This window comes from Rhinichthys klamathensis, unplaced genomic scaffold (genome assembly GCF_029890125.1).
Source record: "Rhinichthys klamathensis goyatoka isolate OS25496 unplaced genomic scaffold, OSU_Roscu_1.1 h1tg000323l_1, whole genome shotgun sequence".
Lineage (NCBI taxonomy): Eukaryota > Metazoa > Chordata > Actinopteri > Cypriniformes > Leuciscidae > Rhinichthys > Rhinichthys klamathensis.
The window spans coordinates 2,405,001-2,460,000 of record NW_026606839.1 but is presented as its reverse complement, the minus strand read 5'-3'; the positions used below and the strand labels follow the sequence as shown (position 1 = coordinate 2,460,000).

The window sequence follows — 55,000 nt, the reverse complement described above, 5'->3', positions numbered from 1 at the left end:
TAAAATCCCTGTGCTTAACTAAAAGTTAGCACAAAACACTTTCAATCTAATCCGTGCACAAAAGAGCAGAGACGCTCCATTCATGATGTTTCAGCCGTGATCTCTGTTTGTGACATCACAATACTTCTGTTATGTTTATGGTCACATGCACATATTTCAGTGGACATGAGCTGTATAAAGTTTTGCTAAAAATACCCGTGCTTTAGTGATGTCTATGGGTGATAAGTGTGAATCACTGGCTTCCTCACATTTCTGAAGAGATTCTGATCAGGCTTTCTCTGCGTTCCCACGATCAGAGAACGTTGCCTGGCGTGTTTTGCTTTGAGTTGTCAGGTATGTCTGTCACACACTCCTGAATAAGTGCTGTCTGTCAACACTAACTGCTGTCGTACGTGTGTTGTTTGTCTTCAGAGGGAAACCAGGGATTCTGCATTCCTTCAGTCTCTCTGAAGAGCTTCGGTTCGGATGGATCTCTGTTTGTCATGTGACAGGTTTGGACAGTTGAAATCACAAATCAAATCTCTTCTATATTTCAGCTGTTTCTCCGATACAGCAATGAGACTGAAGTGCCACTGTTATTTGAAATGCTCCTAATTCTGTTTTGGAGTCTCCTACAACAGGTGTACCCTGTACAGGTGTATCCAAGGTCAAAACACACTTTAAACTTCTAATAATATCAATCTCAGCATCTGCTCTTTTCTCACAGTGTCTGAAACAGTTCAATCAAGAATTCAGTCTCTCTAAACCCCGCATTTCTGAGAGTTTACTCTGCTCTGATTGGTCAGATGGCCCAGTCTGTTGTGATTGGTCTACTCTGCTCTGATAGGTCAGATGGCCCAGTCTGTTGTGATTGGTCTACTCTGCTCTGATTGGTCAGATGGCCCAGTCTGTTGTGATTGGTCTACTCTGCTCTGATTGGTCAGATGGCCCAGTCTACTGTGATTGGTCTACTCTGCTCTGATTGGTCAGATGGCCCAGTCTGTTGTGATTGGTCTACTCTGCTCTGATTGGTCAGATGGCCCAGTCTGTTGTGATTGGTCTACTCTGCTCTGATTGGTCAGATGGCCCAGTCTACTGTGATTGGTCTACTCTGCTCTGATTGGTCAGACGGCCCAGTCTGTTGTGATTGGTCTACTCTGCTCTGATTGGTCAGATGGCCCAGTCTGTTGTGATTGGTCTACTCTGCTCTGATTGGTCAGATGGTCCAGTCTGTTGTGATTGGTCTACTCTGCTCTGATTGGTCAGATGGCCCAGTCTGTTGTGATTGGTCTTCTCTGCTCTGATTGGTCAGATGGCCCAGTCTACTGTGATTGGTCTACTCTGCTCTGATTGGTCAGATGGCCCAGTCTGTTCTGATTGGTCTACTCTGCTCTGATTGGTCAGATGGCCCAGTCTGTTGTGATTGGTCTACTCTGCTCTGATTGGTCAGATGGCCCAGTCTGTTGTGATTGGTCTACTCTTCTCTGATTGGTCAGATGGCTCAGTCTGTTGTGATTGGTCTACTCTGCTCTGATTGGTCAGATGGCTCAGTCTGTTGTGATTGGTCTACTCTGCTCTGATTGGTCAGATGGCCCAGTCTGTTGTGATTGGTCTTCTCTGCTCTGATTGGTCAGATGGCCCAGTCTGTTGTGATTGGTCTTCTCTGCTCTGATTGGTCAGATGGCCCAGTCTGCTGTGATTGGTCTACTCTGCTCTGATTGGTCAGATGGCTCAGTCTGTTGTGATTGGTCTTCTCTGCTCTGATTGGTCAGATGGCCCAGTCTGTTGTGATTGGTCTTCTCTGCTCTGATTGGTCAGATGGCCCAGTCTGCTGTGATTGGTCTACTCTGCTCTGATTGGTCAGATGGCCCAGTCTGTTGTGATTGGTCTACTCTGCTCTGATTGGTCAGATGGCCCAGTCTGTTGTGATTGGTCTACTCTTCTCTGATTGGTCAGATGGCTCAGTCTGTTGTGATTGGTCTACTCTGCTCTGATTTGTCAGATGGCCCAGTCTGTTGTGATTGGTCTACTCTGCTCTGATTTGTCAGATGGCCCAGTCTGTTGTGATTGGTCTACTCTTCTCTGATTGGTCAGATGGGCCAGTCTGTTGTGATTGGTCTACTCTGCTCTGATTGGTCAGATGGCCCAGTCTGTTGTGATTGGTCTACTCTGCTCTGATTGGTCAGATGGCCCAGTCTACTGTGATTGGTCTACTCTTCTCTGATTGGTCAGATGGCCCAGTCTGTTGTGATTGGTCTACTCTGCTCTGATTGGTCAGATGGCCCAGTCTGTTGTGATTGGTCTTCTCTGCTCTGATTGGTCAGATGGCCCAGTCTACTGTGATTGGTCTACTCTGCTCTGATTGGTCAGATGGCCCAGTCTGTTGTGATTGGTCTACTCTGCTCTGATTGGTCAGATGGCCCAGTCTGCTGTGATTGGTCTACTCTGCTCTGATTGGTCAGATGGCCCAGTCTGTTGTGATTGGTCTACTCTGCTCTGATTGGTCAGATGGCCCAGTCTGTTGTGATTGGTCTACTCTTCTCTGATTGGTCAGATGGCTCAGTCTGTTGTGATTGGTCTACTCTGCTCTGATTGGTCAGATGGCTCAGTCTGTTGTGATTGGTCTACTCTGCTCTGATTGGTCAGATGGCCCAGTCTGTTGTGATTGGTCTTCTCTGCTCTGATTGGTCAGATGGCTCAGTCTGTTGTGATTGGTCTACTCTGCTCTGATTGGTCAGATGGCCCAGTCTGTTGTGATTGGTCTTCTCTGCTCTGATTGGTCAGATGGCCCAGTCTGCTGTGATTGGTCTACTCTGCTCTGATTGGTCAGATGGCCCAGTCTGTTGTGATTGGTCTACTCTGCTCTGATTGGTCAGATGGCTCAGTCTGTTGTGATTGGTCTACTCTGTTCTGATTGGTCAGATGGCTCAGTCTGTTGTGATTGGTCTACTCTGCTCTGATTGGTCAGATGCCCCAGTCTGTTGTGATTGGTCTACTCTGCTCTGATTGGTCAGATGGCTCAGTCTGTTGTGATTGGTCTACTCTGCTCTGATTGGTCAGATGGCTCAGTCTGTTGTGATTGGTCTACTCTGCTCTGATTGGTCAGATGGCTCAGTCTGTTGTGATTGGTCTACTCTGTTCTGATTGGTCAGATGGCTGAATTTCAGCTGTTCCTCAGCTCTTGATATACACCGATTCGAAAAGTAACGATGGCTTTGGTTTTACCGTATCAATCTCATCCTTTGGAAGCGCATCAAAGGGGATTTGCTTTGGCAGCAGAAAACAGCGTCTTCTTTTTTTCTCCTGCACTGAGTCTGAAATCTCCTTTCCAGAAGCACTTACACACAACTTTACAGTTTTATTCCTATCTACATTCTGAATGGTTTTACAGATCAGTTTCTTTATATATCATACACCTGATTTATGTCCTTAAAAAATTTGATTCCCCCCCCCCCCCCCTTGGCTGTTGACAGTATTATGGAGTGATTAAAAGAGACCAAAATCCCTTCTGTAAAAAAAACTTTGTCAAATACTGTATATCAACAAAATTAAGCAACAATGCTCAGATGTATACTCTGGAAATGTGTGCAAACAGCTTGAATGTAACTCGACACCCTTGCCTCATTAAGTATACGTGGTCCTATGAATATGCAAATGAGCCCTGCGTCCACTCACTCAGCTCAGAGATCCACTGGTTGACGATCACACGTTGATCTGATTGGTTACAAGGTTGTTTGTGACGTCAGAAACACCAGCGATTTCAAACCGTGTTTTTGAGACTGTCTTTGGTTCACTGCAGTTTTAAGCAGAAAATACTCAGCAATGCTGTCGACTTATGAATTTACACATGGTTTGTCTTAAAGCATATTAAAAACACCACATAGACATATAAACAACATTAAAAGCTGGATTTTCACCACAGGGGGACTTTAAGAAAATGTTTTGGCCGGTAAATAATGGCGCAAACACCAGTAAATTGACAAGCGCAGACCTTAGTAAATCTCCTTGCATGATCATTTAAATATTCTCAATCATTAATTCTGGAAAGGGAAACTCCTACAAATTCATATGCAATAATATCAGCCACAAAAAATAACCCTGTCCTCGCCTTTTCAGCCCTAATTCTTCACTGCGTGTCTTTAGTAAATCCTGACAGTATTTATTAACCCCAAAAGAGGGTTTGAGCTGTTAGTAAATCTGTCCCTAAAGGTTTTTACAGAGGGGATTTTTTGGATTTGTCAACAAAAAGAACCAAGAATTTTTAACTTGGCTTAGATAATGCCTCATTTGCATATTTAAAGTAACATTGTAATACAAAACCATTTCGCAATTTTTTAATGTGAGTACTAAACTGAGGAAGTATGGTAGTGAGATCTATTATTAACATTCAATTAAACAAGAAAATATTTGCATAGAGAGCACCATAAACCTTAGTTTTATTAATATTCTTACGTAGCAATAGAAAGCAGCATAAACCTTAGTATTGGTGTAAATAAACCAGAATACATCAGCTTGTTTTTCTTGTTTTTGGAAGCATTCTTCACATAGTGACTAGTTAGTTCTCATCGGATCAGCAATGTTCCTCCACAAACCCCTCCGGTCTGTGTCCTGCAGTGGGTTTCGCTCACTATTGTTTAGGACGTCCATCAACGTCTAAATCATGTTAATTGTAGGGAGGGGTGGGTCTGTATGCTGTAATTTAAAAGGAATACGTGCTTTATTTAGAGAAAACGGTGGTTAGGGGGCAAATGTACAGTAAAGCGGGGCTCTCTCCGCTGATTGGCTGCGTTTGTGCGAAGATCCCGGTCGTTCCCGCTGGTTCTGACCGGCTGCTGTGATGTGGCTGACCGCGCGGGGCAGATGTGGGCCCAGAACCGGCCCTGATGACGGGTTGTGATGTGTTCCCTGACCCAGACCATAACACACAGCTTTTGCCCGCCGGAAGAAAATTACAGCCCTGCAGGAATGTTGCAAGTGTTATTATTTTTCCGTCCTATAAAACGCTGGAAGATGTTTCCGTCGTGCCCGAAAATGAGACGTTTTTTAAGCATCGGGGTTAAACTCGCCCTGCAGAAATGCTTAGCGAGTCAGACATGTTGTCTGGTTTGATTTGTGAGAGATTTCTTTTTTTTTTCTTGCTGAACATCTGAAGTCACAATAACCAACACTGTAAAATTGTTGCAATTAGCGATCAGAACTTAAAAATGTGCATTAGAATAACTTTCACGGATTTAACTTGATGAGACATTTTAAGTTGACTACACTGGGAAACTTTATTTTGGTAACACGTTTCAATTGTTAATGCATGAACTAACAGTGAGCAATACAATTTTGTTCAACTTTTATTAATCTTTGTTAATGTTAGTTAATGTCAGTTGTTTTTGTTCATGTTATTTCACAGTGCATTAACTAATGTTAACAAATACAAATTTTGATTAAAAAAAACGTATTAGTACATTTTAACTAAGATTAATAAATCCTGTAGAAGTGTCCATTCTAATTAAACATATTAACTAAGTTCATATAAATTAATTAACACTTAATGAAACCTTAAAGTGTTACTTTTTGTTTTGTTTTTACAGTGCAGTGAATTATTTTTTAAAGGACAGATAAAGTAGGTAATATTAAAAAGTAGTTAAAACATTGATTTGACCATATAAAATAATTAATATAATAAAATAATACTTTTAAATGCACAGAGAGGTCATGGTTTGCTAAAAGAAATTCCCTTAGACCTGACAGCAAAAAAAATAAAAAAAAATAAAAGAGCAGGCAGAAAACTAGATGTGTTTGATTTTCGGCTGTTGTTCATCTGAAGTCAGTTCGATTATTAAACGAGTTAATTTCATCTGTAAAGCAGCTCTGCACAAAATGATGTCATCGTCGTCCAGCTCAGCTCTCATAAAACAGCGTCAGATCAGTAATGTGATATTTGAGGGTCAAACTGTACCAGTAGGAGTTGAAATAATCTTCCTCCTGTACGACTGATGTTTCTGGAGTGGGAAACACAGGTAAATGACACTGATAGAGGCTCAGAAGCTCAACGACCATGAAGGCCAGTGGAGAGAAGAGAGTGTGGTTTGGCTGAAAAAGACTCGCATCTGGGAAATCTCTAGGAAATCTCTCTCTCTCCTCTCTATCTCTCTCTCCTCTCTATCTCCTCTCTATCTCTCTCTCCTCTCTATCTCTCTCTCTCCTCTCTCTCTCTCCCTCTCTCTCTCTCTCTCTCTCTCTCTCCTCTCTATCTCTCTCCTCTCTCCCTCTCTCCTCTCTATCTCTCTCTCTCTCTCTCCTCTCTATCTCTCTCTCTCCTCTCTCTCTCTCTATCTCTCTCTCCTCTCACTCTCTCTCTCTCTTAGACTTTCATTCATTTTATTTCAGTTCAGATATGACATTGCCTAAAGCTTAGCTGCATACAATACGATTTTGGTGAATTTTCTCTGTGTGTGTGTGTGTGTGTGTGTGTGTGCCAGCAGATGTGAGCGAGATCTGCATGTGAAGCTTGAGTAATAAAGCATATATATAGAGATGTTTTTGAATGTGTGTGTGCCAGCCGCCGAGAGCAAGATCTGCATGTGAAGCTTGTGTGTGTGTGTGTGTGTGAAAGAGAGAGAGATCTGCATGTGAAGCTTGTGTGTGTGTGTGTGTGTGTGTGTGTGTGTGTGTGTGTGTGTGTGTGTGTGTGTGTGTGTGTGTGTGAGAGAGAGAGATCTGCGTGTGTGCGTGTGTGTGTGTGTGTGTGTGTGTGTGTGTGTGTGTGTGTGTGTGTGTGAGAGAGAGATCTGCATGTGAAGCTTGTGTGTGTGTGTGTGTGTGTGTGTGTGTGTGAGAGAGAGATCTGCATGTGAAGCTTGTGTGTGTGTGTGTGTGTGTGAGAGAGAGAGAGAGATCTGCATGTGAAGCTTGTGTGTGTGTGTGTGTGTGTGTGTGAGAGAGAGAGATCTGCATGTGAAGCTTGTGTGTGTGTGTGTGTGTGTGAGAGAGAGAGAGAGATCTGCATGTGAAGCTTGTGTCTCCTCAGGCCTTTGACACCTCAGACAGGAGCTCCGGGGGTCTTTACACACAGATAATCATCTGTATCATCTGAGACTCGAACAGAGCCAGCGGGGGTCCGAGAGCAGATAACATCAGATCTACAGGATCAAAGCAGGTGAAACCAGCCTGAGGGGATGATAATCACACACACACACACACACACACACACACAAGCCCTGGCATCCTAATGAGGAGGTGAAGGTGTTGATATAAAGTCAGATATCAGGGATAAAGTAGATCATCACACACTTCAAAATAACACTTCAAAGAATACCATCATTTTTCTATGGTATTTTAAAATAACACTTTGCATTACTGCTGCTTAAATAAAAAAATTTAATCAATAAAAAGTATATATATATATATATGCTGAGGTGTGTTTGTGTGGATCATTTTATTATATTCTTTTGATAATAAAATGTTATCTTATTTTATTTAAATTGTAAATATAAATAAATAGGCTAATATAACATTTTATTCAATAACATTTGATTTGATTTTAAGATGTATGCTCTTTTTAATTTATAATAAGTTAATTCTTTGACTTTATTGTATTTAAAAATAAATTGTCTTTAATATATATATATGTATATAATTGTATCATATTATTTTTATAATAAAATTTACGTTATATAAATTTGTAAATATAAATAAATATAACATTTTTAAGTATTATTTTAATATTTAATTAAACTATTTTAAAATGATAAATACAAATATTATAACATTTTATTTAATTAAACTTTATTTTATTTTTCATGCTGTGTGTTCTCTACTGTGTGTGATCTAAAGTAAAGCGCTTTATACCTGTGGTAAAATCACTGGACGGGGCATTTAGTGTGTTCAGCAACATTCATTACCAGTGACACAGCAAACTGATTTGACTATCTCTCTTTTCCAATATAATTTCAGACAAACCTTAATCTCAACACCTCCCCCTATTCCTGAACACCACGTTCACCCTGTGTTTACTGACCTGACACATTACCCCATCTCTGCTCCTGTCCACCTTCAGTGTGAGCTATTACCCGAGTCCCCCGAGGGCAGGTGTTGAAGCCTTGATCTATTATCCCGGTTCCACTAGAATGATTTGGGTTCTCTAAACAATGCTGGGTTGTTTTATCCCAAATTTGGGTCAAATATGGACAAACCCAATGTAATTTAAAATTTTAACCCAACTTCAACTTTCACTTTCAACTGTACATTTTTTTAATTACATTTTTAACCCAACATTTGGGTTTGTCCATATTTGACCCAAACTTGGGTTGAAACAACCCAGCATTTTTTTAGAGTGTCTGTTGTCGGCAAGGAGCCAGACTTGAGGAACGAACGCTGTGTTGTTTACCTGACTATAAGCAGTCTAAAATCAAACATTGTGCATCCCGGTGTGTGTGTGCATACACTCCTGGTACACTCATCTGTCCTTTTTGGAGATGTACAGGTGAAACTCGAAAAATTAGAATATGGTGCAAAAGTTCATTTATTTCAGTAATTCAACTTAAAAGGTGAAACTAATATATTTTATAGACTCATTGCATGCAAAGTGAGATATTTCAAGACTTTATTTGTTATGATTTTGATGATTATGGCTTACAGCTTATGAAAACCTTTTCACAATATTCTAATTTTGACTTTGGGGTTTTCATAAGCTGTAAGCCATAATCATCAAAATTATAACAAATAAAGGCTTGAAATATCTCACTTTGCATGTAATGAGTCTATATAATATATTACTGAAATAAATGAACTTTTGCACCATATTCTAATTATTAGGATTGAAACTGATATCATTCACTCGCTCTGTCGTTTTATATTGAAATGTAGTGCAACTTTATTACATGGCACAATGAGATGGCCATAGAAAGCGACAGCATTTCTTCAGCTCTCTTCTAAACCAGCACGTTTTTAGGGCGAATATTTCACCGATCTTTCCGGCCCGGGAGTGCCTTTACTGCAGTGGAAATGAATGGAACGGACGGAGAGTGAAAAAAGGCCTATGAAATTATTGTCAGAATTTTTTTTTTTTTACTTTATACAAAATATAAAAAAATAAACCAAAAAAAGTCTGAATTTCAGTTTCGTTATTAAGTATCATATTTGATACATCAGGCTTTTATGGCTTATGTAGTGAGAATATGAAGTGAAAAAAGCTCAGCTCAATTTATTGGAGGCCTAAACTAAGCAAAATATGCAATTTGGTTTATATCGCCAAAAAATAAGAATGTAATGCAAATCAATGAGGTCTTTATAATCAGACTACTGCCATAAAATGCATATAATTATCAGTTGTCACTCAATATCTGGCACTTAGTTTTATGATCAAAGCTCTGTAGTTTTAAAACATATAATGCAATGCAATACAATGATGATTGAGAGATGAACAAATAAACCTTCCTCAAAAGCCTGATGATTTTTCCATAAAATAACATATGCTATTGCTTCAGTCCAGCGAGTTTTCATCTTATAAAAGTTACCTGGTAAAAACGAGTGCAGATTTCACAGCAGAAAGACACGAGCTGAAGACGTTTTTGCAATTATTTACTTGCTATGAAAGTCTAAACTCTCAATCCGACGACAGAAGGACTGCAGTAGATTGTGTGCGACGGGTTTTTCAGCAGTTTTGATCATTTAGAGGACTTTAAAAATCACCAATCATGTTGATACAATAGGCTTTACAACTGTAATTCAGCAGGTGAAGTGTTTTTGCTCTTCTCTCAGTCTTTATTTCTCCATCTGTTTCCTCTACAATTCCTCTTCCATCTTCTCACCACAAAACTGCCGAGTTCCCTGCCTGAGTGATTTGTGTTCTCCCACTATAATTGGAGCGCGGCCTCACTTTCCAATACTGCCATGAGCCACCGATCCGGGTAAAAATACCCCTGGGACACGGACACCTCGGATGGGCTGGTCTGTGGGCGTATGACCCCTCACTCCCGACATTAGAGAGAATCCAGTCATCTCGACATAATTACGAGTAATTATAGCAGGGTAAAGCCGAGGGGTTTGAGATATTCCTCTGGTTGGAGAAAAAAATTCAAGGGTGAAGTGAAAATAGCAAAATCCAAGCCACATCTGGAGGATCGCCTTAAATAGACCCCCACAAAAAAGAGGGTTTATAATGAGCCCCCTTCATCCGCACATCTATAAATGTGTCTTTTATGAGGGTTAGGGTACTTCAAGAATACGCTGTATTTATGTTGGTTAGTATAAAGCGTAAGTGTTTCAGCAGTCGGAGAGTCTTCTTTTGAAGTGTATTCCTTCTTTTCTGAGTCTCATCTTCTTATACAGGCTCATATGGGACACGAGTGAGAAGATCCCTGATGAGGAACACGAGTGTGTTCTCACTTGGCATGTTTGGTTTGATTAAAACGAACCCTGGTGCGATTGCTCTGTTAGTGCGGTTCATTTGAATAAGTGTGAACGCTGTCCTCTGAACCCTGGTGACTCCAAACACACTGAAGAGACGAGTCTCGATCCGCTTCCAAACTAACTCTGGTGCGGCTCGACTGATATATGAACACAACACGGACCAAAGACATGTAAACAAACCAAAAACAGGAAGATGAGACCCTAAAAAGGACAGATTGCTCAAGCACAGCTGTTTTTTCTCTTCATAGTCGTGATGTTGCTCATCACAGTTCAGTTCAGGCGTCAGAACCGCGTCTCCTCACAGCAGATCTTGGTGTGTGTGATGGAGGGATTCCTGACGCTGTTTTGACTCCTTCACACATTTATAAGCTTTACACGAGTTCTCAGCTGGTCAGAATTTAGCCCAGAACACAGCATTGTTTTAGATGTTCGGTCAGTTACGTCACATGATATACATAATAAAAGCCAACCAATCAGGATGTGAACATATCCCTATTTCTTTAGGTTCAGTATCTTTAGGTTTCGGTGTTAAACTGCCAATGTGAACGCTAAGCGAACCAGGACTACTACTTTTTTTTGTTCCGGACCAAACAAACCAAGCGAACCGAACTACAAGTTTGCTTTCCTCAAACAGTAGAGCGTCCGCGCTTGCAACGCCACGGTCACGGGTTCAAATCCCAGGGAAAGCAAGAACTGATAAGAATGTAAATGTGTACCTTGAAAATGCAATGTAAGTCGCTTTGGATAAAAGCGTCTGCCAAATGCATACATTTAAATGTAAAGTGTAAACACACCCTAAAATAAAGATTCCAAAAGGGGGATTTCGCAGCAAATGCCTTATAATAGGGGTGTCAAATTCAGTTCCTAGAGGGCCACCGTCCTGAAGAGTTCACCTCCAACCCTATAGTTAAACACACCTGAACCAGCTAATCGAGGTCTAGAAGCTCTTCTGGAGCTTCACTCTGCAGGACAGCGGAGTTTAACACACGTGCCATATATAGAAGAACCACTTTTGGTTCCCCAAACAACCTTTAAGTGAAAATTTGTTCCATTTTAAAAATTTTCCACTATAAAGAGCCTTTTGGGGAATGCAAAGGCTCCATCAATGTTTAAGGTTCTTCCACATTGATAAAGAACATTCATTTTTAAGAGTGTATGCAAAGAGTGTCCCGTGGCCTGTGAATTTAAAGGAATAGTTATTATTATGTAATTATCATTTACAAACCTCCATGTTGTTTCCATTATTTTATTTCCATGAAACACAAGATGCCCGTTTTGGAGTTTCACAGGTGTATCTGTATGAACTGTTTTTATCAATTCTTTAGAAATTTTCCTTTTAGCGTCAAGAGAATATATCACAAACTAAGGGTGTGTTCACACTTGTAGTTCGGTTCACTTGTTTCATTTGGTCCGAAACCAAAAAAAAAAACATTTAGTCCTGGTTCGCTTAGCGTTCTCATTGGCATTTTAACACCGAAACCTAAAGATACTGAACCTAAAGGAATACGGATATGTTCACATCCTGATTGGTCGGCTTTTATTATGTATATCATGTGATGTAACTGACCGAACATCTAAAACAATGCTGTGTTCTGGGCTAAATGCGCTCGCTGTGTGTGTGTGTGTGTGTGTGTGTGTGTGTAGCTGCATATGATGGTATTCTGACCAGCTGAGAACTCGTGAAGAGCTTATAAATGTGTGAAGGAGTCAAAACAGCGTCAGGAATCCCTCCGTCACACACACACACCAAGATCTGCTGTGAGGAGACGCGGTTCTGACGCCTGAACTGAACTGTGATGAGCAACATCACGACTATGAAGAGAAAAAACAGCTGTGCTTGAGCAATCTGTCCTTTTTAGGGTCTCCTCTTCCTGTTTTTGGTTTGTTTACATGTCTTTGGTCCGTGTTGTGTTCATATATCAGTCGAGCTGCACCAGAGTTAGTTTGGAAGCGGATCGAGACTCGTCTCTTCAGTGTGTTTGGTGTCACCAGGGTTCAGATGACAGCGTTCACACTTATTCAAATGAACCGCACTAACAGAGCAATCGCACCAGGGTTCGTTTTAATCAAACCAAACATGCCAAGTGTGAACACACACACTATATGGCAAAAGTAGAGTAGCAACACTATTCGTTTAAAAATGTACACCAAAGAAATCATTCTAATATGCTGTTTTGTTGCTCGAGAAACATTTAAGATTATTATCAATGTTTATTTTTGTTGGTATATTTTCTGCTTCATATTTCTTTCAGGATTCTTTGATGAATTAAAAAGTTCAAAAGAACAGCATTTATCTGAAATAGAAATCTTTTTGAACATTATAAATGTCTTTACTGTCACTTTTGATCAATTTAATGCGTCCTTGCTGAATAAAGCTGATAATTTCTTCAAGAAATGTTACTGACCCCATCATTTTGAATGGTATTGTCGTTTGTTGTGCGTTGAGCGCTAAAAACCAGCAGCGCTTCTACCTCGCTATTGAAAAATGTAATGAAACTAATAGTTGCTTGCCATAAAATTGGCATTTTAAGTGATTAAAATGTTTCCACAACATTGTAGTCAAACCAAAAATTATTCAGACACCAGATATAATTTTTTATATTTTTTTACTAGTGTGTGCAGGACACTATAGTTCATTTATATAAGTGAGGAGAGCAAAATAAAGTAAACTGTGACATATCATACCCAAATATTCTTCATATAGTGACTCCCAGTAACATTTATAAATATTTGGGACCAAAAATGATTCAGACACTTTGACCTGACCATATTTTCTATAGTGTTTGTCCTTTGGTGATTGGTTGAGCTAAACTGGTATTATCTAATTGTGTAGTTAAATTTACCAGCTGACAGATAATCAACATAATTCATGTGTGAGAGTCTAACAGAGGACGGACAAAACCTGTGAGATATCACCTTATAGTTGATAAGTTCTTGTCATATTTTATTACATAAACTGTGATAATGTGAGAAATGTTGAAGGTGTGTGAATACATTCAGGTTTGACTGTAAATAATGACTTCATTTTCTGGCATAAGTCCCTCAGGTTGTGTTCACAGGACAGTGGACCGGTCCCCATGTCAAACACACACGTTCCTGGTCTCTCCACACAAACAAACGGGTCTATTTCGAGGCCTGGTTAACTCTCTGCGTCTCCACACGGCCTGTTTGCAATCTCCAAGCCACAGTGGCTTTTTACATGATCACTAATTCACAAACGCGGTCGGGGCAGGAATTCTTCTGCTGCGCCACTGTTTTGCTGTTGCCATGCACATGTGCTAAAATATCACTGAGGTTCGTGAACGAGTCGGCTAGAAAATAAATAAATAGAGAGAATCTGCAGGACGAAGCTATGCAGGACGGCTTCCAAGGCCACTCGCCCTTCCCAGACACAGGAGGAAAACCCCGAGTGCTTTCAGGAGCAGCGAGTTATAGGGCGAACCATCACAGGGAATCATCGGAAATGTGACTCCGATGAAATGATCAGAGTTTTTATAAGGAAAAACTTCCTCCTGGAGGAAGCTGGAGGAGGTAACGGTGGTGATTTCCTAATCAGAAATACATAAAAACTAAAACTGAAATACAAAATAAGTTGAACCTAGAAAGTAATACAAAAAAAACACCATGGATACACCAATATGAAAATTTTTGCCGATACCGATAACCGATAATTCTTTATATTTGAAAGCCGATAACCGATATATTGGCCAATAAATCTAAAAACTAGTTTTTATATAATTTTTGAGAGCCTGATTAGAAAAACAAAAGTCTCAAGCACACACTTATATTATATCTCATTATAATTTTATGTAGCCATATGACAGCACATGTTGCACTTTACTGTACTTTCCTTTTTGAAGTGATTCCAATCATATTTTTTAAGTAATTTAAAACAATGATGGTGAACAGTGTGCATCTGAAGTGTCTCAGCTGAAGGAAATAATCCATTATTTATCGACTTTAATATATTGGCCAAATTATTTTGATTGGGCCGATAACGATAGCATCAAGCAGCGAGTTATAGGGGTGAACCATCACAGGGAATCAGGCCTTCTGACATATGACTCCGATGAAATGATCACAGTTTTTATTAGGAAAAACTTCCTCATGGAGGAAGCTGATTAGGAAATTTGTGATTTCCTAATCAGAAATAGATAAAAAACTAAAATACAAAATAAGTTGAACCTAGAAAGTAGTACGAAAAAAAACACCTTGGATACACCAATTTGAAAAATTTGGCCGATACCGATAACCGATAATTCTTTCTATTTGAAAGCCGATAACCGATATATTGGCCAATAAATCTAAAAACTAATTTTTATATAATTTTTGAGAGCCTGATTAGAAAAGCAAAAATCTCAAGCACACAATTATATTATATCTCATTATAATTTTATGTAGCCTATATGACAGCACATGCTCTAACATCAACGCTGCAATATATGCATCATAAAACATGATGCAAGGACTGTTTCAGATCAATCTAAGCCATCTTTCGTTGAGCAAATACTTAAAGCATCGCAGAAAAGGCAATGTTATTTATCGACTTTAATATATTGGGCAAATTATTTTTATTGGGCCGATAACGATAACATTATAAATGAACACATATCGGCCGATACCGATACCGTGGCCATATATATCGTGCATGCTTAAAAAAACATCTTCCATTTCTCCTCTTGCATCCTAATCTAGTTGTCTAATAAACCTGGCATTGTATATTACGAATATTGTTGGCTCTATGCCGAATTGTTTTTGTTAGTCACTTTGGGTAAAAGTGTCTGCTAAATGCATAAATGTAATCAGAATCGCGTATGTTCATCACATTGCATTATGCATGGCCTTTTCTGCGATGCTTTAAGTATGTGCCCAGCGAAAGATGCGTCAGATTGATCTGAAACAGTCCTTGCATCATGTTTTATGATGCATATATTGCAGCATTGATGTTAGAGCAGGGTTGTTGTCATGAACAGCTGATTCGGCAGAAGCTTTACTGTCTATAAACACCCGAGAGGTTGATCTGACTGTAACTCGAGCGCGTGACCCGCCGGAAGTGGCCCGTAAACACTGACCTGAGGCTACAGGTATTGTGGCAGGTCTTCACATGCTCTCGGTCCCCGTCTCGTGTGTTTCAGGTCATGTATAGCGGTGAGAACCTGCGTTTGACTGAAACTCCTCCGGCTCTCATCTCTCGCTGAGAAACCTGTGTATTTCAATCTCAAATTGTGGATCTTTGTGCTGGTGTTTGAGGAGATTCCCCCCTTCCATATGTAAAGCGCTTTGAGGACCTAGAAAACAACAAACAAACTAATTATTATTATTATTATATTATTTCTTGGTTTCTGTACTTACATTCATGTTGACAGAGTTTGGCTGTGCGACTGAGTTTATTACATAACAACCGTTATGGAGCTGTAAGGTTTTCCACAACACTGAACATGTCGGTGCACGAGAGATTATGCATACAGTAACTTAGACAACACTTTATTGTTTCCATATACTGTACTTGCAGCATGAAATGCAAATGTTTTGGCAAGAAAAACATCGTCCAGTGACATTTTTAGTAATTGCAACATAATATATGTAGATGGCTATATGTAGGAAAGAAACTTTGGTAACACTTTACTTGAAGGGGTGTACATAAGACTGACATGACACCTTCATAACCATGACATGACATATGTCATGAATATGAAGGAGGGTTTATGCATGTTTATGACAACTGTCATTAAGTGTCTTTCGCTCAATAATGACATTTTGAATGCAAATATGACATTGTTTAAGATGTCTTTGTTATGACATCTTGACATAAACCATAACATCATAACCTGTCAGTGTCTTTGTCATGACAACTTGACATTAAATTAAGTTAAACTGTCATGTGGTTGGTTTTGACATTGGCTGTCATAAGGCCATTATAACTGTGTCATGAATATTTTTCGTGACCTCAACTACAGTGGTACAAATTGAATTTGTCATTAAACAGTTATAATGGCTTCATGACAGCCAATGTCAAAACCAACCACCTGACAGTTTAATGTAATGTTAACCCATAAAGCTAAGTGGTTTCTTAAGTTTGATAATTAATCTGCTATGTCATGTTTATGACAGGTTGTGTTGTCTTAGTAATGTCAAGTTGTCATGACAAAGACACTGACAGGTTATGATGTATTGGTTTATGTCAAGGTGTCATAAAGACATCTCAAACAATGTCATATTTGCATTAAAAATGTCATAATTGAGCGAATGACACTTAATGACAGTTGTCACAAACATGCATAAAACTTCCTTCATATTCATAACATGTGTCATGTCATGGTTATGAAGGTGTCATGTTAGTCTTATGCACACCCCTTCAAGTAAAGTGTTACCGAAACTTTTTGTATTGTTTTCCAGTTTAAATATCAAAATAAATTTACTTGAGAAGCAAAAGTGTATATAAGAAAAATCTTGTTTTTCTCACCAAAATGTTTTCTTTTAAAAATATTTTCTTTCTTGTTTTAAGCATAAACCTCAGAAACGTTTAATTTATGCTTTAAAAATATTATTACACATTTGATTTAAATCACCTTTTTTAAATAGTACAAGTACACCATGATACCACAATATATGTTTTATTTTTTATTTCATGTAATGAGAAGTGTACATTAAACGGCATATGATATTCAGATGATATTGTTTATATTTCTTGCCCAGTTGAAACTTGCTTTCTTTTAAAAATATTTTTTCTTTTTTTAAGCATAAACCTCAGATACTTAATAATATGCTTATAAAATATTTTTAAATCTTATTTTATTAAAATATTTACACATTTTATTTAAATCGGCATTATTTCAATTACATTTAGTAGAAGAAATACACTTTGATGTATAAATACAATAGTATATTTTTGACATTTTTCATATAATGAGAAGTGTACATTTACTTGAGAAGCAAAACTGCATATGATATTAAGACAATATATATTTTCAGATATTGTGTATTTTTCTTACCCGAGTAAAACTTTTGTTTTGTTTTTAAAAATATATTTTCTGTTGTTTTAAGCATAAACCTCACAAAAAAATATTTTTTATATATCATCATGAAATAGGCCTACAAAATTTAATTATATAATATAATGAGTGTTATTTTCACCACAAAAGAAAAAATATATATTTAGGCCTGGTGAATCTGCTATTCTATGAATAGTGTGCATAATAATAGTACTATGTGCATTCGCTCTACGATATTTTTTTATTTGGCCTATTATTTTCCAGAATTGGATGTCGTGCGGAGAGCTGAACCGCCGGAAGTCATGTCGTAAGATGTCATGTTATCTAAAGATTGATCTGGTGCAATACCTGCTGTATCAGCCGTCCTCCTCCAGTCCACACGTCATCTGTCTTCACCTCAGAGACCTGGAGCTGCTTTACACGACTTTATCACCACAGCAACTGTGTCCAAACACACACACACACACAGAGATGCTGGAGGAGGTAAATATGGCAACACTGGGCAAACGTCTACCTTACTGCGCACTTTCACACACTCACAGTAAACCTGGTATTTGTCACCATAAACTTGCGAAATGCTGTTTGACCTGTTAAATGATACAACTGATGAAATTAGTGGAAAAAGCCACGGATACTTTGTACTTACAAAACTTGAATCAAGTGCCAGCTGGACTAAATATTTGCACTTTACTAGTCTATCACTATTAAACACATAAAGATATTAATAAGAACATATAGATGAACCATTTTTGGCTCCCCAAGAACCTTTCATTCAACAGTTCTTAAAATAACAATTGTTTCTTAGTGTGAAGAACATTTTAAAAATCTATAAGAAAAAATCTCTATAAAGAACCTGTTGTGAAATGGAAAGATTGCATGGATGTTGAAGGTTCTTCATTTCTCAATAAAGAGCCTGTGAATATCTACACACACCAGGCCTAAAACTGCACCAAAACACATTGGCATCACCTCATTAAAATCTACAATGTTTAAATCATGTTTACGTCATGCGTTAAGCATTTGCACATTTAACAAACACTCTAATAAATGCTGTGTTGTTTCCACCCATGTTTGGGTCAAATATGGACAAACCCAAACGTTGGGTTAAAACATTTTATTAAAAAATGTAAACCAATGTTTGTGTTTATCCATATTTTACCCAAACATGGGTGGAAACAACACAGCATTTATTAGACTGAATAATAAAAAATGTAGTTTTTGTGGAAATGTCTCATTAATGAATATGATTCAGTAAAAGTGAGTCATGTCAGATTATCCAAAATGAAACTGTTTACGATTCAATATCAAGACAATAGAAGGAAAAACTTGCTAATTTTAAAATCAGATCAACTAAACACTTACAAAAATACTGGGTTGTTTTAACTCATGTTTGGATCAAATATGGACAAACCCAACACATTTAATGTGTCCATATTTGACCCACACATGAGTTGAAACCAGCATTTTTTTGTGAATTTTTTAGACCTTATGCGCGCGCAGCCATCTTTACAATTTTGTCTTTGAACTTCCGTTATTGCGGTAGCGTTTCTATGGCATCGCTTCAGTGGATTTACTTATTGTAGAGTTAAGGAAAGTTATCATGAGCATTGTAATGTTTTAAGCGCATATCATAACATATGTCAGTAGACCGAGAAGATTTTAAAACGAGCGGTTCATTCATAAATCGATAAGATTTTAGAAACACAAACCGGAAGACGGAACACGACGATCGCGGCGCGGGAAAAGGGGCGTGGCTACAGAAACTCGATAAAGTTCTGTTTTTTGATAGTTGTGTGAGCGGTTTGCTGTTCACCTCATTGATCCCCAATAAAGTCATTTGCGAAATGTAGATAGGATAATGGGTAAAAACTAGGTGTGGAGAGCAGGTTGTGCTGAAACTGATGTTGGCTAATAAATCAATGCATAATTGAATGCATTAAACTCCCTGCTGCAGTTATAGTGCAGGAACAGGTTCATGTTAAAGGTTTGTCACATCAGCTTTACGACCTGCAACACAGTAATTTACGGCTCTTAGTTTCAGGCCACTAATTAAAGCTCATTTCAGAGAGTTTTGGCCAGAATCCTCGCGCGTCATCGTAAATTAGAGGGTCAGTTCACCTGCTTGATTGTATCTTGCATTTTTCACATCTCTAGTAGTCTTGCGTAATAACATTAAAGGATGGTTTCCTTCCGGTCGGCTTTTTTTCCCCATTGACTCATTAACTTTTCAATGGCATCTAAAAGATGCGCCTCCGCGCGAGAGAACAACCTGTTCTTGACGTCACGCGCGCGAGCACGCGGTCCTTCCCCGCGAGCGATCGAGGAACAGGGCTTCCCTCGCGCGACCCGGGTTGCTCGGCAACAGGATTCCGTTTAGAAACAAAACACGGGGGTTCCGTGCGAGTCGCGACGCTCCTTTTGTGTGACCCGGTGAAACGCCACGCTGTCTGACATTGTGAAACAACGCTTATCTCTTCCAGTTTCATAACAGTGTGAAATTACAGTCAGTAAAACTCATTCACGGGATGCTTTATTACCCCGTGGGTTTATCATAGTTAAACCCGTTGACGTGTATGCATACACTGCCCTGATTTCATTCCATCCACGGCGGAAATGAAATTATATAGCAAAAAAAGAGTTGTGCAATAGATCATGCACCTGTTATGAAAACCAAGTGTCATAACACACGAGAATTTAATAATAAGCACGGCCCCAACAGTCTGAGAGCACTAGTGCGTTTTTAATTTAATGCAATGTTCTCAATACAAATTATATGAGAGAAAAGTGGGATTTAGAGTTTCTCCTTTGTTTTAATGACCTGATGATCATGTTATTTGACGTTTTCAGTTGTAATGGATGAAGAAAATCCATAAAACTTTACAATTAGGTTTCATTTGTTAACATTACTTAATGTAAGCTATTGACTAACACTGACTGAGCAATACTTGTTACTGTATTTGTTAATCTTTGTTAACATTAGTTAATAAAAAAATGCAGCTATTCGTTGTTTGTTCACAGTGCATTAACTAATGTTAAGAAATACAACTTTTGATTTTAATAATGCATTAGCAAATGTTGAAATGAATATTAACAAATGCTGTAGAAGTGCAGTTTATTATGTTAACAATGAAACCATATTGCAAAGAAAATCTGACCATCAGTCGCATAAAAATGGAGTAAAACCTGAAATATTTGTGTTTTATATTTTACCATGTTTAATTCAAAAAGAGGTCTCTGACTTTTGGAGCCCATTTGATAAATTTAGTATGGCTAGGTAAGGCATGCATATTAGACTAAAAATGACCCCCCCCCCCCCCCCCCCCCCCCCCCAATATTACACTGTAAAAATGATTTTTCACAATTGTACAAAAGCAAATATTATTAAAGTACTACTTGTAAATTTCATGTTTAATTCTGCTACTCGGCATGTCATTATTTGTGAATTTTACAAGCAATGTCTGAGTGAAAATAGTTTTTTCCTCCAGTGTAGAGTTACACCACGCTCTCTTCTTTGCCAGATCCCACTGAACGTGCCAAACATCACAAAGGAAAAGGTGCCAGGAAAAGTTCCGGTCAGTGATTTAATCCCCATCGAGGACTGAACCTGTGGTTTTGCGTTCTGCTGGTTTTCTGTGAGAACCTGCTCTGAGGAATGTGATCGCCGGTATATGAATGGAGGCTGTGGAAGTGTGGAAGTGTGCTTTACCTGTTTCTACGTACTTACACCTGAGGAATGAAGACAAAAGATTTCGTCCTTTTCTACTCCCACACAAACCTGATGATCCAGAGGAAGCGCTCATGTTTTTCCTGTAACAGTAACCATGACAAATGCATAATACTATACAATACATTTGAACCCGTATTTTTACCAACAGTAAACGCATTCCTATATCAGGATAGTCAAACACAGTAAATAAGATATGCAACATTTTCTATTAAAGCTTATGCCAACTTAAGTTTTATGCAAAAAAAAAAAAATGTTGTAAGATATTTTAGTCTCTTCTCACCAAGACTTCATTTATTTGATCAAAAATAGATTAAAAATAGTGAAATATGATTACAATTTAAAACAACCGTTTTCTATGTGAATATATATATATAAAGTAAAGTGATCAAAGCTGCATTTTCAGCATCATTACTCCAGTCTTCAGTGTCACATGATCCTTCAGAAATCACTCTAATATGATGATTTGCTGCTCATGAAACATTTATGATTATTATCAATGTTGAAAACAGTTTTACTGCTTCATATTTTTTCAGGCTTCTGATGAATAAAAAGTTTAAAAGAGCAGCGTTTATTTGATCTTTTATAACATTATAAATGTCTTTACTGTCACTTGAAAGCATCTTTGCTGAATAAAAGTATTAATTATAAAAAACCGACCGGTGATGCTATGAAATAAAAAGGATATCAATTTTAACAAGCAATTTTACACGACATTCTCCACTTTTCCGGAATAACCGAAACTTGATTTCGTGACGCTATATTCCGCCTCCACAATAAGGGAACGTTTTGCAGAACAATTAAACTAAGCCCCGTGCCAGGAGAAATTAATGTTAAAATGTGGGCGTAATGATGAAAATGCCAACCATCATGTATCTGATTATCCTTATATAATCTTTCAAAGCTTGAGCTGCTTGATCTTGTACAACACAACCAATACCGAGAGTAATGGCATCATGGGTAAAAAACGGAACAATTATTATTTAAAATAAAAATAAGAAGGCTTATGCAGGTGGAGTCATGAACATGGACCGAGAACTACAACAAAGGGAAACGCGTCTAAATAAAAGGGCAAGTTTGGTCATAGACGGATGCTTACCTTCCTCTGGCCTTTTCTCACTCAAACCACTGACTACTTTTAGAGGGAAAGATGCCTATAACTGCTGGTCTAGGATCAGTTTTCTCTGTAATAATAGCATATTTGGCAAACGATACAGTGCGTATCTGTGAGAAGAACGTCAAAGGTTTCTATTTACAATGTGTTTTTGCAGCGTTGAGCACTGTAGCCAATCACAGACACATCTGTTGACTTCCTGAACACAAGTGTGGGTGTGTTCACGCTTGTAGTTCGGTTTGCTTGGTTCGGACAAAAAAAAAAAGAAAAATGTCGTCCAGGTCCACAGATTGGCATTTTAACACTGAACCTAAAGATACTGAACCTAAAGGCACAGGGATACGGTCACAACCTGATTGGTCGGCTTTTATTATGTATATCATGTGACGTAACTTACCGAACATCTAAAACAATGCTGTGTTCTGGGCTAAATGCGCTCGCTGTGTGTGTGTGTGTGTGTAGCTGCATATGATGGTATTCTGACCAGCTGAGAACTCGTGTAAAGCTTATAAATGTGTGAAGGAGTCAAAACAGCGTCAGGAATCCCTCCGTCACACACACACACCAAGATCTGCTGTGAGGAGACGCGGTTCTGACGCCTGAACTGAACTGTGATGAGCAACATCACGATTATGAAGAGAAAAAACAGCTGTGCTTGTTCATTCTGTCCTTTTTAGGGTCTCATCTTCCTGTTTTGGTTTGTTTACATGTCTTTGGTCCGTGTTGTGTTCATATATCAGTCGAGCCGCACCAGAGTTAGTTTGGAAGCGGATCGAGACTCGTCTCTTCAGTGTGTTTGGAGTCACCAGGGTTCAGATGACAGCGTTCACACTTATTCAAATGAACCGCACTAACAGAGCAATCGCACCAGGGTTCGTTTTAATCAAACCAAACATGCCAAGTGTGAACACACCCTTAAAGACTGACCCGGTTTATGTGGTTCATTATATATAAACTGTATAAATTTGACCTCTGTGACAATAATAAAACGAACTGTGGTTGTATGTCTATCAAATCTGTCAAAGTGGGCAGTTCTTGTCCAGAATAAATTGCACATTCAAACAGTAAGTATGAGACTGATCAGAAGAGGTGTTTCTAAACAGGTACTTTATGATGCTTGACGTGTACAGACAGGTGAATAATTTAAATGAGACACGGGACGATTTTGAGAGGAATGCAATTGTCACATTTCAGATACACTGCATGCAGTACCATAGTAAACATGGTAACCTTCACATTCAATCCTTCAAAGGCAAATGAAATGAACTGGACAAATAATCAAATTAGTAATACAAAAAACAATTATTCTTCTACTTTCAAAATGGCACGATGGTTGATTTTCGATTTGAGTCGTGTTGAATAGTTTTAATCGAGTGTAATTCTGCATTTTAGCAGTGTGTGTAGTAAACTCACATGAGGTACTGTGAACAGATCCCAGAGCAGCCGCTACTGTAACCAATAATACTGAATCATGAGCACATGAATACTACACCCAAACTAGAAAATAACAAATATTAACAGCAACAAAAGGAATAACGTCAAAAATACTGACAAAAGAACATCTGAGAACTGCTACTGGATTAGCTCATGTAAAACGGTTCAATTTGGATTTACAGACTATAATATTTCTATTCAGTTGACCTTTTTGGACTTGAACACTTCTGTAATGAGCAACATACTATCTCTGTGACCTACCGACTGCTGTCGGACTCAACGGATAAATAACCACAAACATGAAGCGTTTACAGTATGGAAACATCGTCTTCTGAAACGCAACGCGTATGAACGCTTCCTCCTTGAGATGTGACGTGAAACCATTGGTTAAGGACTGCGTTTTCATAAAACGTGTACAGGAACATGATGGACGCACACTGACGGCCCATGACACGACAGAACTGAACACACACATCTGCAGTTTGTGAAGTAAAGCACGAGGAAAGACCCTGAAAGGATTTCAGTACAGGCGAAATATGTGAATCCTCTCAAAGACATCAGGCTCATATTTCAACACAAAGTCAAAAGAATCAATGAGAATTTGAAGGGGAATGTGATTAATTATCATGATTATAATGTAACAATACAAAAAAAAAAAAATCTTGATTCTAAAAACAAGTAAAGATTCATATGATCATTCAAATGTTCTGGAGTGTGTCGTAAGATTAATCTATCTGCCTTTTCTGATGTTCAGGGTCTTTGGAAAATTTGGACAAAATCTTAGTAACACTGTATGAAAGATTCAATTCCAATTTATAAATCTAAGATCTAGGCCTGTATTGCTTTTAAATCAGACAAAGCACTACTGCAGATGAGTGTGAGAAAGAGAGAGACAGACACACATCCTTGACCCATGATGCTCTGGACCAATTCCTCACGTTTACTGAGTCCGCAGCTGATAGTCTGCAAAGAAAGGAGGAAATGAGCAAAGCTTAATTAAATGCCCAGAACGACAGGAAACAGGAAAAAATGAAAACACAGGGGGAAAGTTAATTGTGACAGCTGAACTTTCTCTCTCCACCCATCAAAACACAATCAAAAACTGAATCAATCCGTAAAATTGAGACATAAGTTCACAAAATGAACAAATTATGATTATAAAACTTGCTTGATGCGGATTGGTCAATTCAGCGTGGCAGATCAAGTAAACAGCACACATAGGAGGAAGACTAAATCTAGTTTACATGATTATAGAAAGTTATGCAACAATTTTGCAATATGAACACACTGCATTTTGTCCTTAAATTGTCATTAGGCTAGTTTCACAACCCTGAGAGCTTCAAGACAAAACAGGTTTTAATAGTGTCTTTGGTTTAAAGGGATATTTCACCTAAAAATAAATAATTTGATGATATTTTGAAGAATGTTAGAATTCTTCAAAATATCTTTTTTTGTGTTCAGCAGAACATTTTTGGGTGAACTATCGCTTTAAACTTTAGCGGTACCCTGGCATTAGAGTTCAATTCACCCCTGTCCTGTGAATCAGTTCAAACTGTCCATTTTAATCAATCGATTCGATAATTAGTTTGTCATCATGTGCCTTTTTAAAAAATAAATTCATGTCTAAATGTCAAAAATAAATGCTAGTAAACATTTCGGTATATAACAGTCCTTCCAGTTTTTTTGTGATTGTTTCGGGCAAAAATCCTTGATTACGCGGCACGTTTTCTTTAAAAATGCGATGGACTAGCGGGATATTCATGCAATTTTATGCGATGAAATTGCGGGAACTTGCAAAAACTGCGGTTTGATGAAAAAGAGAAAAAAAAGTGATTCCCCCAACACCCTGTTCTCACTAGGCTCCTACCTTAATGTAAAGAGTCATTTTTTATTACTTCCTATGATAAGCAAGCATACTACATCACAGAAAGTGCTGGAATATTTCAGTTCTCATCTTGTTTTATTTCAGACTGTAACGACGAATGGAAATAAGGTGTGGCCCCTTTAAGAGCTGCGCGCTCCCTGTCTAACTATCTGCAGTATTATATTGTATGTGCCATGCGCCTCGAACACCCCATGTGTGCGGGTAATTTCTGTTTGATGCTACTTCTTTTATCTTATTTTGTTTATTAAGTAACGATGTGGACGGTAGAACGTGTGACAGACAGTTATACGAGTTCGATTTGGGAATAAAGTGCGAGTTGTGAGATGCCAATCGCCTCCGTGAGTCTGTCTGGCCTCTGCAATAACTTCAGCTGTGACTGTGAGCTATCCCTATTTTTCTTCCCGACACAACGCGTTACAAGACCTTAATAAACACATCAAACTTACAAAACATTGATGAGTCAAACAAGTTCTGTAGCTTTACTAGAGGAATATGCTACAACTTCTGTAAAAATGAATAAATTAAATATTTAAAAATAAAGTGTGCTCCTGTTTTACAGCTTTTCAATGATGTTCACGTCGCGTAATTACGTCACTTCATAACGTTCCCATGGCAACAGGGGGAAACGGCTGCTCTCGTGTGAAGCAAACGCAACATTTTCCAAATTTTTGTTTACTTTTTTATATATGACTTTTTTGCGACGAAAATGCGGGGATTATAAAATCATGCAAGCCCCGCATATTTTGCGCGGAAATCAGCAATTTATGCGGCAAAATTGCAGAGTATTTGAAAAAAATGCGGCACATAAATATGCGAACTTTGGCTGATTATGCACTAAATCATGCGATCGCATAATCATGTTTTTCTGGAGGGACTGATATAAATGACAATTATTAAACCCATTCTTGTGTTCATTAAACATGCATTGATTATTTTGACTTATTATTTTGGAATTCAATTTGTATTACCTACAATGACTGTTATTATGGTTCCTTCTATCGGATTACATTTAATCATTTAGCAGATATATTATATTATATACAAATCATATTGCTTTACTATACCACTCAAAAATATAAATAATACCTTTGACTAATAAAACATGTGAAACAAACGGAGGCTCAGCTCTTGGCTGTAACGAGACGCACACGTGTCAAACTTTAAAATGCAAAGTCAAAAAAAAAAGTTTGTACTACAAACTGTACCAGCGTTTCTAATTTTATCTCGGTTTCACCATCTCTCCACGCGTCTGTCCTGAACATCCTCTTTTCGCAGAACAATTTCACCTCCGCATACAACACTAATCTCCCATCATTCTCTACCACATTGCTTAATAGTTACCAAATACCTGCAATACTGTGAAAAACAAAGACAAAAATAGAGAAAGAGAGAAGAGAGGATGAGAAAGAGGATGAGAGAGTCGCTTACCTCCGTTCTGGGTGATGTATCGAACCCACGGGAGCGCCTGATAGCCGCTCTTCTCGATGATCTTCAGGTAACGCACCTGTCGAAACACACACCACTGTAACACCACGCAATGCATTCAGGCCGATGGAAACACCAATACATTTGAGGGATGCAAAACAATAATGCTAAAGCCTTTGGTTCGGTGTAAATTATATGCGAAATTTAAGTTGCTTTTCCATCTTTACAGTGCAAAGTTGGCTACAGATGGCTTTACAGAGAAAGAAAGAACAAAAATATTGTATTTAAGTATGCAATATGATAAATCCTGCACACTTATGCACATATCAGTTACTTGCACATATGTGACCCTGGACCACAAAACCAGTCATATGGGTCAATTTTTTGATATTGAGATTTACACATCATCTGAAAGCTGAATTAATAAGCTTATCATTGATGTATGGTAGGATAGGACGATATTGCTCGAGATCTGGAATCTGAGGGTGCAAAAAAAATCAAAACATTGAGAAAATCTCCTTTAAAATTGTGCATTTATGTTCACGATTGTGCTGCATTCACTCACAAAAATAAATCTTTTATATATTTACGGCAGGAAATTTACGAAATATCTTCATGGGACATGATCTTTACTTAATATCCTAATGATTTTTGGCATAAAAGAAAAATCGATAATTTTGACCCATATAATGTATTGTTGGCTATTGCCACAAATATACCCGTGCGACATGTGACTGGTTTTGTGGTCCAGGGTCACATATGCTAGGTTAATTCTTCATTGATAGTATGCAATATGATTCAACAAAAAAATGGGGTTGTGGAATATCTCGCAAGGGCACAAACATCCCAGTCTTGTGGCATCTAAACATAACTTTGCATTAGCTTCAGGTCAGGCCAATGCGGGCATCACACGGGCAGCAGAGCCTGGGAAAGTGGCAGAGTGTGATGCCACGGGCGGAAGCGCATGAAGAAGTGAGATTGGGGAAACGGCACCTTTCAGTGCCGAGCGCTATTGAGTCACTCGTTGCATCCTTACGACGGGGCCTTGCATCACTGCTCACAACAGAAGCCTTTGCACAACCCTTCCAAAACATGCTGAAAGAGCACAATCACGTTTGGTAAGAGATGACAGATACCCTGATACTCAGAATTAGAGATGAAGTGTGTTGTATTTTCTCACGTTTAAATATGGTTAAGCAAGTTTAATGTGCAGAGACAACTATTTTAAAGTCTTATGCTTATGGCGTTCTGGGTGGTTTCTTACGGTCTCAAGTACCTCTTGACACATTATATATATATATATATATATATATATATATATATATATATATATATATATATATGTACATATCAGTACAGTATAATACACATATCAGTATATATATATATATATATATATATATATATATATATATATCAGTACATATACAGGGCTCAAATTTAATCCAATTTAATCAATTTAATTGTCCAGAACAAGTGGATTTTTTGAAGGGGCAAATAAAAGAGAAACCTGATTGAATACGCCAATAACAAAAAAATAAAGTCTCTTACATTTTAGATGCAATATTGACTGTTTTTGTTCTGTTTCAGCAGCAACGATCACAGCAGAACCATAGCACATCTCACAGCAACACTCAACCGTGTTTCATTACTGAATGATTCAGTGTTTTGAACGAATCAGTTGAGTGAAAGATTCAATGACCCATTCATAAACAACTCCCTCATTCTTGAATGAATCAGCCTTTAAATTTTATAAACATTGTTTTAATGAATGACATTAAGACGGACACTTGTCACCACGTACTGGCGGTTTAGTTTTATGTTTAGAAGCATCATCCCCCCCCCCTTAACATTTCTTATTTGTACTTTCAAAAAATATTTAAAACAATTTCATAACATTATTTAATGCAGTTGTAATCTTTCAAATTTGATTAGTAGCCACTCTATAGAATTTTAATATTCTAATTGAATTTGTTTTAATCAAATTTAAGACTTTAAAAATGAAAGATGAAGCATACATCTTCATTTATAAATGAAAAAAAAAAAATGAAAAAAAAAAGCCCTCTGGGGAAATACCACAAATATGCAGATTTAAATATGTCAAAGTTGATAGAACACTGATGAGAATATTGAATAAATTATATTTAAGGCCCTTGCACACTGAGTCCGAAATTTTCGTATGCGTTAACTTTTTTTGTATTCGTGATTCGGTGGCTCTGTCAAAACACCATTCAAACTGCTCGCTACGGATGCGAAAAACGCAGAAAATCGAACCCGATTCGATTTTTTTTTATGACGGACGAAAGTTTCGGAGGCAGTGTGCAAGCGTGATTGACATAACGTGAGCTCGTATTAATTATTTAACGTGCAAGAATTTCGGACTCAGTGTGCAAGGGCCTTTACACCACAAAAAAAATCTATTCGGTCATTCACTTTCCTGAAGGACAAGCACATGTCGAGCCCTGATATATACAATATATATATATATATATATGAACTCTAAAATGAAGTCACCAATGAGTAAGTTACTATCTGTTTGACAGAACAATTCACAGGGGTGGAAGGGGCGGTAGGAGTGTTTGGGATTTTTTTTTTTTTGGAAGCTATCTTTATTTTTGCCATGAATTTCATTTGATGTCGCTAGTCACCTTTAGTTTAAACATCTCTCGAGATCAGGGTGGACATTTAAGACAAATGAAATTACAGTAGTCCTGTCCAAGCGCGTCCTCCAGCAGCTCAGTGTTTGTTGATTTTGCAGGGTTTTTAATCTACCGAGCGTTTGTTCTAATCATGGACTCTATTCTCCCTGAAAACCGTTCAGAAATAGCCCAGCAGACGCAAATTAGACTTATGCAGAATGAGAGATGTATTCTAGGTATCAATGCAGATTTTAAAAAGAACTCGGTCCAGTTAAAGCAAGAGGACAACCCTGCGCGGGCACGTTTCAGGAGGTATTTTTGGGAACACCGTGTCCTGGCGTCCGTGAGCCGGTAATGTGCCACTCTTGGGTGCAGCTCACACAAACTTACTAGGCCACCATCAGTGCAAGCGAACAGCAGACGGGCACAGCGAGACGGCCAGACTGTAAAGGTCTAAATGCAGAGCCATCCGAGCGACGCTTGTTTTGAGTAAATGTAGCGATTCGGTCTTGTCGGGTTGAGTTTATGTCATGCTTTTGGTCACCTTTGGCTCGGTCAGCCCTTCATGAACACTAGTGTATATTTGTAGCCGACACTGAGGACGCTGGACGTGTGGGTAGTGCTGAGATTTGCGTGGTCACCACCGGTCTCTCATTAGCATGAACTAACTGGCCTGTGGAGCGAGCTCAAAGTCGGAGACGGGTAGTCAGACTTGCACGAACATACGCGGCCACAGACACACACACATCAAACCCTCGACCTGTCGCTGACTCAGCTCTTTACGCTCACTATGTAAACAAGAAAACAGAATATACATGAGGGATGTTGCTGAAGGACAGTACTTTAGTTTTTTTTAGACTGATAATGAGATGAACAAAATTAAAAACATACTGTTGACAACAACATGAAGAGGGAAAAACAATATACGGCATTACCACAGGGCTTCTCATTAACATCAACCAACCCACCAAACACGGGTGTATTTCAACAGTGGCTTGTAACACAGTCACTCCTACTAGACACTTTGGCGGGTTGAATTTTATCCAATACATATATTTTTCTATTGTAGTCTTTTAAAAAGGCATCTGAAAATATAAACTAAGTGCAATGTAGTGTCAAAAATATCGGTACTATGATCTCTCTCTCTCTCTCTCTCTCTCTCTCTCTCTCTCTCTCTCTCTCTCTCTCTCTCTCTCTCTCTCTCTCTCTCTCTCTCTCTCTCTCTCTCTCTCTCTCTCTCTCTCTCTCTCTCTCTCTCTCTCTCTCTCTCTCTCTCTCTCTCTCGAACGAAATGCCGGTCTTGGTGAGTATTCACGTAAACACAATAAGTTGTTTTAAGTGAACGTAAACAGTTGAGAAAGAAAGCGCATGTATAATGGATCTGTGCGTCAGGTCTTAAAGTGACAGCAGCCTAATATTCCTGCAGCCAAATTATGAGATAATATTAAAGATATCTATATGGCAATTTTTCCCCATGGTATCGGTCAAAATTGTTGCCAGTGAAAATGCTGAATGGCTCGTAACTTTGGAAAACCACTAGCCACAGTGGCTGGTGAGCAAAAAAAGTTAATGTCAAGCCCATGCCATAACACATAGTAATGCGATATTTTATATATTACTCAAATATTATTTCCATGCCATTTGTAATTACATATTTGTGCCATTTTAGTGATGATAAAATCCAGTAAAAATAATATGACATGACGTAATATTATGAGAGCAAATTTAAAGTGCAAAAAAACTATGACTAAAACAAACAAAAACACTGATTTTGATTCAAGAGTCAAATTATACATTGGAAAAAGTGGCGACCTAACACAGAACCAAAACCATTTAGAAAAAAATCTCCTTTAAAAACAAAAACACTAAAATGTATTATAATTATTTTAAATTATTTTGCACCAAACAGTCCTGGTTTTATTAATAAAACTGAGAAATATGCCTAAAATAATATATAAATATATATATATATATATACACACACATATACATTATATATATATATATATATATATATATATATGTATATGTGTGTGTGTGTGTGTGTGTATATATATATATATATATATATATATATAGGATTATAGTAAAAGATTAGTTGTAGTCCTATCCTGAATCTGTGGTTTACATTTTATTTTCGGCCTTTATAGGCCAGTAGAAATACGACAAGATTGAATGTTGAAGAAAATGTTGCGAGCCAGACTCGAACATGTCATATTAGGCCATGGCTCTGACATGCGGGCACGGTCCTGAAGGCCTCAAAGCTTTAGGGAGTTAAAGATGGTTTGAGTCTTAGAAATATTTGAGAAAATTACACGTCTACAAAGTCTGTGCCCTCAGAGCCGATGAGCTCCTGACGGTAATAGAGGAACGGTCATTTACTGCAGAACCGGCAATGAGATGCTGCACGTTCCACCTAATAACAGTGTGCAAACACACAACACTTATCGACAAAAAAGCAACTTTAATTGCAGAAGCCGAGCACTTCGAGGATCAGAAAACTGCCAGTGTTCACGCTTTCACATGAGGTTCATCAGAACATAAATATAGCCATGCTGGGAAACCTATTCCCGTTTTCATATAAAACCCTAAAAATAGCTCATGCATGTGTCTATTTGTGACAGACTAGTGGTGATAGTCCAAAGGCCGCGCTCAGACTGTCCAGTGCATCGAGACAGACTGCAGATCTCCAGATGCGGTCGGCCAGTCTTAGACAAATGGCCCAAGGCTTGACCAAACCCACAGCCTGGATCTGCGAGCACAATCAGCTGGCAGCGTTAATGGCAGGGGACGCGACGCCTGGCGCTCGGGCCAGGAGACAGGCTGGTGTACGGAGACGGGAGAGGTTATCAAAGCCTTCCTGAGGTTTCCGACCAGGTCAGCACCCAGACTGCCTCTCTCACGGGAACCGAACAGTCAACAAGTTCACCGTGGAGCCGAGTCGACTTTTCGTGATGCGTCTGTAATTGAAGCCCACTAGGGATCAGATGTGGCCGATTTGGGATGGTCTTGATTTATGGAAGAACTTGCCTGCATTTTCCCTCTCCGAAGCGGTTATCGTTTGGTCTTTTGAGGAGTAAAACATATGGGGGACATAACAAACAAATAAATAAATGTATATACTGTACGTATGTGTACTGTAGTATACAGGTGAAACTCGAAAAATTAGAATATCGTGCAAAAGTTAATTTATTTCAGTAATTCAACTTAAAAGGTGAAACTAATATATTATATAGACTCATCACATGCAAAGTGAGATATTTCAAGCCATTATTTGTTATAATTTTGATGATTATGGTTTACAGATATGAAAACCTTTTCACAATATTTGGGGTTTTCATAAGCTGTAGGCCATAATCATCAAAATTATAACAAATAAAGGCTTGAAATATCTCACTTTGAGTCTATAAAATATATTAGTTTCACCTTTTAAGTTGAATTTCTGAATTTTTCTGATATTCTAATTTTTCGAGTTTCACCTGTATATATATATTCGTGTGTGTGTGTGTGTGTGAGAGAGAGAGATGAAGTAGCTTTATCAATCCTATATATATATATATATATATATATATATATATATTGCTATATCAACTAGGGGTGCGCCGATCCGATACTCCGTATCGATATTGCTGATATTTTGCCGAATCGGGTATCGGCTATGACGACACCATCCAAATATGATATTGTGCATATGTTATTGTTATACAACACAAAAGGCACAAAAACATTATAAAGCACCTTGTACTATATTCCAAGTTGTCTGAAGCCATTCCATATAGTTTAATGTGAGGAACAGATTTAAGTCATTGAGTGCTTCCCTTCGCTGCAGCTGTCAATCATTCATTCTCCATTCAGCATTCGGTTACGACAGTCAACACGATGAAACTCTCTCCAAGATGATTCAATGTCCCTATTATTATACTGCAGATAAATAAAGGTCTATGATTTTGCATAAAAGTGCTTTATCTTGCTGGAGTTTCACATGTTACTTTCTCTCGGGTTTCTGTTAGATCACAACACTGGAGTAGAGAAATTTAAAACTGTTAAAAGGCTCAAATTTTTGAATAAATAAATATATATCTTCCCTTTGTGCTTTGAACTTCTTTTTTTTCGTGCCGCTCTGAATCGGAGCCTTTCATATTACAATACTTTTGCGCAATGGCAGTTTATTGATAGCCTTAGTTGTTCTGTCCTATCTATCATATGTTGCTGCTTCATTAAAAAGCTGCGCTTAAAAATTTAAAAAGAAATGTCTTTTAATTATATAGTATATATTTTGTCCGTATATTGTTTTACAAAGTTAGGAAAATGATGTTTAAGTCAAGCTTGATGCCTTTCACAGTGAGGCATACAGATACAGTTTATTAGGTAACTCGGCAATGTTTTTTTAATTATTATTTTAGTATTGGATCGGTACCATCGGCCAATAATGAATCCCAGGTATCGGAGGCAAAAAAGGCGGATCACGCAATCCCTAATATCAACAACATAAATGTAATATTACAACATGCATTTGCAAAGACAGTGAAACGGGTGACCTTAGTTACATGACAGGCAAATAGTAGAGTGTGCAACTCGAGTTGTGACTATTTCATAATGCACTATTACGCAATGTTTGTCATTTTGCATATTATAGTAAACTAAAATTCTTTTACCTAACCTAACTTATAAGCCATTTTAATGATGCACATTTTGAATGAAATGAAAATACATTGACAATGTTAAAACACAAGACAAACGGCAAAGGCAAGAAAAAAAAATTAAAAAAAAATTGAATAATAATTGACACTGATCAAATGGTTTTGCTTCAAGATTCAGATTTAACATTGGACAAAGTCAGACCAAAGCCGTTTAGAAAAACTCTCCTGTATTATTATTATATATTATACTATAATAATAAGTTTATCAAAGGTTATCAAAAGGCTTGAGTTTTTTGAGATCGAAGCCCACTGAGGATCAGATGTGGCTTATTCGCGATAGTCTTGATTTATGGAAGAACTAACATGCATTTTACGTTCCCAAAGCTGTAATTGTTTGGTTTCTTCGGGGAGGAAGATGTTCGGCAGAGATCTAAACCCCCCGCGGGACAGCTGGGAAGCAGATGAATGAAAACGGCACAAAAATGAGAGAGAGGAAATCTCACACAAGTTCAGCGCTTAATTAAATCTGACTTTCCCCTCATCATTTTTGCCCAAACATCCTCACTCTTGGGGGAAATTGAGTTTCAGACGGCTTTATGTCGTTGACATCCGCGTGGGCTGACGAACACAACTTACCATTATATAGAGGAAATCTACCGTTCCCGACCTTTCAAACATCTCCCGTTTAAAATTAGAGGTAATTTCATTGAAATAGTTCTTCTTTATGAATATCATACTCGAGGTCGCACAGAGGTCAGCTTTGAAAACTGCTGTTTCACTGTCAAACTCTTTTGATTCTCTGTAATTTGCCTGATTCGTCTGATGTCACAGCAGTCAGGCTGTTATTTAAGTGTGCGGTTTGTGGAGTTTATTGTCAATTGTTCGTCTGGTTTGTGGGTTATAGACAAAAACAGCTGAATATCAAACAATGCTTTAAAAGACATTATATATTCATTTAACATTTAACACTTTAAAAGATCAGCTATAACATTTTAACAGAATAAATACTCACGTAAGCATATGTAATGTGGTTTTTAGCTTTCAAGCAGCATTTTCGAATAGTTTATTTGCGTATTACAGTGCATTTGCTTTATTTCTACCAAACTGAGAGATGATGCTAAACTATTTTTGGTGGTAATCGAGACTGTTTTTAACCTGGAATACACTTTTCCCTGATCTAAGAAAACAAACAAGAATATATTTCAAGTCTGTTTTGTTTGTTTGAACATTTACAGTGTCTCTCAGGCCCTCCACGCCTCCGGAGAATACATCTATCATCTGTGGGAACTGAAGGAGGAATTTCTCCTTTAAAGAGCACTTCATCACTCCACGCGCTTTAAGAATGACACCTGCAACTCAACGGCCATCAGTCAGCACACGTTACTGACCCGTAAACGCCTACAACAACACCACACATGCTTAACGGCATTATATAAGAGATCAAGCATCTGCAATGGGGAAAGAAAGAGAGCAAAGTTTGTACTCCTCAAATCGTGTGTGTTGTGCTGGTGCTGTAGAGGTCAAATACACAAATTTCACCTGCTGCAAATTTTTTTTGGGGAAAAAAATCAAATTTAATTTTTTTTCTCATAAAAATTGCAACTGCACTTTAAAATGAGATTTAAAACAATTCTGGTTTCCAATGGTTGTTTGTAGGGCTGCACAATTTGGCAATATTTGCGATTATATATTATTATTGGTATAATCATCTGTTTAGCTGTGCATTTACTGAATGAACACTGTGCCACTGTTTGTACTGCATTTTATTTTTTATTCTAAACTGTTAATTATTTCTTTTAATTATTTTAATTTCCTCTATGTAAAGCACTTTGAATTACCATTGTGTATGAAATGTGCTATATAAATAAACTTGCCTTGCCTATAACAAAAAAATAATGAGAAAAATATGTATTATTATTATAATACATATTATAATTTGAATTATTACTATAGCAATTAGACTATTATTACCAAACAAAGAAATATTACTATATTAGTACACTAATATTCCACTGTAAAATAAAAAATGAGTATTTAAGAAAAGTTAAATAATTATAATATATAACAATACATTTTATATTAATATTATAATAGAAAGCATAATTAATAAACAAATAATAATAAAGGCGCTCTTAATTTCTCCATTTTCAAACGTTAACCCATGGAACTTAGGCCTTGTCCACACAGACATGGGTATTTTTATAACCGTGACTTTTTTTTACGCGGTTCGGGCCGTTCGTCCACACGGAAACGCAGTATCAGGACACTGAAACCGAACATTTTTGAAAACCCCTGCCAGGGTGAGGATTTTCAGAAACGGCGGTTACAGTGTTGTCGTGTAGACAGTAAAACCGGGGTTTTTGCCTTGCGACGTCAGAGTGTGCGCCGTTATCCGCCTACCGGAACCGGTAATAACTTTCTGTTAGGCTTCCGATCGGCCAACGTGGCTTTACGGTTAGGGTTATATCGCCGCCTGCTGGTGTGGCATGCTTTTGACAGCGCTTGATAGTGTGTTTTTGCGTTTTCATGTAGACGGAGATTTTTTTTTTAAACCGAGCATGCGTGGACTTTTTTTTTTTAAACTCCGGTTATAAAAATACCTGCGTCCGTGTGGACAAGGCCTTATTTTAACGGAAAACCGCAGGGAAGGCATGAAACGGAAGTTGCAATAATCTTGTCTTCTAAATTGTGACGTACATCCGTGTGAAACGGCTTCTCAAACAAGAACAAATGTAAACACGTCATCAGAGATAAGAGCCGCCGCTCTGAGACACTGAAAACAGGAGCTGCTCGCGTGTGAATCAACACAGTGCCACGCTTCACTATGAAACACGCAGTGTTAATATTCATCTTGCGATATCGGTTTTATTACGATTAATTGTGCAGCCCTACCTGGCGGACCAATGCAAACTGAAGGAGAGATCCGATCCAAGCCCAATTTAGAGTCCAGACAATCATGGAGATTTGTAGGACTCGTATCATTATTTTGATTTCTTTCTGAAAAAGAGAACCTGAATGCATTCATTCAAACTGAACAAAACAAATAAACATCTTTAATTTCGGCACATTTAAAATCTGAAAACATGATTTTGAATCCAGCTCAATCCAAAACTGTAGTGTACAACTTCTGTTTGAGAAACATCTTCAGATCAACAAGCATCAAATTGTTTGCAGGAGAAAGTTTCCTCAAACACGTCCCACACACACTCTTACAGCTCAACTCTACTCCTATCCAGTTGTCGTCTTCTCTGCCCGCCTTGAAAAACTGCTGAGGCCTGAGAAACACACGACTGACCGTAACAAATAAACACACCGTCTGCTAAAACACGAGATTCAGCAGGAGCTGCGGTTCTGTTCTGTCTGTCCTGGCTTTGACCGGCCGCCACTGTCTGGATCAGGACACTGTCACAGCCACAACACACACACACAGCTTTGCTGCTCCAACAGCAAGCAACTTAAACGGTTTATTCTAATGAAACAAAAACCCACAATCATGATAATGATTCTCTGAACTGATTTAAGGGATACTTCACCCAGAGATCTGACATAATTTCTACACCCACGTGTTGGTCTGTGCACACAAAAGAAGATATTTTAAAGAATGTTTATGTTTTTGTCCATACAATGAAACAAAAACTACATTGGACCCCATTGGCTTTCCCTGTATGGACAAAAACACTTTTCACTTAACATTTTTAAAATGTCTTTTGTGTTCAGCAAGAAAGTAAGTCAAGATAAAATCTGCAAGAAAAAAACATACAGGTTTGAAAAAACATGACACAATTTGAATTTTTGGGTGAACAATTTTGGATTTTATGAATTTTAAAGCAGAACATATTAATAAAATATTCTGCTGTCATTGACCAATACAACTGGAGTACACTACAGTGATATTTATGTATTAATATATTTATTAATACTTTTGAATTAGTTTTAATTTTATGTATACATTTGTTACATGCTTTTTCTTATTAATTTTTGTATTTATTTAGCTTTCATTTTTATTAAATGTAACTTAAGTAACAAAAAATTTAATTTATTTTAGTGAGACACCGAAGGCAACACTTTTCATCTAATATTTATATTTTATTTCAGCTTTATTTTAATGAATAAAAAAAATGTTTTTTAATAGTTTTAGTTAACAACACTGGTGTCAAACGCCATATTTACTTTTTCATGAATGAAAACGATGCAGTGTAGGATAGATGCACATTCAGATTTCACAACACGTTCACCAGAGACTTCTGTGTCCAGGAATTTGTGTTGAAAAGACATTTTCAATGTTGTGTCAGACCAACAGCAGAGATAAAAACATCTAATCCTCATTTACACTCCCAAAAAAATTAGCGTGACAAAGAGTATAGATCCTCTAAAGGGATTTTGTTCACCAAAAATAGTTAATTCTGTCATCATTTACTCATCTTCAGGTCGGTACAAAATCATAAGACTTTCAGTCATCTTCAAAACACAAATGAAGATATTTTTAATGAAACCTTCTGTCTCTCCGTTGCATGTTTGATCATATTTGAGTGCTCTGTGTGCCTTGATCAATCTTTATTTGTGAATAAAAGCCTAAATTAAATCTGTTAATCATGAAAAGACTAGGATTACGCCAGGATTTCTTTGCCGATCTCTTTATGTACTTTAAGCATCAGAGTTTTAGGTGAATGGACAAAAATCTCTCCGGTTTCTCCATTTGTTTTTCAAAAATGAACAATGACACGAGTAAGTAATTGATAACAGAATTTAAATTTTTAAGGTGAACTATCGCTTTTACTTGGTTGCCGTATTTGAACTCATTCCACCACAGATTTGCCAAGATGTGGAAAGTGTACACAGACAATACCAAGGTTTCCTAAAGAAGAGCATTTCATCAAGATAACATTGCTCAACACAGAGATAAAAATCAACAGCATGCTATTTTGTTAGTCTTGAGAGTTAATCATAGAATAGTAATGAAGCGGAATGTATTCTCAATAAGAGGGTGTGTGATTTTGGTAATCAAACATGTATTATTGTATTACAAAAAAACTTGATTGTCACTTTCAGTGTATAAATCCTTCAAAATACAGATTCATAGCGCCATCTATCAGCGTGAAAGGAAAAAGCAGCACACATTTGATCAGCCACAACCTGAGCTGTTCAGATTCTGGGAAAATACCAATTCATCAACTAAACAGTCAGCAGCGCCACCTTATGTCAAACACATGAAGCGTATCATGATGATGACAACGGAAATCTGCTCAGGTGAGGCAGATTACTCTCTGAAAACTGACATATTCATCAGAAACACATTTAATCATGATTAAATATTTTTTGTTAAAGATGTAATGCTTTACAAATGCGTCAGCATTACGTTTGGACGTAACAAGTAAAGGTGATGCTTTTTGAATTTACACTAAAATACCGGAGCTACTTTTGGTAACACTTTACAATAAGGTTCATTAGTTAACTGAGGGTTCCCTCACCTTGGATAACCTGAAATTCAAGGACCTTTCAAGATCTTTCCAGGTCAAATACCCTCAAGTTCAAGGACCTCTTCTTTTAGGGGTCACACTTGGCTCCGTCGCAGTCAAGTGACTGAAGCCTTGAAATATAGGCTTCTTTTTTTTCCTAGGAAAACCAATGTATTATATTTTTGTTCAATAATATTTTTTTTATTATATTATTCAGAATTTTGAAGGGATTTTATGATACTATGCAATATTTATACATTTTTTATTAGCTATTTTTTCCATTAGAACTAATTTTTTTCAATATTTTTTTTTCAATAAATGCAATATTTCACATTAAAATAAAGTGGAGGCCTTTAAAATAAATTTTTTGAAGTGATAAAAGTGCTATTTGGAGGCGTAAAAAAACCAAACTTGTGTAATGTCCTGTAACCAACTGTATAGCTCCCTATATAAAGGCTAGGATGGCTTGAGGGGGAGTAAATTATGGGCTTACTTTCATTTTAAAGTGAACTACTCCTTTAACGTAACGCGTAAATGCCCGCAACTAACGTAAATCAAGCAAGCTAGTGTGCATAGGCCACGAAGTGTTGGCGAAATAGCACAGCGGACTGGAGGGAATAATATGGAATTTTTTCCAGAAAACTTCTTGCAAAAAATTAATTCAAGCACTTTCAAGGACTTGTATCTATTATGTTTGTTTTAGAAAACTTTCCAGGGCCTTGAATTTTTTTTTTTTTTTTTAGATTCACTAACTTTCAAGGATTTCAAGGACCAGTGGGAACCCTGTAACATTAACTAAGAATGACCAATACTTCTTCAGCATTTATTAATCTTAGTTAATAATAATAAAATTTACTTGTACATTATTAAAATCAAAGGTTGTATTTGTTAACATTAGTTAATGCACTGTGAACTAACATGAACAGCTGTATTTTTATTAACTAATATTAACAAAGATGGTAATACTTTACTTGAAGGGGTGTGCATAAGACTGACATGACACCTTCATAATCATGACATGACACATGTCATGAATATGAAGGAGGTTTCATGCATGTTTATGACAACTGTCATTAAGTGTCATTCGCTCAATTATGACATTTTTATTGCAAATATGACATTGTTTGAGATGTCTTTGTTATGACACCTTGACATAAACCAATACATCATAACCTGTCAGTGTCTTTGTCATGACAACTTGACATTACTAAGACAACACAACCTGTCATAAACATGACATAGCAGATTAATTATCAAACTTAAGAAACCACTTAGCTTTATGGGTTAACATTACATTAAACTGTCATGTGTTTGCTGGTTTTGACATTGGCTGTCATGAGGCCATTATAACTGTGTCATGAATAATTTCTTGACCTCAACTACAGTGGTACAAATTGAATTTGTCATTAAAATGGCCTTATGACAGCTAATGTCAAAACCAACCACATGACAGTTTAATGTAATGTTAACCCATAAAGCTAAGTGGTTTCTGAAGTTTGATGATTAATCCGCTATGTCATGTTTATGACAGGTTGTGTTGTCTTAGTAATGTCAAGTTGTCATGACAAAGACACTGACCGGTTATGATGTATTGGTTTATGTCAAGGTGTCATAACAAAGACATCTCAAACAATGTCATATTTGCAATAAAAATGTCATAATTGAGTGAATGACACTTAATGACAGTTGTCATAAACATGCATGAAACCTCCTGACATGTGTCATGTCATGATTATGAAGGTGTCATGTCAGTCTTATGCACACCCCTTCAAGTAAAGTGTTACCACAAAGATGAATAAATACTGTAACATGTATTTCTCATTCATTGTTAGTTCATGTTAGTTAATACATTACAATAAGGTTCATTAGCTAACATTAGTGTTACCCTACTTTTTACGTAACATATTTATTTATTCCATGTACATCTGCGAGCTCGCAAGTCATTTACGATGAATGAAAAAAGCCAGTTTCTTCCCAAACTGCAGCAACTTCCATTTTTATTTGATATTTTGCACTAATGTCCCAGGAATGATTTTGTTCTCTTGAACACATGGGATTGAAATGGTGCTTTATATATCCAGATGTCTTATGCAATTTTCCGCATCAGTTAAATTTGCAACTTTGGACGGAAGCGTAGCTAACGTGATGGTTAATTACCTGTATTCCAGAAGTGGTGAAATAGGGAATCTCAAACTTCACACTGATCGGTGGTTTTCCCTCTTTGTCCTCCGCCTCCACACTGGGAAGCCCGAAATGAGCCCTCATCAGGTACTCCTTACCTCCCTGAGACACACACACACACGAGTTTCTGCAGTGCTAATATTACTTTCACTCCTCAGCTAGTAGTAGTTATTAAAGGGGTGGTTCAGGATTTTGGATATCGGGCCTCATTTCCAAGTTAGCCTGTGTGTTATTTATCAGTGGAGACAGTTTTCAAAAAATGTCATCCAGTCGTTCCAGTTGCATAGTTCGCCGGTGCTAGGCTAGCACGAGTCAACGCTAACTGCTAGCCTGCCATTAAAAACAGTTTTACCCACTCCACAGTACACCAAAAGCAGATCAATTATAACGCCGAACTATGCAACTGGAATGACTGGATGAAATTTTTTTAAAACTGTCTCCACTGATAAATAACACACAGGCTAACTTGGAAATGAGGTCCGATGTCCAAAATCATGAACCACCCCTTTAAAGTATAATAGCACAACAGACTGCATGCATTTTCTTACAGGGAAAGACTTGATGGACCAAACAATCTCGCTGTTTTCCGGGACCCACTTCACGCTGCCCACTGTGGTCTTAAACTTGGGCGAGTCTGCGTCGGTCGGGACGGGAATATGAATCTCCACATTGTTGGCAGTGGATCGTCGTTTAAACTGAGATTTGGCCTTACAGTAAAAGAGACGAAACATGAGGGTCAATTCAGATGCTGTGTGTCGGCATAAAAGCAACCGAAGTTCACATAGATGGATGTGTTCTCACTTTGATCATGTACTCGATTCTGCTGTGCGAATGCTTCTCAATCACAGACTCGATCCAGATCAGCGGCTTCACCTGTTCACACAGGGAAAAAAAAAATATTTAAAAAAATCTGCAATTAATTAGTAGTTTTTTGTTTATCGATTGACAGCACTAAAATAAATATGAATTTGAACAATAACTAATAGATATATCATACTTCCCCAGTTGATTGATTACATTAAGAATTGCAAAAATATGTTTAAATATGCAAATGCTGCTTTATCTATTTAAATACGCACTAATTTGCATAGATTTGAACATTACAATTACTATGAATCTCTCAATATTGCTTCTATCTATATCTCTAAAATATCCCATTGCTTAAACTTACCAATGTACCTGCATACATCACTAGATCGATGTATTTATATTTAGCTGTTTTTTTTTGTCGTGTTTTTGTTTGTTTTTGTTTTGTTTACTTTGTGTGTGCTCAATGTACGTCTTTCTTCCTTTTGTATGTGTATATAATTCACTGATCTTTTATCTTGTATAAACTACAATGTTTTGTTAACTTGCCATAAAAATAAATAAATAAATAAATAAATAAAAAAGAACATTGGAAAAAGCCAGAAGCCAGAAAAAGTGTTGATATATGAACAAACAAACAATATATAAACAAACGTGTCTGTAAAAACTGTCAGAATACATAACTGTAAAGTTAAAAATGTAATGTTTGGTGTATGTAAAGCTGGTGAAGTGGAGATTTCTGACTCATTTGGAAAAAAATGTCCTTTAAAGAAATGCATTGTAACTGTAATCTACAGACTACAATAAAATATACACTCAAAGGTTTGTTTTGGATGTTTTTGTTCCACTAATATGAAACAACACCCTATATAGAAGCAAAATAGCCCAAAATCCCAAAACGGAGATTGAATTTAATAAGTTTGAATGAGTTAAGACTCTCACATGCGTGTTGAGGCGGTAGGACATCAGCTCAAACTCTCCGTCCGGAGGAATGAACGAGATGGTGCGATCGTTCTCAAATCGAGACAAACGCACACACTGATGAAACTTCACATCCTCCAACTCCACTGATTTACTCTTACCACCTGAAGAAGAGAAGCATGATCGAACAAACGACTAAAACACACACCTCAGCTGGAAAATTCACAGTAAAGCCCAGTTTCTGAAGCTCGGCGTTAGGCTTTTTGGTGCTATATAAATGTAAAACCTTTGTTAAATATGTATCTAAACCTTCATTTATAAATTCTAAGCAAATACAGCTGAATAATATAAATGTAATGTTACATTTTATTGGATTACACTAGCATATAAAGAAAATACATATGGAATAAAAGCCACAAAATACTGATTTCTAGGGATGCACCATATCGTTATCGGCCGATTTATGTTCATCTATAATGTTATTGTTATCGGTCCGATAAGAAAATTTGTCCGATATATTAAAGCTGATAGTGATAATAATGGATTATTTCCTTTAGCTGAGACACTTCAGATGTGCACTGTTCGCCATGATGCTTTTGAATTGCTTAAATATGATTGGAATCACTTAAAAAAAAGGAAAACACAGTTAAGTGTCATATTAGCTACATAATATTATAATGAGAACAGTATGCTAAGGACATGGCTTTTAATGGTGAGACTTTTGTTTTTGTAATCAGGCTCTCAAAAATTATATAAAAATTTGGATTTAGATTTATCAGCCAATATATCGGTTATCGGCTCTCAAATATAAAGAATAGGGGTGTAACGATACACGTATTTGTATTGAACTGTTCGGTACGAGGCTTTCGGTTCGGTTTTCGGTACGCATTTTTAAACCGAACGGTTCGTTGGACCATTTTTCCTGCCGACCAAAATTTCGTTATTTCAAATGTAGGCGCGTCGCGCGTGGCAAGCGCGCTCATAATGTAAGAGACGCTGGCGTGACCACAACATCAAATGGCAAATGTAATGTAAGCGGACGAATCTAAACTACTCGTTATTGTGTTTGACGGACCGTTTATCAGTTTGGACCAATGCAGCGCGAGCCGATCTTCATCATCAGCACTGTCACTACACAGCCAAATACAGTAAAGAAAGCATTTGAATTCGCCACTGAAGTACTAACATCGCTGCGAGATCTAGTGAGAAACATTCACATTTCTCCGTTATTAACGGATCAAACAGCGCTGACGTGGAAACCAGGAGAAACATTGTGCCATGAATGAACTCCAGTGTCCACAGATCAGCAACATTCACCATGGGTTTACTGTAGTAACAACACTAACTGTAACCATGGGAGTTTGGCAGGAATCGTGGGCTATAATGCTTTCAAGTAACATTACGTCGGTTTTATTTCGACATTATGAATACAATTGCTGCCCTCAAATGTTAATCTGAACTAAAATAAACCTTTGTTTATAACTACTACAATATTACATTTCATTTTGTCCAAGGAGCCGTTTTGTTTTATATGCTCTAAGAAAAGTCAAGTATAGCTCCATCATTGCTCAAAGTAAAAAAAATATCGAAAAAAATTAAATAAAGGAAATTTCTCTGGCATTTCTTTCTTTATACTATATCGAAAACGTACCGAACCGTGACACAAGTGTAACGTATCGAACCGAACCGTGAATTTTGTAAACTGTTACACCCCTAATAAAGAATTATCGTTATCGGACAAAATTTTCATATCGGTGCATCCCTACTGATTTCATTAGCATCTGTATGGGGGAATGGACTCACGGCCAGTGTTCTCGAACAGAACCTTGTCATTCAGACCCAAACGCAGCTCTGGCATTCCCGAGAGGAACACTCTCATCTTAATGGAGCCAACGATCTCACTGCGAAGGACGTTACCATTCGCGCTGACCTGGAGAAAGATCAGCACCCATGAGTCAGCAGTGTCAAACACTTAACTGGTGTGTCGTCGTTTCACACAAAAATCCAAGTTCGCTTGGAGTTGGAGTTCAAAACAGCGCTTGCCAAAGCTAATTTTCTGGACAAGTTCACTCTAGCTGGTAAACACCTTCGAACTACGTTATAGGTGGGTGTGGCTCTGAGGCTCCGCCTTCTTTGGCATGGAAATCTTCTCCGGTTCATTTCTTGTGTTCAGTCCGTCGAGGTCACATGTCCACGGGCAAAAACAAATACACTGGAGAGCTGCTTTATAACGTTTATAGTGTTGCAATTCTAATCAAAAGCGATACTGAAACAGTTTTTTCATGTTTAATACTGTAAAGCTGCTCGCTTTAAAGCAATCTATTGTATAAAATTAATGTGACATTACTTTACTGGAGGGCTGAAACGCAGAGCTGGTGCAAACATATTTACATATAATTAAAAAAAATTACGTTTCAAAATTAGGACTGTGCAACGATTAATCGCATCCAAAATAAAAGTTTGTGTTTACATAATATATGTGTGTGTACTGTGTATAATTATTTTGTATATATAAATACACACACACATGCATGTATATATTTAAGAAAAATGTTTTATTTATATATAAAATATTTATATATAATATAAATATATATGCAGTATATACATGCAAATATTTCTTAAATATATACATGCATGTGTGTGTATTTATAAATACAAAATAATTATACACAGTACACACACATATTATGTAAACACAAACTTTTATTTTGGATGCGATTAATCGTTGCCCTGCCTTAATCAAAATAAATACATCAATAAACAAAATAAGATCAACTATATTATAGTGCCCTTATACAATCTACTGAAAACTACTAAACACTTCTAAAAACACAAGATAAAACGAGAGAATCACTGCAAAAAGAAATGCGGTACAAAAAACACTCTCTCAATTATTTTGCTTTCAACAGCCCTATCAGTTAACACGGTTCATCTCATTCCTTAAGTTCTTGACCTGTACCGCTTTAAACATGTTATTGTGATCCAGCTAAAAAGTGTTAAACCCTTTATAAAAACAGCAGGTTCATCATTTTACACAACTGAAGCACAGTGACAGAGACGTAACTGCGTCCTGTTTGTTATGATGGATTCCTGTGTTTATTTTGAGCATGTCTAGAGACATCTAAGAAAGGAGGTGTTTCTAAAAACATACCAGGAGGTTGACAGACTCGATGACGTCCAGGAAAACCTCGTTCTTCCTGTACTTGATGCCCTCGGACCTCCAGGAGACGGCGTTGGTTACAGTCGCAGGGGGTCGTGGAGCTCCTGTGTCCAGCTTGTGACCTTCCTGAGTAATGTATCTGTGTATCGACACACACAATGACATGGGCAAAATGAACACACGGCTGGAAATTACTGCAAAAATGTGAGACTGGGTGATAGCTGCTGGATCAGAGAAAGGCCTGGAATTATTCCAGTATTGAGACACATATTACATTATCTCACTTGAAGTACAACTTTAAAAAAAAGTTGCTATTATGAAATTTATGAAAGTTGCTATTATGCCTTTTCAGATTTTCAGATGTAATAAGAGCTGTTTGTGAATGTAAATGTAAAACTTTCAAAGCACAAAGTGCAGATAAATAGAGTTATTGTCTCCCAAAAGAAAGAATCGATTCTGAACTGCCTGAAACGAGTCGTTAGTAATTCCTGTTTAATTTTCTGCTGAACTTGCATAGGTTTGTAAGAAATTAGCATAATGGCAGCCTTTGCCTTTGCCGGAGAACAGCGTCTCTTTTAGGGCTGCAACGATTAGTCGACGTTGTCGACAACGTCGACAATAAAAATTTGTCGACAAATATCTTTGTTGTCGAGTAGTCGTTTGATCTCACGTGACCTAATGTAAGGGCCTGCAATCCCGCGATTTGAACGCTACGGCGCTGTAGCGCTAGAGTGTAGTGCAGCCCTTACAAATGCTATTGCGGTAGAAGAGAAAACAGCGCGAATTATGACAGTGCAAACGAATCCGAACTAGCAAGGTTTAGGTTTGGGAAAGTTTCACAAACCTTCAAATCAAGAATGCTGTCGTGTGCAATGTTGGGGTGCAAGAGGAAACATCCCGGCAAAAGAGGAGCCGGTGAGAAGTGAGTGTTCTCCAGCTGGAGCTAACTAACCACCAGCGGCAAATCTCTCTTTATTAGAGAATGCAATACTACTAATAATAGTAATAATATTATCAATAGTAATATAATTACAGTAATGTGATGACTTATTTTGTATAGAATAAAGCTTGATCGAGCTTAGGAGTCAGGGCTGTTTTTATTATTGTAACACTATTAGTATATTAGGTATTATTATAGTCTTATCACTTGCCTGTATTTTGTTCAATAATCATGAAGACTTACAAAACGAGATGTTATATCCTTCCTATGATATAGGAAGAATATCACGGCAGTCACTTTATCATACTATAAATTAAAAGGGAATGAGAACGTCTCTGTCAGCTCAATTGTCATGTAAAAAAAGATTGTAATTTTATAATTATAATAATTGTTTGCAGATTAATATTTTACCATTCTTTGTGTCCTGAAGTAAATGTCCCTTTTTCTGTTTCAGTTCTAAGAAAAGCAGTGGGCCTATTAAACAATGCTTAGAGAGGATTTGTGTGTGATTTGAGTTGGACCGAAATCTGAAAACTTAAAGAGAATGACCTGTTTAGTTGGCTCAAAGTTCATTAAAACAACTATTTCAAAAGCTGAAGTGATTTTCTTTTTTTATATTATAGTTAGAATATGTATAACTCAATGTTTTAACTAATTGGAAAAGCTGAATAATCGTTCCAAACTTACTGATTAGTCTGCGAAATAATCGACGATTAGTCGATTAATCGTTCTAATAATCGTTAGATTAATCGATTATCAAAATAATCGTTTGTTGCAGCCCTAGTCTCTTTGCCCCACCCTCAAACATTGTAGTTTATCTGAGACAGGAAGAGTTTGGTTCGTGTCGTTCATGTCAAAATGACGCTGTTTTCTGCTGCCAAAGCAAATCCATTTTGGTGGATATTTCCAAATATGCTAATGAGTGTTTAGTTTCCAACCAATCACAGTAGACTGGGCCATCTGACCAATCAGAGCAGAGTAGATCCAATCACAGTAGACTGGGCCATCTGACCAATCAGAGCAGAGTAGATCCAATCACAACAGACTGGGCCATCTGACCAATCAGAGCAGAGTAGACCAATCACAGTAGACTGGGCCATCTGACCAATCAGAGCAGAGTAGACCAATCACAACAGACTGGGCCATCTGACCAATCAGAGCAGAGTAGACCAATCACAACAGACTGGGCCATCTGACCAATCAGAGCAGAGTAGACCAATCACAACAGACTGGGCCATCTGACCAATCAGAGCAGAGTAGACCAATCACAACAGACTGGGCCATCTGACCAATCAGAGCAGAGTAGACCAATCACAGCAGACTGGGCCATCTGACCAATCAGAGCAGAGTAGACCAATCACAGCAGACTGGGCCACCTGACCAATCAGAGCAGAGTAGACCAATCACAGCAGACTGAGCCATCTGACCAATCAGAGCAGAGTAAGCTCTCACAAAGGCGGATTTTAGAAAGACTGAATCTTTGATCGAACCTTTCCAGACACTGTAATAAAAGAGCTGATGCAACAAATAAAGTATAGTTTTTGACATTTGATGCATGTAAACCTGTTGTAGGAGACTACAAAACAAAACTAGGAACTATTAAAATAGAATAATAGGGGCACAATAATGATTAAAAAAGACTTTCCATTGAATGTCAGTCATATGGCTTGAGGGCGAGTATATGGTGATAGAACTGTTAGTTTTGAGTTGCTGTTCCTTTAATGCTTCATAAAAGCAAATCAAAAACTAACTCACTCCTGAAGGATCTTGCTGTCTGTAGTTTGAGGATATCCAAAGTCCATGAGTTCATCCAGCAGCTCGTAGATAATGACAAAGTTATCTCTGATACTCTCCTCCTCCAGCTCCTTAAAGTACTCAGAGAAAACCTGAGAAACAGACCAATCAAACACCAGTGAGAATAAAGCAAGTGATCATGAAATGTAGTATGCAATGATAAAACAATATTTAAATGAAGCTGATTTTGAGATGATTATCAGTGTCGGCTGATTAACAGAGGTGTTAGCGCCCCCTAGTGTTAATGCCACTCTATTGGCCCTAATAATTATGGTCCAACCCAGAAATCGTCCAATACGGTGAGAAATCACTTTATGCCAAAAAAGAAATGTACAATTCACCTGAACAATTTTGTAGAGGAAGGAGAAAACCAGGGAGACACAAGCATTCTTTTTGGATGTTGCAACAACTGTGTGTCAGCAGGTTAAGAGACAAAACATGACTAAAAGAGACAATTAAACAATAAAATTATTAATTATTCGTATAACAGTTTTTGTAATTTGTACATTGTGGCTCATCCAGTGATCCAGATCTAAAAGCTGGAACTATCCGTGTCATACTTATACGTTAATAGGGCAGCTTAATTAATGCAAAAATCATAATCACTTATTTGGTAAATATTGAGATATAATAAATACTGCAATATTCCATAAAAACCAAAAAGGACTGTTAATTTTGATTTCATTCAATTTCATAAAACATTACACTTGACTTAAGGACATTTTAAGCCACAAATGCCAGTGAAACCCTATGAAGCAATGCAAATCATACATACATACATATGGTAGAATATAAAAATATTGACAAGTCGTTGACTATAAGATGAAATAATAATAATAATAGAAGTTTATGGTGAAATATGCATTAGTATAAAAGCACAAGAAGACTTTCTTGATTTCACACGCAATGCTTTGTTTTACTTTTAAGTCTACTTTTACACTCTATTACTACGGAAGAGGATTAGGGCCAAGCAATAATACAAAAATAAAACCATAATGAGATTGAAGTCATTATAATGCGAAATTAAACTCGTTAAATTTCGAGAAAAAAAGTCTAAATACAATCTTGAGAATAAACTCATTAAATATCGAGAATAAAGTCGTTGTGTTTCGAGAAAAAACTCGTTAAATTTAGAGAAAAAAGTTCTCAAGATTGTATTTCCACTTTTTCCTCGAAATTTAACGATTTTTTTCTCGAAACACAACGACTTTATTCTCAATATTTAATGAGTTTATTCTCAAGATTGTATTTCGAGTTTTTTCTCGAAATTTAACGAGTTTTTTCTCAAAACACAACGACTTTATTCAAGATATTTAATGAGTTTATTCTCAAGATTGTATTTCGACTTTTTTCTCGAAATTTAACGAGTTTTTTCTCGAAACACAACAACTTTATTCTCAATATTTAATGAGTTTATTCTCAAGATTGTATTTCGAGTTTTTTCTCGAAATTTAACGAGTTTTTTCTCGAAACACAACGACTTTATTCAAGATATTTAATGAGTTTATTCTCAAGATTGTATTTCGACTTTTTTCTCGAAATTTAACGAGTTTTTTCTCGAAACACAACGACTTTATTCTCGATATTTAATGAGTTTATTCTCAAGATTGTATTTCGACTTTTTTCTCGAAATTTAACGAGTTTTTTCTCGAAACACACCCACTTTATTCTCGATATTTAATGAGTTTATTCTCAAGATTGTATTTAGACTTTTTTCTCGAAATTTAACGAGTTTTTTCTCGAAACACAACGACTTTATTCAAGATATTTAATGAGTTTATTCTCAAGATTGTATTTTGAGTTTTTTGTCGAAATTTAACGAGTTTTTTCTCGAAACACAACGACTTTATTCAAGATATTTAATGAGTTTATTCTCAAGATTGTATTTCGAGTTTTTTCTCGAAATTTAACGAGTTTTTTCTCGAAACACAACGACTTTATTCAAGATATTTAATGAGTTTATTCTCAAGATTGTATTTAGAGTTTTTTCTCGAAATTTAACGAGTTTAATTTCACATTATAATGACTTTAATCTCGAGATGGTTTTATTTTTTTATTATTGCTTGGCCCTAATCCTCTTCCGTACTATTACATGTGACAAGCTGCAGTCCAGTTTGCATGTTTGCGGTGTGGAAGGATACGGTACAGGTTGTTGTGTTTAATCCACATGAAACGAACTCCACCATGAGCCAGGATGGGTGACAGCGTGCCCTCCTCTTCTTTATCCATCAGCAGGCTCATAAAGTGCTCAATCTCAGACATGTCCACATCCCCGCGGTAATTACGGCAGATCAGGACCTGAACACACACACACACACAGAGAGAGAGAGAGAGAGATCACAATTAGATCTCTGAATCAGCTGAAAAATGAAATATGTTTAATTATCAATTAGCATATCATTATCATATGCTGTTTGATTTGTATACTATATTAAGATGTCATATTTACTCCACTAATACTGTTCATGTAAAGAAAGACAGATGTTAATGTCACTAAAAAAGTGCAATGGTTATACAGTTAGTTATATAGTTCTTTTCTTTTTTTTGCACATGTACCATTACATTACATGAACATTGTAGCATGGTAATACTATAGCATTTGGGTAATACTATAGTATAATTTAATGTACTTTGCAATTACCATGGTTGTATCAGCACAAAATTGCATTTATCAAGAACGAAAACTGCATTTATAAAGCATATTTTAAGCAAATATCAACTCATAATGCTTTTTAAAAGTGACAGATGAATTATATCTTAATAAACAAACTAAAGTATAAGGATGGAGACAAATAATTGCTCTTTATTAATTAGTGACTGAGAATAATTGACTTTTGACTGAGTCCCAATATAAAAAATGTATCAGTTTATAAGCAGCTGTTTGAAGGGGGAATTTAATTGTAATTACTTTAATCTCAGTTTCATTTACTAATACATGAGGATCGACTGTTAAAACCCTTCGAATGTTTCAGATCAGGGGAACCCGTTTATTGGTTTTCACTGAGAATAATTATATTTAAATCCCCTCACGTTCATGTTTGATGTTGATTAGCTTTAGCCTTCGGTGCTAGTGAACCGTTATCTTACCTTCCCCTTAAGATCTAACACATAAACAGCGCTGGCCGACATGTTCGCGCCTTCCTCGACCGCTTTATCGTTGATCTACAGAAGTCCGCTCACTTCTGGGGCATTTGTTGGTTTAATAAAAAACTGTCATCGGTTTTAGAAGCTCAAAGAAGCTCAAACATCATCAAATTGCGGATGGGAGAGATTTTGAGGAACCGGGTGGCGCTGCTGAGAGCCTGTAGCGCCTCCTGCCGCACTGGAGGAATGAGAGAATACAGTTTGTTCAAATACTTTAGAATAACACGGGTTGTTTCCCGTGTTTCTTTTTTTAAAAATGTTTATTTTCATTATCATTATTTTTATTACTTTTTTTACAGTCTGTGGTTGTTTCACTACAGTTGTCGACACCTGTGTGAACTGGATTAGTCTTTCCACTAGATGTCGCTCGAGGCTAAGCACTTTTCCAAGTTTATTATTTTTAAAGAATAATAATAAAAATACTATAGGATTTGAAATAAAAATAATGTGTGATTTGCAGCGGTTTCAAACCATCTTTAACTTGTTAAAAGAATAATGTATGAGTCTCTTTCCTTGTAAGATTTTTTTCGTTTCAATTTCATTTATTCATTTATTCATTTATTCATTTATTCATTTATTCATTTATTCATTTATTCATTTATTCATTTATTCATTCCTACATTAATGTATTTAATTATTAATTTGTTTATTTATTTATTTATTTATTCATTCCTTTATTTATTTATTTATTTATTTTCATTTTTTATTTATTTTCCGTGCAGTATTTTCCTTGTAAAATTTTGTGCGCTTCAATTGTATTTATTTAATAAGTTAGTTATTTATTTTATTCATTTATTCATTTATTCATTTATTCATTTATTCATTTATTCATTTATTCATTTATTCATTTATTCATTTATTCATTTATTCATTTATTCATTTAGTCATTTATTCATTTAGTCATTTATTCATTTAGTCATTAATTCATTCGTTCATTCCTACATTCATTTATTTATTTATTTATTTAATTATTCATTCATTCCTTTATTTATTTATTTATTTATTTTCATTTTTATTTATTTTCCTTGCAGTGGAACCCCCCTATAGTCCAGTCATTTTATGAAAAAAGGTTGAACAAATTGCAACAGAAGCAAACTCAACTGATTTTGTATCCACAAATTATGTCCTGAGTAAGGGGGAAAAAAGCCCCGAAGAATCCCATTAGGGGAAAGTTTAGAAAAAGACCCAATATATATCCCATTCATACGCCTATTCATTCTTTTTCTCATGTGAAAAGGGTAAAAATTTTAACCTTTAGATATCATCATGAAAATCACTGAGTTGATTACTTACATCAAGACAAACAAAAAATGTATTACAAGTTTTTTGCAATTGTTTGTTAACATGGACAAATGGTGCATAATCTAATTACATATGTGCTAATTTGCATAAATACCCAAACAGATCTAAACATTGAGTATATCAGGTGAAAATGTCTTGTAGAATTTTGTTGACATATAACAGTAAACTATTTAATATTAAGGTCTGAATGGAACCCATTTAGGCTACCCATGAACACTAATGCAGGAAGAAGTACTTTATAAACCAGCCTTTATTAATTATTATGGCAGAGATGGGGTTTGGGCATTGAGTGCATTGTGTACGTAATTAGATTTTTTGATCCAGACACTTTTTATTTCACCTACCTTTTGTCTTCTGCATTCTCCTTACCCCATGTCTCCTGTTCTTCCCTCAGACTCATCCCCCAGCCCCACTGACCCAGCCCCAAACCCCATCTCTGCAATAATAATTAATAAAGGCTGGTTTATAAAGTACTTCTTCCTGCATTAGTGTTCATGGGTAGCCTAAATGGGTTCCATTCAGACCTTAATATTAAATAGTTTACTGTTATATGTCAACAAAATTCTACAAGACATTTTCACCTGATATACTCAATGTTTAGATCTGTTTGGGTATTTATGCAAATTAGCACATATGTAATTAGATTATGCACCATTTGTCCATGTTAACAAACAATTGCAAAAAACTTGTAATACATTTTTTGTTTGTCTTGATGTAAGTAATCAACTCAGTGGTTTTTATGATGATATCTAAAGGTTAAAAATTTTACCCTTTTCACGTGAGAAAAAGAATGAATAGGCGTATGAATGGGATATATATTGGGTCTTTTTCTAAACTTTCCCCTAATGGGATTCTTCGGGGTTTTTTTTCCCCCTTACTCAGGACATATTGAGGATACAAAATCAGTTGAGTTTGCTTCTGTTGCAATTTGTGCAAGGTTGACCCCCATTTTGGCTTAAAATGACTGGACTATAAAGTGTCTGAAGATTATGCTTTTCTTTATTGTACTGAATGTGCTATTGTTTCTTTTATGCACATGAACCTGTTTAAGCATAA

The 55,000-nt window shown here is 36.9% G+C and overlaps 1 protein-coding gene across 1 annotated transcript; it reads right to left on the bottom strand.

Annotated features, from left to right (window-relative positions):
* Nucleotides 1-24,484: 24,484 nt before the first annotated feature.
* ap1m1 (adaptor related protein complex 1 subunit mu 1) lies at nucleotides 24,485-52,789 on the bottom strand. The gene is made up of 12 exons (XM_056271629.1): nucleotides 52,586-52,789; nucleotides 51,640-51,796; nucleotides 49,840-49,907; nucleotides 49,460-49,590; nucleotides 46,756-46,903; nucleotides 45,405-45,531; nucleotides 43,623-43,765; nucleotides 42,675-42,746; nucleotides 42,422-42,580; nucleotides 41,850-41,975; nucleotides 26,961-27,036; nucleotides 24,485-24,610 (listed from the first exon to the last, which is right to left on the bottom strand). Exons 1-12 carry the CDS (start codon nucleotides 52,625-52,627, stop codon nucleotides 24,588-24,590), a joined length of 1,272 nt encoding a protein of 423 aa, XP_056127604.1. The 5' UTR covers nucleotides 52,628-52,789; the 3' UTR covers nucleotides 24,485-24,587.
* Nucleotides 52,790-55,000: the final 2,211 nt, after the last annotated feature.

Coding starts and splice junctions, on each gene's coding strand:
- ap1m1 (XM_056271629.1), bottom strand. CDS start 52,627: ATGTCGGCCAGCGCTGTTTATGTGTTAGATCTTAAGGGGAAG. Junction 49,908..51,639: donor TAAACACAACAACCTGTACC/GTATCCTTCCAC, acceptor GCTGACACACAG/TTGTTGCAACATCCAAAAAG. Junction 27,037..41,849: donor TCACCACTTCTGGAATACAG/GTAATTAACCAT, acceptor GTGTTTCGACAG/GTGCGTTACCTGAAGATCAT.